Genomic DNA, 72,089 nt, shown 5'->3' with positions numbered 1-72,089 from the left:
AAAACGTATGCCAGTGTGGGAGGAAAATGGTCAACTTGCGGGCCCAATAAGGATTAAGTGCGGAGTTACGCATGGGTTGTGTTCTTGCCCCTACCCTGTTTTTCTTCTTTATGAATGAGGCCGTGGACTGTTTGAACAAGGATGGGTGCTATTCACCAAATCTAAGTGGTCAGAGGGTGCACACTTTAATTTTTTGGGACTACACCTTGCTCCTTTTGAAATCCCCCAAGGGGTTACAACAGTTGCCAATTATTTCAATACTTTTTCTGCTGAGCCGGGGCCAGAGCTGAATAGCTCGAAGACAGAATTTACGATATTCAGCTCTGCGAAGTTAAAAAATCATATGAATAATATGTATGTGGGCAAGAATTCAAACAACCAGGTGTCAAATTTTTATGATCTGGGAGTAGGATTAACGCCAAATTTAAATTGGGCTCTGCAACTCAAAAAAACATAATTATTACTAACGCATTACACAGGAAGTATAACAAAGATTCATAGAAGGACTATGTCCAAGAGGGTCGCACGACCATGATATATATAATGTAAAGGCCTTCAGGCAACTCTGTATGGTTTGGAAATATGGGTGTGTGTGTGAACACCAAAATTCTGTTGGTGGAAAATATGTTTTTAAGATCTCTATTGGGACTCTCAGCAAGTAAATTAGTGACTCCAGTGTGATTGGACCTGCCAATAAGGGCAATAACACACAGAATCTAGTGTAGACTCTTGATCTACTGGTATTGATTGTGGATCTTGACAGCCCCATAATCATATTCAATGGGCGTAAGAGATCTTATGCCTTCTGCATATGCTCACAAACTCCCATGGCTGAACTCTGTTAAATCACTACTGTGGCTACTGGGGCTGGAGAAATTTTGGTTATCCCCAGAAGAAATGAGTTCAGTATCTAGAGAAGGTTTAAAAGCATTAAATTTGGGATGTTGTGCTGGTCAAACTGTTATTAAATGCAAAAGAACATTGACCAAAGAGAATAAAGATTTTAAACCATGCCCACAGTATTAGCTTACAATAGATTGAATTATGCCCCCTCTTGCAAGTAAATTGTATATACAATTCAGATACAAATCCCTTCTTACAAAAAGGTTTTGCAGCAAATTGACAGAAGCTGCACCTGGGGGTGATCATTGCTTTACCTGCATAGGGGTGCCAGAATCACTATCTCATATCCTATATTTATGGTTCGGCCTATGGCTACCAAAGAGCAACGTGGATAGTTCCCTTCTATAGGAAATTGGGTACCAGAAAGCATATGGAGGCTTTTAGAATCCTCAGTACAGATACCAGTAATTTGGTGATATATCCTATTGCAAAATTCCAGTTGCCAGCTTGGTTTTGCCATAGTCAATGCACATAAGCTAGTGAGTAGTTGTCGGAGCCTTTTTATGTCATGAAGGTGGTCCGCCCACTGCTATCTTGTACCTGACATGAGCTAGAATGAAGTGATATCTTCGATGTGTGTACTCTCTTTTAATTTCGCATCTTTGCTCATTGTCTGGCATATGTTGAAACAATTATGAATATTGTTATTTGAGATGCCAGTTTGGCTATATGCTTTATGCAGCTTCTTGCACTTTATTGCCAATTTGCAGCATATAAGCTCTTGAGCTATTTTTTAGAACCCATGTGCTATTTCATTAGAAAATATTCTAAGTAAGCCTACTGTTGGTGCTGTTTAAATTGTGTTTAATTAAGAGATCAGACAATAACTTGCTATCTAATTTTGGAGGTGGTATACTCTTATCTTGCATTTCTCCTTATGCCACGAAGATAAGTGACCTTTGAATCACTTGCACTTTTTTTGCGGGTGTGTACATCTTTGGACTTTAACCAAAACAATTAACTGGCTCATGCATCAAGCATAATTGCACTAGCAAAAGTTGTGAAAATGCAAAATAGGCCGTTAGCGACTGCAACACAAAACTTTCCAATGCATCAACCGAAATACTGAAAAAACAATAGAATCTCAAAAAAAGCTCTCGCAAATTTAGCGAGTAGCAAAATAGTGAAACCATAATAGTGAAACATACAATTGCTACCGCAAATAACAATGAGCAAATAAAGATTCTCAAAGCAATGCATCAAAAATTGCAATTAGCGAATTCAATGAAAATCGCTATTTTGCACAAGCAGAATAAGGGGAATCAAACAGGTGCAACCAATTAGAAGCCCTTTAAAAATGCCACAGCAGACCCTGTAAGCCTTTCACAATGGCAGCCATCTACGTGCTGGCAAGGAGGATGAGGATCAATGCAGCAGCCCAGCGCCGGAGGAGGATACAGGAGAGGGTATTCCGAGTGCGCATAACATTGCTGGGCCAAAATGAAGACGAAATATATGATAAGTACCGGTTGAACCGTACAATGATAATGCACCTCATTCCAGATTTGGAACCCCTACTGCAGCACCAGAGCCGTAGGACCAATGCCATCCCTGCACACGTACAGGTCCTATGCAGCCTGCACCTACTAGCGTCAGGCAGTTTCCACGGTGTAGTAGCCGTAGCCGGAGGTGTATCCCAAAGTGCACTCTCACGCTTCTTCCAATGATTCCTTGACGCCATGTTGACAATGATACACACCCACATCACCTTCCCCACAACCCCACAGGAGTTGAACCAGACAAAACTGGAGTTCTACCAGGTGACACATTTTCCACATGTCATCGGATGCATTGACTGCACGCATGTCCCCAAATGTCCACCAGCAGCCAACGAGCACATTTCCCGGAAAAGGAAGTTGTACCACTCATCAATGTGCAGGTCGTGTGCAATGCAAAGCACATAATAACGGACATCGTGTCACAATTTCCAGGGAGCACACATGACTCGTATATATTCAGCCACAGTGGCATCCACAGGCGTCTGCCCAGGGGTGAATTTGGCAAAGGACACCTATTTGGTACATACATATATCTAGTTGCTACATAATGAAACAAAATGTAATAGCATGACTGTGGCTAACCCTAAGCTTTCCACCCTGTAGGTGACCGCCATATGCCCTGCGCAAATATATCCTGACACCACACCTCAACCCAGCCACACCACAGGAACAGAGGTACAATACGGCACACATAAGCACACGGAATGTGGTAGAACGGACATTTGGCATACTCAAAAGTTGTTTTTGCATCCTTCATGAAACTGGTGGTGCATTGCAATATAACCCCAATACCTGCTGCAGGATTGTGGCTGTATGTGCCATGCTGCACAACATTGCCACAAGAAGGGGCATTCCCATTGAGATGGACAACACTGACTCGGATGGTGACGAGCAACCACCCGCAAAACACTGACAGGAGCATGTGGCAAACACTGCAGAGGGTCAGAGGAGACGTGCACACATTACACAACATTATTTTTTAGGTAGGTAAGAATGAGCCATGACAAACAAATGTTGTACATAAATATTTATTAACATGAGCACATGTCAAACTTGAGATGTGCGTTTAGAAAATATTGGAAGGTGATTGCATTGGTCTATAAAGTCAAAATAAAAGTGTACTCAGCACTGGAGGGCAATCACCAAGTAGAAATTGCCCATGGTTACCCCACCATGCCCAAAAAGGAGGTCATGCCTGGCTAGTGCCTCTTGCCATGATCCTGTGGATGTTGAGCTGCGCGAACTGCGCCTCCTGTAAGTGGTCACTGGCAGTGATAGAGGCCTCCTCACTCCCCTTACAGGTTGATGGCATCACAGTCCCAGACTGGATGTGTTCCACAGCAGTGGTGACTTATCCTAAGGACCTGACAACATCCCCACAGAAATGGTCTAGGTCAATCTGCATTGACACGGAGCGCCGTGCCAATAGCGCGGTGGTATTACAGAGCTTTTTGATGGCCCTGGTATTCACTGACATGCGAATCAGGCTCTGGTGATGCCTTCTCCGCTTCATGTGTTGTCCTGCAAGCACTGTACAGGTGAGCTCCTGTATGCTCAGGTTTGTCTGGCGATTCCCCTCAGCAACCACTGATGTTATGTTATGTTTTTGGCCAGCTTTGTGATCTGCATATTGATTGTACCCAAGTGTCTCCCCTGCAGGCGCTGCACACGTAGCATCTGAGACTCCACGCCCCCATATACATTTGTGACCTGCTCATCATGTGCCGCAATACAGGCCCTGAACCTGCGCCGTCGTCCTGTTTGGAGCTGTGCCTGTGTTGGAGTTGCTGAAGGGACACATGGCTGGCTGGAGGATGTAGTGGGTGCTGGAGTCTGATCGGATTCCATTTCTACCAGTGGGGGTACATGTGCCCTGCGTTTCTGAGATGACAAGCTGGTCACTATCCTCAGAGTCTGCCTCCGCAGCATCTGTGATGTGAAACAGTGCAGTGTTAGTCTTGTCTTGTACTAATTCTGTTTATCATTTGGCAAACTGATTTCAAAATAAATCACTGACTTAAACACACTGGCTGGCATGCAGTATTGGTATGTTTAATTAACCATGTTAGCTTTTGAATGACCACTTGTCTGACATGACTACAACTCCCATGTGTATGAGGTGAAATGTGGCATAGGGTTTTACCGGTACACTATGATGTGCCTGGGGGATTGTGCAAGGTTATACAGTATGCAGAGGATTAGCGCTTGCATGCATCTTACCCTGTGATGGTCCTGCTGCGCTGGATGTGTCCAATTGTGTCACTCCGACGACTGCCTCAGGCTCGATTGTCCCCTCAACAAGGTCCTCCAGGGCTGTGTTTTCGGGTGCATTTGATGGACCCCCTCCTGTGCCAGCTGCTTCCTTCACCCTTTCTGCTATGCGCTCCTTTACACATTTCCTCAGGTCATACCACCTTTTCTTTAATTCCTCAATGCTGGGGTGAGTGACTCCTACAGTATTCACTTTTTCCTTTATGTGCAGCCATATTTTGCGCTTCACAGCCTCTGGCACCTCCAGGGACAATTTCCCAAAAGGTTTGTCGTGACTACTGCTGACACCTTCAATCAGGTGGTCAAGTTCCCTCTCAGAGAACTTCAGCTTCTTCTTCCTTAGTGTGGCACTCTTCCCTGCATAGTTTTTGTTCATCCTGGGTCTGGGAACAGTAGCTGCATACAGAGTGTGTGGTTTCTCAGCTCAGCTTCAGGTCTCTGCCTCCTCCTCTGAGCTCCATAGGGCACTGAATGAAGCATGGCCTGGATGACTTTCTGGTTGTAATGTCATCAGCCTGCTTCCAGTGCAACCCATTTTTTGCGATTTCGGTATTAGTGATTTCGCTAATTCGGAAATCGCTTTTATTGTTATTTTTGTAAGCGAGTACCAATTGTGTACTCGGTCCCGATTTAGCGATTTATTGCGAATCGCCAATTTTGAGCAAATCTCATGATGCATTCCGGGTAGTGGTTTTTTATGCGCAATTCCTTATTTATCGCAAATAAGGAGTCACTTTTTCTAGTTTTGATGCATGTGCACCTAAATCATTTTTGTGAAAGTTTGTTGGGTACATTTAAGTGTTAATTTGCACCAAACAAGTTGAATTGTTGTAAAACTGATGTATGTGCTTTTAGGTTGTTAAAGATATCATTTATTTATAAGTGCTATAATATTGGAGTTCTAATATATTTTTTTAATTGATGTGATGTTAACAGGTGTTCAAGTTCCCTCTCAGAGAACTTCAGCTTCTTCTTCCTAGGCGTGGCACTCTTCCCTGCATCGTTTTTGTTCATCCTGGGTCTGGGAACAGTAGCTGCATACAGAGTGTGTGGTTTCTCAGCTCAGCTTCAGGTCTCTGCCTCCTCCTCTGAGCTCCATAGGGCACTGAATGAAGCATGGCCTGGATGACTTTCTGGTTGTAATGCCATCAGCCTGCTTCCAGTGCAACCCATTTTTTGCGATTTCGGTATTAGTGATTTCGCTAATTCGGAAATCGCTTTTATTGTTATTTTTGTAAGCGAGTACCAATTGTGTACTCGGTCCCGATTTAGCGATTTATTGCGAATCGCCAATTTTGAGCAAATCTCATGATGCATTCCGGGGAGTGGTTTTTTATGCGCAATTCCTTATTTATCGCAAATAAGGAGTCACTTTTTCTAGTTTTGATGCATGTGCACCTAAATCATTTTTGTGAAAGTTTGTTGGGTACATTTAAGTGTTAATTTGCACCAAACAAGTTGAATTGTTGTAAAACTGATGTATGTGCTTTTAGGTTGTTAAAGATATCATTTATTTATAAGTGCTATAATATTGGAGTTCTAATATATTTTTTTAATTGATGTGATGTTAACAGGTGTTCAAGTTCCCTCTCAGAGAACTTCAGCTTCTTCTTCCTAGGCGTGGCACTCTTCCCTGCATCGTTTTTGTTCATCCTGGGTCTGGGAACAGTAGCTGCATACAGAGTGTGTGGTTTCTCAGCTCAGCTTCAGGTCTCTGCCTCCTCCTCTGAGCTCCATAGGGCACTGAATGAAGCATGGCCTGGATGACTTTCTGGTTGTAATGCCATCAGCCTGCTTCCAGTGCAACCCATTTTTTGCGATTTCGGTATTAGTGATTTCGCTAATTCGGAAATCGCTTTTATTGTTATTTTTGTAAGCGAGTACCAATTGTGTACTCGGTCCCGATTTAGCGATTTATTGCGAATCGCCAATTTTGAGCAAATCTCATGATGCATTCCGGGTAGTGGTTTTTTATGCGCAATTCCTTATTTATCGCAAATAAGGAGTCACTTTTTCTAGTTTTGATGCATGTGCACCTAAATCATTTTTGTGAAAGTTTGTTGGGTACATTTAAGTGTTAATTTGCACCAAACAAGTTGAATTGTTGTAAAACTGATGTATGTGCTTTTAGGTTGTTAAAGATATCATTTATTTATAAGTGCTATAATATTGGAGTTCTAATATATTTTTTTAATTGATGTGATGTTAACAGGTGTTCAAGTTCCCTCTCAGAGAACTTCAGCTTCTTCTTCCTAGGCGTGGCACTCTTCCCTGCATCGTTTTTGTTCATCCTGGGTCTGGGAACAGTAGCTGCATACAGAGTGTGTGGTTTCTCAGCTCAGCTTCAGGTCTCTGCCTCCTCCTCTGAGCTCCATAGGGCACTGAATGAAGCATGGCCTGGATGACTTTCTGGTTGTAATGCCATCAGCCTGCTTCCAGTGCAACCCGTTTTTTGCGATTTCGGTATTAGTGATTTCGCTAATTCGGAAATCGCTTTTATTGTTATTTTTGTAAGCGAGTACCAATTGTGTACTCGGTCCCGATTTAGCGATTTATTGCGAATCGCCAATTCTTAGCAAATTTCATGATGCATTCCGTGTAGCGATTTTTTATTCGCAATTCCTTATTTATCGCAAATAAGGAGTCACTTTTTCTAGTTTTGATGCATGTGCACCTAAATCATTTTTTTGAAAGTTTGTTGGGTACATTTAAGTGTTAATTTGCACCAAACAAGTTGAATTGTTGTAAAACTGATGTATGTGCTTTTAGGTTGTTAAAGATATGATTTATTTATAAGTGCTATAATATTGGAGTTCTAATATATTTTTTTAATTGATGTGATAGAGTATCTTCCTGTATAGGACATACAAAATAAATTCATTTTCACCTTTTGGACCATGGCCTCTGGAGTAGGCCATGATTGGCTTTGAACCTGGTGACCACAGCTCTAAACATCAGCTTCACACTCTTCATCCATCTAGTATATCATAAGTACTATCAGAAATCTCAGGTCCTGTGTCAAAACTAGGAAACAAACACAGGTGGACATAACAATGGTCCATTTTTTAAGCCGCTTTAGCCTCACAACATTGAACTTGAACATATCCTATATATAGAAGTCCGCGCCCCCCTTTAACATTCGAATCTTGTCAAAGGGCCCATGAAATTTTTAATTTTGTGGCTGAGGAAAAGACGTGGCACAAACGATTTGCTATTGACTATTGTAACTATGAATTTTATACTTAATGTGGGAGGCCATGAGGTCAATCACGTTAAATCAGACTTAGATAATCCATTCAGAAAACCACGGCTAATAGTAGGATAATTCATTCCTAAGCCTGCCAGTTGCTTAACACTCTTTGACTTCTCATTGGCCCATGAATATGTTTCCTCCTTTGCGCTATGTTGCACTTTTTCCAGTTTGGTGGCCTACCTGCTGTTTTTAGATCAGACCTTTACTTTTATTAACTGTATTTATTGATAGTATGCCACCTTGTGTTTGTACTTAGGTGAAGGACACCCTTTTCTAGACGAGAACTTTTATTCAATAATTTTACTGTCTTCCTTTTTATTGCAAATTATGGGAGCAGTCCAGTGAAAAATGTTTGAATAATGTTTTAAGCTTTGTCTTTTTTTTATGGATTGTAATGATTTCATTAATCAAACAATAAAGTACTATTACCTCTGGAGTAGCCCCAAAGCAGAGAAAACAACCAGAGTTACGAGAGGACCTGTACCATGACGGTGGCCTCCTTACTGAATCAAGGGAATTAGAAGAATCCTCCAAGCTTAAAAGAATTGCCAATATGGATTCATTTTGACAGGAAATACAGTATAGAGAACACAGAGAATAGATCAAATAAGTCCTCAACTTTGAATATTACATACAAGGAAGAAGTCTGGTAGAAAAACTCCCACATATCTCAGAATATTTATGACAGACCCTTTGGAGCCGCAGCAATCAGGATGGACCTCAAAAATATAATGACAGTCTGAATCAGCTCGATACAGATCTAGACGTCTATCTTAGAACGTACCCTGGGAATGAGGAGGAATTGGCAATATAAATATCTTCGGATACCTTAATACAGTATTCACAGGTAAAAGAAAAATCCTGAAGAAGGCATTTGCCGAAACGCATTGGTGGTATTCTGCAAATCACTACCAGTGTTTTTTTTGTCTTTTTTGTCTATTATGTTCACCATATGTTATAATTTACTGTATAAAATGAGATAAAATGTGAGAAATCTGATATACAATCCAAATCGTGATACTTAAATTAAGATTGTGGTTGTACCTGTTGGATTAATATATGTAACAATCTGGAGTTCTACATGTGTACAATATAAAAGTGAATGTATATATAGCTTATATTGTTTGATATCTTAAAAAAAACAAGGAGCAATAAAACTAAAAAATATTTTTTTACATTGCTTGATACAGCGTTTATTAATCTAGAGTTAGCACACAGATTGTTTGTAAACTCAGCACTGAGCCTGGTGCTATTGTCTTTTTCTAAAAAAGTAGACCCAAAGCAAACCAAGGAGCAACTACACAGGATCACCTTGACCACATTATACGATGGTTTTCCTCTGGGTTGCTTTAATATTTCTTTTGTATACTGCTGTGATGAGTTTATGTTTTGACCTGTACATTTATGATACTGGAGAGCAAAATAAAGTTATTGTGATGATGATTAAAATGAATTTAATAAAATTATCATTACTTACATTTTTTGTTTCAAAATTAGGTATTCAAATTATCTAATATTTAAATAATATGTTTGTACTATTTTTATATATTTTCTTTAACATTACACTATATTTATTTATATTTTAGCTGTTTTAAATGACTTAATTACATTTAACATAATTTTCTATTGGGTTTTATATTATTCTCTTCCTCCATTATTTTCTATGGGAGTTGTGCAGTTCCAGTGGTTGGCGATGTATAGTGCTGGACTTTGGTAGCAGTTACTTACACACCGAAATTTGGCCCCACCCTTTTTTCAGGGGGGGCATGTATTTAGATTATTTTTTTAACTTTTCACTTGCATTTTGTGAATAGCCTAATAGTAAACTAAATTACTCAAAAGTTTAAGTTATCTGTGTGCATCAGTCCCACATTGCTTGAGCGTTATTGATAGATCTGATCTGGCTATGCTAGATGCATACTGGACTCTTCTCAGATTAACTTTCATTTTTAAACAGTACACATATATTTATGTATACAATGGTTAACTTTTCACTTAATTTTATTTTCATCATTTGAAAGGATTTCATATTGTGTTTTAGCAGCAAACTGGGTGTATACAATGGAGCAATACTAGTTGTTTTTCTCAGTCTTCTTGCTTTGAATAATTTTGATATTGTGTTTACGTTTCACTGGAGACTGTAGGGCATCCTGCAATACATCATTTTAATGGGCCATTAGGAAAGAACTACAAAACAAGATTGGAATTTAAAAGCATTGTGCCAATACTGCTAACTAAAATGCACTCTGGCTTCTAAAGCTAATTCAAGGCTTCAGTTATTTCTGTGATGACAGGATTTCTTGTAGGAGTGCCTCTAACAAAAAAGATGCTACTTTAACAATTCAGTATGGTGTTCCAGAAGGATCAGCTTTGGGTCCACTTCTCAGAAAGTAGTTGGCCTAAGGGCTAGGGCGGTCGACCTCGAATGTGGGGAGCCGGGTTCGAGTCTCTGCAATGACGCTGAACATCCTATGATTCTGGGCAAATCACCTAATCTCCCTGTGCCTAACAAAAATGAATGTGTCCTCATGTATCGCAACTGGTGCTATGTAAAGCGCTCCGATACCAGATACTGTGTCAAGTTCGCTACATAAAACTCCGTAAAAAAAAAAATATATATATATATTTTCTCTTTATACTACCCCTCTATTTACTGATATGTCTGCTGCTAGCCTTGCTTGTAATTTATACGCTGATGACTCAAATCTTTTTCACCTTCTTTGTATAATTCTCTTCAACAATGTATTCCACCATGCCTGTTGATAATTGGGGTATGGATAGCTACCCACTTTCTGAAACTCAGCACCAGTAAAACTAATATTTTCTTCTTTCCTGCTCTTTCTTTCTGCCAATCTCCCCACTTCTGAATGCCAAAGATCACATCTGTTGTCACATCGTGTTGTTTCCACCACACTTATAAAAAGGAAGAATGAAACAGAAGGATGTGGACTATGGGACTCTGTCTGGAATAGATCAAGATCTTTCAGTGTTCTCCCAGGAACAAACTGCACCCTCAGCCTGGCCTGCATTTACGCCTCTTTTGCCATCTGGTGCCAGCCTTACCAACGGGGCCTACTGCTACACTCCCTGTTCAACTTTCTCCTCCTCCTACTCTGAATTTATGTTTATGTTTGGCGGTTTTATAAAGCGCATAGCTGCTCAAGGGCTTCCCAGTGCTGGCAGAGAGAGAAACTAGCAATGGTACACATTGGGTAATCATCATGGGAACGACCATGCCTTGAGTTTTCTCCTGAATCTGGGGTTCTTCTTCCAGCAATCTCAGTTACCTTGTCATAGAATTCCACAACTTTGGGCCAAGAATGAGAAAGATCGACCTTCCCATCTTGATCTCTTGATCCTCAGTGTCTTTATGAGGCGGTCTTGGGATGACCTGAGGTACAAATGGTGAAATTAATTCTCTGAGTACGGCTGAAACCTGCCATTCATTGGTTTGTGTGTCAGGCAGAGGGATTTAAATTGAATCTTGGCTGGAATGGACAGCCAGTAAAGCTGATTCAGGGAGGTCTTTACTGATTCCTGTCTTGGAATTTTTAAAAGAAGCTTGTCCGCCACATTCTGCACCACCTGCAGTCTGGTAATGACATATTTTTGTGAACCCAGATATAGGGAGTTGTCACAGTCAAGACATGAACCACAAGGGCCTGGATCACCATTCTTTGTGTCTGTTCTGGGATAAGTCCTATGATCTTAGAGATTATTTGGAGTATACAAAAGCAGGTTGCTGCTAGTTTTTTTAGCTTGGATTTCCATCAAAACTGTGTTATCTAGCCACATGCTTAGATTCTTTATTGAGTGTTTCGGGACGGGAGGTATTCCCCCGTCCTCTGGCCAGATAATCATAGTCCTGGGCCAGTGATTATTTCCCAGGATAATCAGATCAGTTTTGTCACCATTTAATGTTAAGCCATTGACCATCCAATTAGCCCCTTTTCCAAACACAGTACCAATTGGAGGTGATTTGAGTTTGACCCCTCTGCCACCGATACAACCAGCAGTGTGTCAACTGCTTAGGACACAATCGACAGCCCAAACTCATGAATGATTTTTGACAATGGGTGCATACATACGTTAAACAATATGGTGCTGAGAGATGAGCCCTGTGGGACTCCGCATAAGACTGGCATTGTATTGGAAAGATAGGTGGATTCCATGATCTGAAATGTTCTATCACTGGATGCCAACTTCCCTCAACCTATGTGCCAGGGTAGAGTGGTCCACTGTGTCAAAAGCCACATTTAAATTTAGAAGCACGATTGCGGTTGAGCCCCCTTGATCCAGTATCCCTTTGAGCTCCTCAGTGACCACCAGAGGAGCTGATTCTGTACTGTGTTGTGGTCAGAGACCCATCTGAGTCTTATGCAGATAGTAACTCTCTTCCAGAAACTGTGAAAGGGTATGATTACCATGTTTCTCCAGTAATTCTTCCAGGACAGCAGGTAGCAGGAAGATAGGGCGAAAGTTGCCTAATATTGCTGGATCTAGATGGGGCTTCTTCAGCAAGGGCCTCACAATTGATGCTTCTACTTTTTTGGGTCTCTACCGGTTTCGAGGGATAGCGTGAGGACATCTAGAGCACCAACCTTCCCTGACTCTGTGGTATAGAGGTGCTTTCTATGGTTGGGCAAATTCTAAAATGCCCTCCCAGAACAGCAGCAGCAGATGAAGGACACTTTTGCCTGTGAATTCCACGAGCATTTATGTGTGGCCCTCCAACATCCATCTGATTATGCCTCAATAACTGCATTTAATGTGGTCATGAGGCCGTTAGCTGGCTTTTAGTTAGTGATTTGAAGTGTAAGGTGAAGGTACTCCATGAGAAGTGAACTGAACAACATAAGAATCTACATAACCTCCTTGATCTCAGGCATTAAATCATGTTGGACCGTATTCAGGAAGATGCACAGTAGACACAGGCAACTGTGGGGGTTGAGGCATTTTGTCACTGCTGTTCCAGTTGCAAAAATAACAGTTCATGGACAGAATGCAGAACAATGTCATACAGTCACCACAGTACAGAAATCTGGGCCTAAGTCCATTGTTTTTCTGCTCACAATGCCATTCCAGTTTGAACCTAGCCATATGCAATTCAGTCTTGACCCTGTGCCCCATGGGAACAGTCCAGCCCGAACTGCCAAGGTAATGCTGAGGAACCAATACCACCCCTCAGAAGTGTACTAAGATTAATGTCCAACCCAGTGCTTCTCTTTGCTATGTAATACTATGTAGATTTATACAGCATGTAGCAGCCCGAAGGCAACTGTGACCTCTACATTGCTCCCTGCTACTCTTAGTACATCCTTTCTGACTGACACCTGGCCTCAGAGGAGGCAAACCCTTTGCCCTCTTTGAGGTCAGGGGTCGCAAAGGAAGTGCCAGGAGAAGCAGAGAGCAAGCTAGAGTTCACAGCTGAGACCCCTGACTACTCCCAAATGACATCATTTGTTGATTCCCCTTTGTGCCACATAGAGTGCCTTAAATGTGATCCTCCCTTCCACTGGCAGCCAGTTCAGGGAGGCCAGGGCATCTTTTACAGAGACTTTTGTTTAGGACTTTTGAAAATTATCCTGCAGCTGCATTCTGGACCACCTGGAGTCTGATGATAATATATTTAGGTGTGCCCAGAAACAAAGAGTTCCCCTACTCCAGACGGAAAAGAATCAACACTTTGACCTCTGAGCTGGATTGTAGGGGTAGCAGATCCCGGACTTTCTGTGCAATTCTGATCAAGCATAAATAGGTGGCTGTACGTTTTTTTTACCTGAGCCTCCATATATAGCGAACTATCTAGCCACCTGCCTAGACTCTTTATGGGAGACACAGAGGTGGGTGGGCTACCCAGGCTCTTATACCATCTTATACCTCTTTGTGGCATCGGTTTATTTCCTAACAGCATCAACTCTGTTTTGAATGAATGAAGCAGCACTTATTAAGTACGTAGTTACCGGGAGGCATCCCAGTGCTGAGGCGGATGGCTGAGGCACAAGAGAACACTTAGAGGAAGAGCCACGTTTTTAACTGTTTATGGAAGGCCAGATGGTTAGGTTCCTTTTGTAAGTACAGAGGGAGGGGGTTCTATAATCTGGCAGCATTATAAGAAAAAAGCCGGCCACTACATCTGGCCTTTCTGATCCTGGGGACAACTACCAGGTGTAGCTCATCTGAGCACAACTGCCTGTTTACCCAATAGGGCTGAACCATAGAGTGTTTAATTGGTGTACCATTCCCTCCAAGCGTCTTGTGAGTAATTCACAGAGCCTTGACGTTGATTCTTTCCTGAACAGGGAGCCAGTGAAGGGACTTCAGGGCGGACCTTGTAGAATGCTGATTCGGAATCCCCATGAGCATCCTTGCTGCACAGTTCTGCACTATCTGAAGTTTTGCGAGTGACGACCTCGGCGCACCTAGATATAAGGCATCGCCGTAATTTAGCCGTGATAACATAAGTGCCTGGATCGACAGCTTTTTGGCCTGAAAGGGAAGAAGGAGGAGCACTTTGCGAAGAATCCAGAGGATGCCATAACAGCAGGCTGCAACCTTCCTGGCATGGACCTTAAAGCTGAGGTCCTGATCCAGACAAAGGCCCAAACTCGTTATCTCGGATATGACTGATTCATCCACTTTGCGACTTCCTCAAAGCAGGGAGGTAGGCCAGTAGAAGCCTGGTCAGAGTGATTCAATGCTATGACCAGTTGGGTGTCATCAGTGTATGGCACTATGTGAACCCCAAAAGGAAGCACAATATCCACCAGGGGAGCCATATAAACATTAAAAAGAGTGGGGCTCAGAGTCGATCCCTGGGGGATTCCACAATGTAGGGGCAAGGATTTTGAGATGACCTCACCCTCAAACACCTGGAAGGATCTTTCTTTCAGGAAGAATTGCAGCCATGTTAAGACTGTTCCGGTCACCCCCAAACCTCAGTGAATCGGACCCAGGCCCACGACTCCTTCGGGCAATCACACACTTTATAAATTTCTAATCTAATCTAATCTAAATCGGTGGACCAGAATTTGGTGGTTGACCGTGTCGAAGGCTGTGCTGAGGTCTAAAAGAATCACAGTGCCAGGGCCCAGGAAGGATGAACCTCGTTTTCTACTTCCTTTCGATTGTGAGTTATATTCCCTTTCTACCCTACTCTCGGTCAGACCCCTCCTGTTACCATGCCATAACTCTAGATCTGTTGATAATGCCTCCTGTGGTTGTAATATACCTATTCGTACACGAAAGTCCAGGAAATATCGGACTAGAGCGTCAGCAGTTAGGGTGCCAGACAGTTTGATAATGGAGGCTGGATTTCTTATTAATGCCAGGTCACTGATTAAGAATAACATAGCCCTAAATGATTTCGTATCACAGAGGAGTCCCCCCTGGGTCTTCATCAAGGAGACCTGGGGATCGGAGTCCGCTGGCCCTGATCTGGTCGATGCTGTCCCCGAGGGCTATGCCTTGGTTAGAATGGACCGAGTTGGGCGCAGAGGGGGAGGGCTGGGAATTCTGTGTAGAGATGGTTTGCCATGTCGCATTGACCCCCTCTCTTCACCTTCGGACAAACTTGAGGCACTCTACTTTTCCATACAGTTCAGCCCTACTGCTTCCTTCTCGGGCATTCTTTGCTATAGGCCCCCTGGTCCCAGGGCCTCCTTTCCCCAGGATTTACTTGAAATTTTAGAGCCTTTTATTAACATGCCCAATTTAACCCTTCTTGGTGATTTTAACTTTCATTTGGAAGCGACAGAGGATAGAGATACGATGGCGCTGGTTGATGGTCTGACTGCCTGTGGATTTAGCCAACTGGTTGTCAGCCCTACACACCTAGCCGGACATACGCTTGATGGCATCTTCTCTAACGATCCCAGATTAGTGACCTCTATCCTGGTCAGATCACCGGGCAGTCCCTTTCCACCTAAACATCATCACCTCGCCTGCCCCTAACCTAACCAAGCTAGTAGAAATACATGGGAAAATAGAAGAAATTATAGAGCGGTCTGTAACAGCTCTCTAGCTCCATATATAGCGGAGGCCAATCTCTCCCTACCGTCAGAGCCCAATGCCGCTGCATGCTGTTTGTCTAAAGCCCTTGGTAATGCTATAGACACTCTTGCACCGCCTAAAAACATTATTCTGCCAGGAAAAGTCCCTCTTCACTGTGGTACTCTGACCGTTTGAGACTTCTACGACAAAAGTGTAGACAAACAGAAAGATCCTGGATGGCCAATCCAGATACCTCTAGAAAAATCTGTCATAAACAGGCAATAAAGGAATATAAAAAGGCGATAGCAGAGGAAAAGATGGGCTATTTTAGCACTATCTCCGCCTCGCTTAAATCATCTACAGAGCTTTTTAAAATCATTAATACTCTATCAACTCCCAAAACGGCTAACTCTGTTGTCGAGACTCAAGAGCTTTGTGACAACATTGCGAGCTTCTTTCTCATTAAAATTGCTGATATACACAGATCCCTTGAATCCCTAAATCTGGAGCTGGATACCACTCAGGCATCTCCTCCTCAATCTTCAGTCTCTGTCCCTTAGGTTGAGGTTTTCGAACCTGGCTCCCGCCCTTGCTTAGCAAGCTTCCCTCGGCTGTCACGAGAAGAGATACTACTAGATGACGCTACTAAGTCCTGTTCGCCCCTTGACCCTTGCCCGCTAAAAACGCTCAAGGCATGCAGAGAGGTGGTTCTCCCCCCTCTACTGGAGGTCATGAATAAAGCCATCACAGAAGGAATCTTTCCAGAATCCTGGAAAACAGCAGTGGTGAAACCCCTTCTAAAAAAGGCTTCTCTGAATCCGGAAGTCTTAAAAAATTTCTGACCCATTTCTCTGCTCCCAGTCCCTGCTAAAATTCTTGAGGCCCACTTAAATCGCCACTTAGCCACGCATTTGGAGAGTGCAAATCTGTTGGACTGCTCCCAACATGGGTTTCGTGCTGCCCACAGCACCGAGTCTGCCCTCACTGTCGTGATCAATAATATCAGATCAGAGGTAGACAGAGGACAGACCACGCTGCTGGTGCTGCTGGACTTAACAGCAGCTTTTGACACCCTGTCCCCTTCAATTCTGGTTGACCGGCTAAGGGGGATAGCTGTAGAGGGCAGTGCCTTGAATTTGCTTTCCTCCTTTTTACATCAGAGACGGCAGAGAGAAAAACTGGGCACATTTCTGTCATCTTCCCAGGTGGTGCAATGTGGGGTCCCGCAAGGCTCTGCGTTGAGCCCTCTTTTGTTCAACATTTACGTGACCCCACTTGCCGAAATTGTACGATCCTTTGGGTAGCAGGTTCTGTCGTATACCGACGACACCCAGATTATCGTCTCTACCACCGGGTCAATAAAAGATTCCGCCCTTAAATTTAGATCCTGCTTGGAGGCAGTTGCGCAATGGATGATTCGCCACTATCTGAAGTTGAATGGAGAAAAGACAGAAGTCTTGGTCTTTGGAGGGGGTCACGATATCTGGTCTGGGGAATGGTGGCCTGCTTCCTTAGGGGACTGTCCCCAGCCGACCCTCTTGGCCAGGAATCTGGGAGTACTTATAGACCTTGACCTCTCTTTCGACCCCCAAGTTAACAAAACAGTGTCCACATGCGGCGCCATCATTCGGACGCTAAAAAAGATTGCCCCTTATCTATCACCTGATGCCCGTAGACAATCAATGGTTGCCCTGGTCGGTTCCAGACTTGATTATTGTAATGCATTATACGCAGGCATAAACAAGAAATCCCTTCAGCGTCTTCAGGTGGTCCAGAACGCCGCAGCCAGTATGGTCTTAAACCTACCTAGGCGTTCATCGGCAACAAAGGCCAGGAAAGATCTACACTGGCTGCCGATTCAGGCCAGGATCTCTTTTAAGCTCCTGTGTCTGGCTCACAGGGCAGTTTATGGTTCAGGCTCGGAAGGGATCAGGTCCCTAATTAGCCTTTACACCCCTAACAGAACTCTCCGCTCAGCCTCCAGGAATCTGCTCACTGTCCCTAGATTCAGGAGGACGAAATGGGGAGGAAGAGCCTTCTGCACCTTGGCACCTAAGTTATGGAACTTGCTTTCCCCGGAACTTTCCAGCCAACCATCTTTGGCTATCTTCCGTAAACTTCTGAAGACCTGGCTCTTCTCCCAGGCTTACTAAATTTTGTGGTATCAGCCGTTCTGTTACTATATGTTTTTTATGTTGCATGCGCCTTGATGCCCTCGTCGTTAAGTTTGCGCAATACAAGACATCCTTCATTCATTCATTCATTCATTCACAGCTGAAGAGCCTCCTGCATCAATAATCTTTCTGGATCCTTCAACAACCGCTAACAGAACAGTTTCAGTGCCCTGGCGCAGTCGAAAGCCAGTTTGAGAGGAATGGAGAAGGTTATGGGATTTCAGGAACGTGGAGAGTGTGAGGTTGACATGTTTCTCCGCTATTTTGCTGATCCCTGGGAGGAGCGAAATGGGACGATAGTTGCCCAGGGAATCCGGGTCTGTTAGGTTTATTCAAGAGAGATTTCACCATTGCTCTTTTCTACAGGTGAGGAACAAAACCCATAGAGAGCGAGACATTGATCAGATCCACGATGTTTGGGGCAACTGAATCGGCTGCCTGCTTCAGAATATTGGTTGGAGCTGGGTCGTTTGGCGACCCACTCTTAACGAGTACCAAAATGGCCTGGAATGATTCCTGTTTCAACGGGAGAAAGGCCTCTAAGGAGTATACCCTGTAAAGCGGGCCAGTGTTCTTAGGGTGGAGATTGATGTGGCTGTCAACCGAGGGGAAAGATGAATACATACTTTGAATTTTATTAAAAAAATCATCTGCAAGTTCATTGCAGCGATGGCCTGATACATCAGGTTCGTCTGGTGCTAGGGGGGCTTTAAGTAATTTTTTCGCGATGCGAAAGGTTTCCTGTGGGGAATTGGCGGCCAGGGAAATCCTCTCCTCGTAGTAAGAGGCCTGGGCCATTTGAATTTCTGCCTTATATGCTCTAATGGCCTCCCTGTAATCCAATGTATTGCTGAGGGAAAAATCTTTTCTCCAGACTCTTTTGATTTTTTTACACATCTGTTATAGTTTCAGAAGCTTGGGGGAATACCAAGCCGTCTTATTAGACCCTCCTTTCATCTGGATAAGTTTCTTCGGAAGGACCTGGTCAAGTGTTCCTTCGATCCAGTTGTTGAATCTTTCTTTAGCAAGAACTGGTTTGGTGTTAGACCTTTCCAATTCCAGGACCCACTTATCTAAGGGGAGTTTAGGCCAGGGATGGGACAAAGCTTGTGTTGGCCTATTTGGAGGGGAAACACTTGTAGGGGTCCAGGAAAGAGGTATCAAAGACGATGTGACCAGGGTAAAGGAATGGGTTATTTTCCAATTATTTTCCATAAGTTAGGGAATACGGGGTCAGGGAGGTGTCCTTTGGCATGGGTCGCACACGGGACCTTCTGTGTAAGCTGATAGGCTGCAAGATCATGAGACATTTCAGTTGCGGCCAAAGATGCAGGATTGTAAAAATGCAGGTTAAAATCCCCCAAGAGAGTAAAATTAGCAGCCGTATATGCAAAGTTTGCGGCTGTCTCCAATAGGGATTTACAAAATTGGCCAATAGGCCCGGGCGGGCAATAAATAAGGATACCTGAAAGGGAGAGCGTGGGAGTGTATCCTATTGAAAAGTAAAAATTCCCAGAGTCAGCCAGCGGGTTGCTGAGCATGCGGCACCTGAGGTGTTTTTTATAGATAATGGTGATACCGCAACCTTTGCCTGTCGGTCTATCCAACATCTGGTTTAAATAGCCAGGAGGGAGGGATTGGATGGACAATATCAGACTCTGAGCCTGAGTTGAGCCAAGTTTCAATGAGAACCAAAACTTCTGGACATGTGTCCTTTAGAAGAATGAAGATCTCCACTGCATGCTTAGGCAGCAATCTGCAGTTTAGCAGAAACATTTTGTATAGTTTCCAGGAAGGCAGGAGGGTAGGAGGGGATGGCAAGAGCATAAATGAACTGTGTGATCTGCCGGGGACAGGGGTACTGAGAGAGATAGAATGAGCACAGTCTGGCCTACTCGGACGGGCGGTAGGCGGGCTTGCCTTTGGCATGCCAGCGGCGCCCGCTGCACACGTCCGCTGCATGTTGCGTCATCTGGCGCTTAGGTAGCCCAGAACAGAGCAGGGGTCCAGCCACTAGAGCGCTGACCCAAAATGGCTGCTTGAAAAAGTGCGAGTGTAGTAGCCAATTTAAAAAGTAACAACTTTCCCCATTGGGCTTTAACACAGCTCACCCAACATCAACAATTTCAAACAATGAGGTACTTAAAAGCCTTCTAGAATCTAAAAACGATGACTTGGCGCCTAGCAAATACTCAAGACACCTTCAGTTACCGCTGTGCAGTCGCGTAATCTGGTGCTTATGTAGCCCAGAAAAGAGCACGGGTCCAGCCACTAGAGCACTGACCCAAAATCGCTGCTCGACAAAGTGCGAGCGCAGTAGGCAAGTTAAAAAAAAGAACTTTAACACAGTTCACCCAACATCAACTCTGTTTAGCTTGAGGGAGCAGTTTGCCAGCCAGCTTACCACTTTTATCAAGCACTGGGTTAGTTATTGCTGCGAACCTGCTCCTGGAAGCATGGTGAACACCAATTGGGTGTCATCCGCATAGGAAATAATCAGCACTCCAAATTCCCTCACTATGCGGCAGATTACGATGGCGGAAGAACCGCCACCGCCAGCCATGCAGTGGCGGTCCTTATGCCATCAGAGCGCGATCCCCACCAAATTTGGATGGCGGGGGGAATCCGATAGCGACTGTCGCAAAGACCCTCTGCCACGGAACCCCCACAGACAATTGATCCGATTGCCGGGCAGACGGTCCTCATTAGGTAAAATTGTGGCAGTGCTTACCAGGCACCGCCTGCCAAATTACAATGTGGGCTTCAGCCAGCCTTTCCGTGGCTGGTAAAACACCATTGAAAGGCTGGTGGACATTGGTTTTGGGGGCCCATTGTGGGCCCCCCTTGTGTTGGGGGGAAGAGTGGGTGCACTGGGGAGGTACCCATGGTACCCCTACATTTTACTGCATCAAGTGGCAGGCAATGTGTGGTGCCTGCCACGTAGTGTAGTGAAATGCACAACATGCACTTTTAACATTGCAGCGGGTGCGGCTGTCTGCAGCACCCACCACAGTGCTAAAATGCAAGCTGCGACCGCCAAAAGACACACAATTGATGGAATCATCCTAATTTTGTGTGCAGAACCGCCGCATGTTTCGCAGACGATCCTGGTCACCACCACAATGGAGGACGGACTCCAGTCTGTCCCCCATCGTAATCTGCCCCTATGTCTGCTAGAGGACGCAGATACATTTTACAAAGTGTGGGGCCAAATGCTGAGCCCAGCTTAACTCCATAGTTTAGAGAGAGGACATCAGAATATTAGGGTGGATGCCAAATTTAGAAGGTTCTTTCTGTCAGAAATGAAGATAGCCAATTCAGGGCACCATCTTTTATTCCAACTTCACTCATCCTGAGCATCTGATTTTCCTGATCCACAGTGTCAAATGCTGTGCTCAGGTCGAGGAGAATGATAGCAGCAGCTATTTCTAGAAAAGACAAGTACTTTATTATGCAGAAAACATAGAATTCTACTACACATTCAAAAATGCATGATTACCCAATTCACAGATCCGAGTCTTTGTGATTTAGGTGCCTCTGTCAACTAATCGAATTACATTTCCACCTGTCTCTTCTTTAGTCCCCCTCTCTTTTGGGTCCCCCTTCCATCAGGTTCAGAGTTCAAGTTAAGGTCTATAGGCGCAGCTCATGCTCCCTCCCCCATTTGCTCTGAGCACTCAGTCTTTCAGGCCTAGTCCCACTCAGTCTCTCACAGGGTAGTTTGGAGCAGGACTATGCTGCTTTTGGCCCTCCCACAGCAGCAAGATCTAACCTGTAGCAGGAAGGTTCTTGGTAGCGCACAGTAGTCTTCCAGTGAGCTGTGCAGCAGCCAGCTGTGCAACTTGTAGCTCAGAGTGTCACAGCAGGAGTGGAGTCTTCCTTTGGTGGCCTAGTGTCTGACTGTAGACTGGAGTTCACACCTGTGCTGTGGTGGTATCTTGACTCAAAGCACATCTCACTCCAACACTCCTGTGAGTACTTACAGCTTCTTCTTGAGTGAGCCAGCCACAGTACGTATACATAATATCGAGTTAAAAATATTGTTGTCATAATATCGTGTTTTTAATGTCGAAATTCAAAAATATCATGGTATGTAATATCGATGTCAAGACTATAGATTTTGAATGTTGTGTAAAATATCGATAGAGAAAATATTGATGTTGAAAATATTGTTAAAAAATATAGTTTTTTTACATGTAATGTGATTTAATTTTTCTTTTTTTATAATATATGTTTTTAAATATAGTATATTTTTGTAATACATTTGATATGTTTCATTGAAAAATTATTTTAGGATTGGCATGTTGGGTTTATAGGGGATAAGGGTGGGGAGTGTTTTATAAAAAAAAATTATTTCTTTGAAATGTTAAGTTACAATAAAGGATTTTTTTTCGAAAATTAGTAAAATAAAAATGTTAAATCAATAAATATGTTTTAGTATTGGGATGTTGGGTGTGTAGGGGATAAGGGTGGGGAGTGTTTTAAAATATTTGGGGACACACCAGTTGGTGTAACCAGGCACTTTATACATGCATTTATTATTACTTTATAATTATTATTATTTAAACAAACATTTAAATGTATACATTATTTACAGAAAATGAAAATAATTTTTTTAAAGAATAGTTTGATGTTGCATTTATAGGGAATAAGGGTGAGGATTTATATGAAAATGTAATACATCTTTTAAAAAACGTAAAAAATTAGAAATAAAAAATAGCTTTTACATGTATTTATATGGGATAGGAGTTGTGATTTTTTTTTGTATTTCATTAAAAATAATTAGGGAGAGGTGTGTTGTGTTTATATGGGATAAGTGTGGTGTTTTTGTAGGAAATGTGCAATAATATGTTGAAATATAAAAAAGTTTATAAAAAGAAAAATATTTAAGGTGGTGGAATGTTTGTGTTTATAATTAGTGTTAGGAAAAAAATTATATAAAAATCGGTGGAGTGTTAGTTATTTCTATTAAACTATTTTGTAAGTAAAAATTACCTTTTAAGAAAAATATAAAATAAATCTAATTTATAATGATTTTTTATAGATTCGAATAAATCTTTTCTTGATTTGCTTTTCAATGTGGGAATAGAATAATGTTTATGTGTATGCATTTTTAATGTGTTAATGTAGTATGTAGTGGGAATAGTACATCATATGTGTTATTGTCGAGCACCTTCCATGTTGTTTGTAGAGGGAATACAAAATGATATATGTTTAGTAACCAGCACCTTCCCTGTTTTAATGTAGCTTGGATTTGGGAATGATATATTTTATATGTTTATTGTCCAGCAACGCCCCTGAGTTAATATATTTTGAAGTGGCAATAGTAAATCATAAATGTTTACTTTCCAGCACCTTCCCTGATTTAATGTAGTTTGGAGAAGGTCTAGTCAATTATATGTGTTTCGTGTACCGAACTTTCCCTCAGTTAATGTAGTTTTGAGTGGGAATAGTAAATCATATGTGTTTACTGCCCACCACCTTCCCTTAGTTATAGTAATTTGGAGCGGGCATAGTATATTTTATTTGTTTATTGTCCAGCACCTTCCCGGAGTTAATATAGTTTGGAGTGGGAATAGTAAATTATAAATGGTTTTTTTCCAGCACCTTTCCTGATTTAATGTAGTTTGGAGAAGGAATAGTTAATTATATATGTTTAGTGTCCAGAACTTTTATTCAGTTAATGAAGTTTGGAGTGGGAATATTAAATTATATATGTTTTATTGTCCACCGCCTTCCCTGAGTTATTGTAGTTTGGAGTGGGAATAGTATATTTTATATGTTTATTATCCAGCACCTTCCCTGAGTTAATATAGGGGCTCATTACAATGGTGTAATGATCACCACCGCCGAGCCGGCAGTGGCAATCATTACGCCATTGTAACGTGAAATACCCCCGCCATATTACGATTCCGGTGGGTATCGCGGCGGATGCAAAGTCCATCCGCAACTTTTCCGCCGGTCGGCAATTGTTAGGATTGCTGCCCGGGTGGAGCTGGGGCAGTAATATGGTGGAGGTGCCTAGCAGGCACCGCCAGCCATACTATGATGTGGCTTGTGGACAGGCCTGTCGGGGATTGGCTCTTGGGGCCCGTTGCGGGCACCCAGGGATGTGGGGGAGTGGGGAGGTCCACTTGGGGGGTACCCATGGTAATCCCCTGCAGTTCCCTGCACCAACTGGCAGGCACCAAGTGGTGCCTGCCAGGGGGTGCACGGAAATGCTGTGCATACACTTTTACCATTGTGGATGGTGCTGCAACCAGCAGCACCGTCCGCAATGGTAAAAGGACAGGATGCGCCCACCCCGTTTTCATGGCGGGAGGACTGATGTCCGCCGCCATCATAATGAGCCCCATAGTTTGGAGCAGGAATTGTAAATTATCTGTGTTTACTTTTCATCACCTTCCTTGATTTAATGTATGTTGATTTAGTGTCTCGGATTTTCCCTCAGTTAATGTAGTTTGGAGTGGAAATATTAAATTACATATGTTTACTGTCCACCACTTTCCCTTAGTTATAGTAGTTTGTAGTGGGACTAGTATATTGTATATGTTTATTTTCCAGCAGCTTCCCTGAGTTAATATAGGGGCACATTACGATCGTGGACGGACTTGCGTCTGTCCGCGAGCCCTGAGTAGGAAGGAACGTCCGCATGTGCTGCGGCATTCCCCCCTGTGCTATTAGGATGTGACCGCCACCCTGGCGATCACATACTCTATTTTTAACATTGCGGCGGGTGCGGCTTCAAGCTGCACCCGCCACAATGTTAAAAACGCATGCATTTCATTTACATGCACAAAGCGGCAGGCACCGCGGGGTGCCGGCCGCTTTCTGCATGTAAATGCAGGGGGGTACCATAGGTACCCCCCATGTGCACCCCCAACCCCCCCTTCACCCAGGGGGCCCACAACGGGCCCCCGAAGTGAAAGTCCATATGCTTTTCCACGGCGGAAAAGCCGCCGTGGAAAAGCATCTCTTTTACACCATCCTAATATGGCTGGCGGTGTCTGATAGACACCGCCAGCCATGTTACAGCTTTTCCGCCGCGGTCGGTAGGCAACCGCGGCGGAAAAGCTGCGTACAGAATGCCAGACCCACATGCCATCATAATGTGGCGGTGGGTCTTTCAAGGCTCCGCAGCGGTTTTCCCGCATTGTCCGGGCCGGCGGTGGCTTCCGCCAGCCTGGAGGATACGGGAAAACCGCGATCATAATCGGCCCCATAGTTTGGAGTTGGAATACAATTTTGTATATGTTAAGTGACCAGCGCCTTTCCTGAGTTAATGTAGTTTGTAGTGAGAACAGTAAAATATATATCCTTATTTAGGCACAATTATTATGAAAACAATGAATGTTTAAGTTGTAATAGTACATAATATATGTTTATAAAAATATTAATATATAACAGGTAATTAATGTAAGATAATTATTTTATTGCAAATATAATATAGGAAAAATAACATAGAAATTAAATAAATAACAAGATTTATAATTTATTTCTTTTTATCAAATGATTAAAGCAAAGAAATGTAGTGCATATTATTTTATTTGCAATCTTTCATATGAATTTTTATAAATCAAAATAATTATACAGTTTTTTATTTTTTGATACATAACATATTTGGTAAATATTTGAACATAAATAATAAAAATATTAAGCATAATAAGTATGAAACAATTTTATGTTTTATATAATGCAGAAGTTAGTAAAATGTGCATTCTTTTCAAACAGAAGATGAAATTATCCACTGTTTTGTATACATTTATTTAAATATATTTATTTTGAAACATTTATACAATGTATTTTATATTGTACGTGTATTAGATGATTATATACAGTTTAAATTACTCTTAATATATTTTGTAATTTTTTTGTTGTATTCTCTTTTTTATTTATTCATAATGCTGAAACTAAATAATATATTTTGCATAATATTATTTAAAGTGTATGAAAAAATAATTTCAGGTAGAGATATAATTTTGTAGAACTTTTGTAATGTATAATAAAAAAATTATCTGTGTTGTAATATAGCCTTATAGCCCGCCGTAGAGGGCTATGCCGGCTATTAAAGGCCCTCTCCAGCATTAAAGGCCCCGAGCCGAAGGCGAGGGCCTTTAACAAGGGAGAGGGACTTTAATAGCGGTATAGCCCATCTACGAAGGGCTATAAGGCTATTAGAACATTCTGTCACTAGAGGACAGAATGTTCTAACAAAAAAAACAAAGCCTTTTGGGAGCGTGAGGGGATTGGAATCCCCTCAGGTTCCCAGAAGCCTTTGTTCACAGCCAAAGCTGTGAACAAAGAAACATTGGAATGTTGGAGCTCCAGGCTTATACCAGCCATTATAAGCCCAGAGCACTCCATTGTTTTCAGTGGAGCTCCCAACATTCCAATGTTCTAATATTTATTATGATACATTGTACAATTTTTAACAAAATACAAAAACATTTTTTAAATTAATAACATTAATACGTTTTTTTGAAACTTTTGTGTTTAACATTTGAAATTTACATTGACTTTCATGTGGAAAAGTATTTTTTTCTTCAAATAGACAGCCATTTTTTTAACTAAGTTCTTTTTTCTAGGCTATAGGTGGTGTTTTTTTGTCGTTTCTGAAGGGAGAAGCTTGCGGTTGGAAGTTGCATTGCAACGGTTAAGGTAAGTTTATTTTAATTACTTTTAAACTTAATTCAGGAGTAGGGGAGCGTAGTTAGGTAGTCTATAGTGTATATGCGGTTTGTATTTGGTGTTTGTTGTGAGGTTTCGTTTATAGTTTAGCATATGTGAAATGCTGTTAATGAGTTGTAAGTTTAGTGTTATGGTTTGCTATATATGTCTGATTCTATTTCTAGTACTGTGTTAAGGAATTGTAATTATGTTTATGTTTTAAAAGAAATAATATTACTGTATGTGTGTGCTTGAGGGATTGTGGGATTTTTCACACTGGAGATGAAAGAAGGATGTTGTTTCTTTTTTTTTTTAAAGGAAATGTGTATTAGTTTCAAGTAAAACAATAATTATTATACATTACCTTTATTTTTTGGTTTTTATGAAGCGTTACTTTTTTGAAATTTATTTTTCGGGTTTTTTATGGTTCTACACTACGGATATTTTGTGGGCGGAGTTTGGTTTATACTGTTGTGTTTTTCCATTTTGTTTTGGAATTTTTTACTAAGTATTGGAATATCGAAAACTTTAGATTTTGTACTTGCTGTCTGGATAATATTCTCCAGCTACAAAAATCTAAGTTATTTTAAAATATTTACAGTGGGAGAGAAATTTTATTTAGATAATTCTTATTGATATTTTTAAAGATATAAAAAATACCTATAATGTCAAATATTTTGATAAAACGGATAACCTTATTTGAGGGAGGATCTCCCTGATTGAAGCGGAAGCGGAAGCTGTGAGAGCGAGCCGGAGCTAGAGGCAAGGCAAATCTAGCGAGGCGGGTGAGCTGGAGAAAGTGAGAGAGCACGGCAGCACGGGTGCCTAATTTCAATCGTTTCCGTCTCTTGTGTCTATCTGTCCCGCGGCCTCCCCCCCAACTGCCGCAGCTGGAACGGATGGGAAGGAAAGGGTCCCTGGCGGGTTCCCAGTGGCAAGCTCGGCCGCCTTTTAGGTGGTGGCCGCAGTGAGTGCGAGCCCTTGGCAGAAGCATAGAGGCGGCCTGATTAGATCAGGTACAGCCTGCAATTCCGCTTCGAGTGCCCCGCTTGCCTCATCTTCTCATTCACGCATTTGCTCCTTATTGTTTACCGACTGGAGAAGCAGAGTTGGTCCTGCCATTGTGTCACCATCGAAAAAACATTGGAGTACCGAAATCACCATCATTACATCACTTCCATGTCTGCCAGTGCTACCTGAAGCAGCGGGAACAGAGTTATAGAATACTCTAAAGCAGGGGATTGCAATGGTCACAGTAGCACAGGTTTACTGTAATGCAATCATTTGATGTTTACTGATTTAATATAAGAAATATTCATCATATAAACATGCATAAGCCCAGGAGGTTTTGAGAAGAAACACTCCAAAACAGCACTATTACAGGCAGTCTCAGGGGCAGGAGAAGGAGCAGGCGTGGGACCAAGCAATGGACCTGGCTCTTCAGCTCACGCAGAAATCACTAAATTCTGATGTTCAAAAGATTTGACTTGACTAGTCTACTGGCTGAGGCGCTAAGGTTCTTGACGACACCGAGAGCACGTTGAGAGAGAAAGCGGGGCGTAAGCTGAGCAGGAGCTGGAGCAGGAGCTCTGTGCTGTTCCCGCTGTTCTGTAACGGTGGAATAGGGAAACGTGAAAGAAGGAAAGCAAAAACCAAACTGCCAACAGTAAGATTCGCCAGCCAGACTCCAGGCAGTTCCCGGAGGCAGTAAGCCACCAACCGCGAGAGCGAGTTTAGTGCTGTTAGATGGCAACAGCAAGAGAGCGTGCCTGGAGCAACACGGAGGCGGCCTGGGTAGTTGTGGGTGCAACCTTTCTAGGCCCCACTCACCGATAAAGAGTTCCACGGGGAGCCGGAGGAGTCTGAGGAGACCCACAGATCGCGACCTCCACGACTAACACCTCCTATTGCCTTATACAGTAAGATTCTTCAGCAGACCAGTAGATTGCACGGCAGAACAGTATGAGGTCTAGAAAAAAAAGACAGTCTATTACAAGCGTTAAAAATAATAGGAAAAGGAAAAATAAAATCCTGGACGAATCCATGGACACAATGGACACAATGGCTGTCAACGCCTATAGGGACCAAGCCATATTGGTAGAAATAGATAGAGTAACACCGTCACCAGCAAAATGAGCAAAGCTAACAAAAACCTGCTACCAACCTAAAATATACTCAAAATTGTCATTTGTGAAGGATGCACAGGCTGTGCTAAATGCCAGTAACAGCAAGCAAAAGGGACTACCTTCTCCCCTACATCCAGAAATGATACCTCCAACAGGAACAGGTGTATTACTCGAATCAACACTGGAAAGCAGCAGGGAACACAACTTGGAACAAAAAAAACCAAAAATTGAAAGAAGCAATGAAGAGAGACCAGACCAAGATCAGGGGCAAATGGTGCAACTAGGGGACTGCACCAGCAATGATATCGAAACAGGGAATAGGGAAGCTAGATAACCCTCAGGGAATTGCCCAGCAGATGAAGATCATAAGGAGACTCTAGGAATACCTTTGGAGCCAAATATTACAATTTGGAACTGCTAGCGTGCAATGAATGATCTGGCAGTCATACCATCGAAATTACCCCTGGAAATAAAAGTCAATCCGCTCATTCCAAATAAGCATTTAGCAAGTACCTCCGATACCATTATTGCAGAGAAATCAACAACAAAAACCGGGGAAACCCTGGAATCGCCATTAAGCTCTGATGTGTCTACTTTAGTTCACAATAGCTCTAGTAAGAAATTACAGCACAGTTGGGACCAGGCACTGCCATCAAATAACATTGAGTCTGGGACACAGTTCCAATTGGTGGACATCTAGATTCTGCGTATTATGCATTAGGCAGCAGTATAGAAGGGAAAAATAACAATAGGGGGGAGAGAGAGAAAAGTGGATCCAGTCTCCCTAGGCGTCATGAATAAACAAAATAGAATCCACAAGGTGGTTTGCAGTGGTCCCTAAAAGGATGGGGAGCACACCGTGTTTTTTAAATGCCCCTCACACACCAACAGGCCCCTTGGTGTCATGCTTCATCATTGGGGCCTTCGCAACCCTCTACGGGAGCATGCCGCATCCCGTAGAGGGTTGCGAAGGCCCCAATGATGAAGCATGACACCAAGGGGCCTGTTGGTGTGTGAGGGGCATTTAAAAAACACGGTGTGCTCCCCATCCTTTTAGGGACCACTGCAAACCACCTTGTGGATTCTATTTTGTTTATTCAGCAGTATAGAAGGGACAGGCGCTAAACAAGCAGAGAACACCAACTACGCAGCCAGTAAAACATCTTTCTTACAACAGAAGAGTGGGAAAAGTTGGTCACCACATATTCCTCAGAAGATAAAGGCAATACAACACACCAAGATATGATAGGGGAGGTGACAAAAGTAACAGGGGAAGCACCACCTGAAGGGAAAAAATATGGACATCCCTCGTAAACACTAAGCAACTCTCAACCAAGGCCATGGAATACCATTCGGATAAGATGGATATCCAACTTTCACTCCTGAACTGCTTAGCCATGCATGTCTCAAGTATTGACAACAAGCTGTTGCAACTGAATTCTTTCAAGAGAGTACAAGCGGACACCATAATAAGCCCCCCGAGCTGTACCTGTTACTCAATCATTGACAAACTTGCTACACTGCCAGCATTGATGGGAGATCTCCTAGTGGACTTAAAAAGTACCAAAAACACCATAATCAAAAGACCAACATATGATCAAAAAGAGCAGATCAAGCCGTATAAGAATGAAAGCACTCTGAATGAATCTCCCTTGAAGGATGGAAAAGGACTGCGGCAAGAAGAAGGTGTCGCCTCTGGGGCAGACCAACAAGAGGAGGTGGAGAAAGAAGGCAATTCTGGGGCAGAACATCAAGAGGAGGCTGGGGAATGAGGCAACTCCAAGGGGAGACCATATGCGGATTCTGACCCCATAGGGTTCCAAGACGATTTACAACAACAAGCAGCAGAACAGCATCCGGGCAGCCTCCACAAGCAGACCAGCCAACCAGAAGAAGGAGATATAGCGATCAATAAATGACAACCGTTAAAACAATACCGGAAACAGAGGAGAAAAGGGAGAAACAAAAACTCTTCCATAATGTCTTTCCTTCGAGCAGCACCTAAACCAATAACAGGTGATCAAACAGGCCAGAGAGCAAGTGATGATCTATCAATGTCACAGGTTAAGCAGATTACCATTAGCGCACTTTGTCCTAGGGGATCAGAACAAGTAGGAAATACAAAACAGAGTCCATGGGGATCAGAACAAGTAGTAAAGACAAAACAGAGTAAATCTAGGACCTCATAGACCATTAAACCAATAGAACAGGCGGAAAATAAAGTGGAAATAGCAAGTGCAACAGGAGCTGAAATTCGGTTAGTCGAAGTGACATAAGGAGGTAGTTACTGCGTCCACAAAGCCAATGAAAGAGGAAATATTAACCAAAGTGGGACCCGAACCACCTCCACCTCTAAATGTGTGGCAGAAGGAAATAGAGCCAAGTATAGAACCGCAGCCACCTCCACATTGATGGAGGAATGAAATAGAACCAAGTTTAGAAACACCCCAAAACAGTTTTCGACGGGCGGATTTCAATACAATCCTGTTTATTCCAGAATATAAATCGGAAGAGCGGGGTGACATCCTAAACAGAGGAAATATTCTTCAATTACTAACCCCTATCAGCAACCTGGCTGGGACAGGACCACATGATCTGGAATCTGTTGGATTCGAAAATCTTAAACACCTGTTGGAGCAAGAGGTAACTAAAACAACTTGGGCCACACAGGAAATAGTGGAGAAAATCCTCAAGGAGGAACAACAATTTGAAGCCTGGGGATACCGTCTAAAGCTCTATCATAAAGTTGGTTACCCAGAGCCACTGCTTGGACATCAACAGAGCACAATGACAACAGGCCCAGAAATATAAGGACTATTGGTCCAATCAAATCTGTGCTCAAAGGGTCCCATAGTACCTCAGCAAAAAGCAGAGAGACCAATATCCCGAGCCTACGAGACAGAGGCGACAAGGATACAACAAAAGACTGGACCTGGAAAGCAAAAACCATAATTACCATATCCGAGACCCCATGACAGACCATGGAACACCTAAAAAAAAAATCACAGATAAAAATCTGTTCTTGGAAAATAAATGAGCTGGTATCTAAAATCATGAATAAAGATCTATTGATGTACTTTCAACAATTTGACCTAATTTTACTTCGAGAAACTTGGTTGGAAGAACCAGTCCACTTACAAGGCTGTAAAGCATATCATCAACTGGCAAGCAGACGTTCTAAATGTGTCCATTTAAAAGGAGGTCTAACGACATATGCCTCGATATAAACCATAAATACAGTCAAGGAATTGACAAGTTATAATACACCAACTAATGGTATAAAAATATTACAGATGAACACACCAGGCCCCAAAAATTAACAACAGTTAATACTTGCAAATATTTATTTACACCCACACGAAAAAAATTACGGCGCAGAACTTCTGGTGGCCAAGTTGACGAGGCTTATCACGGAAGAGGCAACCCCGAACTACATTGTCTCAGGAGATTTCAATATGGTCCGTTCAGGCCGTGTAGATAAGGACCACCCGGTAGAAGACCAGCTGGCTGCATGGGGGACTCCGACCCCAGGACGACTGCAGGTGGGGCAAACAAACTAGGGTATCCAAAGACCTGTTAAAGGACCTAGAAGGTTTGTACCTGGTAGCATTAAATGGTCATATTGGGGGCAATCGGCCGCAAGCAGCAGTTTTTCATAATGCTTCGGCAAACACTGCAATAGACTATACATTCTAATCATTACCACTTTTCAAATTGAATAAAGATTTCAGAATTGTAATGTCAGATCCAGCATCCATCTACCACTAGAACTTACACTTGCTGTACATGGAACGGCACTTACACACCCAAATAGGGACCCAAGTACAATGATAATATCGAATTATCAGAGAATGAAATGCAAAACGATCGACCGGGAAAAGCTTTTGGTTGCGGCAAAAATTTGGTGGGAAGGAAATAAGCTACTGAACGAAAATATATTGAATGACTGGGACAATTTTACTAAAAGTCTTGGCTCAGTTAAAATGAAAACAACAAGAACATGTGTGGAGCCAATGGTCCAACAGGAAACGTTCATTAGCCAGCAAAATATTTATCTTTCTACAATTCAAACCACCAAATGAAGGCAAATAAAGATCAACATAACCAGAGTATCTCGAAGTCTCAGCCAAACGGGTCCTAGTGACAACATACTTACATAATTAAGGAGGCTAAAGTCCAGTAAGAAAAAGCAAATCTGGCAAACAAAACAGAACAATGCCGACAAGTTATGTGCTAAACTATATGATGCCAAAACTAATAGCGCCAAGTTTTGGCATGCAGTGAATGCCATAGAGAACCCGAGGGCTGCTGGAATCAGTTCCCATGTGACTGAAGGGCAAAGTATCTATGGCACTACTTCAATAACGAAGTAGATGAAAGCAATCAAGATCCCGTAGTGTGTTGAAGCGACCAGCAGACCCCAACAATGCAAGCTTTGGAGACTCAATACGCCTTCACAATTGCAAAAGGCAAAAGAGAGGGTGCGCCTGGTGCCAACGGCATCCCTCCAATCTTATATAAGCAGGACTCGAACTACTGGGCCAAAGCATTATTGCCCTTCTTCAACCACATCATGGTAGTCAAAAGAATTCCAGATTCATCGAAGGGATCAATTATTTTGCCGATCCATAAGAAAGGCGGCAAGGACAAAGCGAAGAACTATAGGTTCATTGCATTAATCTATATTGATGCCAAATATTACGCAGGCCTCCTATTAGAAGAACCTATGAAGTGGGCAAAAGAAAAAGCCTTCAACCCCATCAACCAAACTGGATTTAAAAAATGTATGGGGACAACAAATATTCTTGCTTTTTTGCTCCTAATAGATGCTACTAAAAACATCAGTAAACCTTTATTTGTCTGCTGTATTGATTATACAGCTACCTTCAACAGCATTGACAGGGAGAAACTTTGGGCAAAACTGTCTGACTGGGAATTAGCCCCAAAACTCTGGAATCAATTAATTTTACTCCATTCAAAAACATGGGTCCAAATAAAGCTGGGAGTAGGCGATTGCCTTTCGAGGAGAATACCGACCACTAAGGGGCTGAAACAGGGTTGTGTCTTGGCCCCAACCCTGTTTAATCTCTTTATGTCGGACCTTACACCAGAGCTTGACAAATGTAACCATCTTGCCCCGAATTTAGGGGGTCTTACTCTCTCGAACTTACTGCTTGCCGATGATTTAATACTAATCAGTCGAACTCCAATCGGCTTGCAACATCTCATAAGTACCACAAGTAATTTCTCAGATAAGAACGAGATTTGTATACATTTAGAAAAATCTAAAGTGATGGTACTAAATCAGAGGAGTACCAAAAATCAACATTGATGGTTGCTGGGGGGCCTTCGGCTAGAAACCGTTGGAGAATTGAGAGTACCTTGGATAAAGTGGTGTCCAAGGCCATGAGAATAATCTTTAACATTCCACAGTATACCTCGCTGGCACAAATAAGGCTAGAGTTTGGCCTCCAAAAGCAGCAAATAGCACGTAAAGGTGCCTACATTAAATGCTGGCACAAAATAAAGGCGGCTGAGTCTGGAACACTGAATTGATATTTATGGAAGGACCTGAAACATAAAAAAAATAGCCAAGCCATGGCTTACCTCCAATCAGCATTGAGTTTGAGTTTAAAATTATTTGTAAGAGCGCGCGTATACCAGCGGTTTCTTGGCGCTACAACTAACGAACTACCGGGGGAAGAAGGAGGGAGGGGGCCGTGAGGGATTATTCAAAGGACTTCTTGAATAGGTGGGCCTTGAGTTGTTTCCGGAATTGAGAGTACAAAGTGAGAGATCGAATTTCCAGAGGGAGAGAATTCCACAATGACGGGGCCAGAGTGGCAAATTTAGAGCCTCCCCACTTCTTTCTTCGGAAACGTGGAATCGTAAGAAGGGCCTGGGAGGACGAACGGAGCTCTCTACACGGAACATAATGGGTAATCTCAGAAGAGATAAAAGCTGGGGCTGAGCCTAGACGAGCAAGGAAGGCAATGGAAGCGATCTTAAATTGGACCCGGGCTCGTACAGGCAGCCAGTGTAGAGATTTCAGGAGGGGGGTGGAGTGGTGAAATTTCGGGAGATTAAAGACCAGGCGGGCCGCCTGGTTCTGTATGAGTTGGAGACGCCGTAAACTATATGCAGGAATACCCGCATATAGGGCGTTACCATAGTCCAGGCGGGACACCACCATGGCCAGGATGATGAGTTTGAGGGCAGAAAAGGAAAAAAAACGGGACACCCTGCGAATAGTACGCAGTGCAAGAAAAGAAGCAGAAACCACAGAGCTAACCTGGGAGTGAAGGGACAGTTGGGAATTAATTTTTATGCCAAGGGTTTTAACTGAAGCAGCAGGAGTGGGAGAGGGGCCAAGAGAAGGGGGCCAAAACAAAGGAGTCCAGGGGCTGGATGAACCACCTGTCAACACCAACTCGGTCTTATCAGGGTTGAGTTTAAGGTGGTTGTGGCTCATCCAGTCCCGGATATGGAGCATGATAGATTGAAAGTTAAGAGCAGAGGAGGGAGAAGAAGACAGGTATTAAATATTAAATATTCTGTGGCTACAGGACCCCTGGGAAACCATTGGGTCCCATAATAGTTTCAAGGGACTAGTAAACATATTTGTAAATATATTATCCCTCAAAGAAGATAAGGCTGCACTAAGTGGGCAGGCCCACAGATGGCCTGTTATTCAGACCTATTCAAGGAGTCTGCCACAGGCATATCTGGGAACAGGCTTTATGAGAGCAGCGAAAGAAAGCTTCCTCTGTTTGAGACTGGGAATCTTACCGGCAATGCAGCACCTTCCACCATGGAAATGAAGTGAAATAACAACACAGTGCAGACTATGTGGCGCAGCCAAAGAGGATGTTTTACATCTACTGTGTATCTGTAAGGGTTTAGACAAAGAAACGAAGATTATTATTAAAACCGCGCCTGAAGGAAAGACAGATTCAAATATGGAGACAAGCAGTAAAAGTTTGTTTTGAAGGTGGGGATATTCAACTACCCTGCAGCCTAGTCCGATTTATGAGTGCATCAAAAACAAAGCTAAATCCAGCAGTAAACGGACAAAGTGGCTATAAGTCTGTGACTACTACCAATTTTATAACTAGCCACATAACCTTTTAGCTGGTAAAAGCCTAATTGACCACGAAATCTTTGGTTGAAAGTTTCTGTCCCGAACAGAGAAAATTGTTCAACTATTACTATATATTTGGGGTACATTAACAAGGTTTAAAACTACTGCGTAATTGAGCTTATCAATATTTTTTTTATGAACCTGGGGACAGAAATTGTGGCTTAAGTTATTAGGGTATTTTAGATCTATTAACATGATTTTATGAAAAAGTGGATCTCTCATTTAGTGCGTTCGTAATTTTTTAATGGCTCTAAGCAACTGGAAACAAATCAGTGTGGTCATTGTCGAGGTTGGTAGTCGAAACCTGCAAAGGGGTGGCAAGTAATCTGCATGCACAAAGAAAATAATGTTACTGTTTACTGCACACTTGCACTTTAAACTCGGTCCAGGTCTCAATGAACCGCAAAGTTGACTTGCAAAACCATCTGTGAGGTCAATCAGACTTCAATGTATGATTACGAATGTACTTATAAAATGTTGAGGACGTCGTGGTGAAGCTGTGAAAAGAAGCGTATAAAAAAGTCCACAGTTTGGCTTGTAACTACAGACTTTTTATATACAGGCGAATATTAATTATATGAATGTGACAATGTTTTATATATTGTATCGTTTTTTTAAGACATTTAAAGCAAATGTCAAAAATACTGACTTTGCTGCTTTCTATTTTATTAACTTCTTTGATGATGTGGTGTATAGAGCTAGTGTATCCATAAAGTGATAATACAGCAGCCTCAAAGTGTCGCTTAATGATGGTTTCAAATTCCTACAAAAATGATGAAAAAAGCTAAAGAACAAGGTTAGTGATGTAGAGTAATCACTCTCATATCGCCAGCAAGATCTTACACTTAGCAGGACACTGCGCAGTTGCAAATGAATGTAGTGGGTGTAAAAAATGAAGATCACATATAGTTGTCCTCTTTCTGTATTGGGCAGGGGTGAGGGTGTGGCAACCTTTGAAGCAGGCCAATTGAATATTAGTGGTGTAGAACAGTGGTTCCCAAACTTTTGACTCCTGAGGACCCCCATTGAGTCAGCACTGGAAGCCGGGGACCCCCAAGCAATTTGTATGAATTAAATGACAAATTATTAAAACAGTAATTCGAAAACAATGAACACAAGTGTACACACAAAACAAATACTCAAATTACTAAGGATGTTAGTATTTCGTATTAAAAGAATTTGCAAAAAACAGGAAGGTTAGTGCTGCATTTCCGTGAATAACTTTTAAATGGTTGGTTTTATTTTGCAGTACAAGGCTCCTGCCAGGGCCACACTGGAAACCCAAAGCAGCCCTGGTAAATGTTTTCAGACAAGTCCCCATACAGTGCATACCAATTGCAGTTAGTGAGCCTGAGCACTACATAGGAGGCTTTGGGAGGGGCTCCCCCCCCCCAAGAAAATTTAGGAAGCAATGGTGCATTCTACAACAAATGTATCATTATATATTGAATTTTATCAGCTTTTAAAGAAAAGTAAATGATGACCATACTATGCACCAGGATACGACAATGTTTGTTGGGGTTCTTCAATGATTCCCTTATTATCACCCTCCAACAGTGCCTCTCATCTCTTCATAGCGCCTCTGTCACATGTATTTCATTTGTTTTATATAATCTCTCATACCATTGTAGGATGTCAGAGCACTTTACATCACTCACACATAGGGGCAGATTGACAAGCCCCTTGCGCCACGGGTGCGTCACAAAATGTGACGCACCAGTGGCGCATTTTAGTGCCCCATATTTCCAAGGCAGGAAAAGCCACCCTGTGTGACTTTTCCTGGTCTTGTAAATATGGCCCATGTGCACACAGCACTTTGCGTGAAAGGGGCGTTCCATGGGTGTTTCTGTGGATGTTCCCAAGCAACACCCATGAAACGAGACACATTTCCAGATTTACTAGAAATCGCAAATCTGGAAATGTATCTGAATGCTATGCCTTTACAGGGGAGGCGTAGGGAGGCACAACAAGGAGACATGTATTCATTTCACCTTGTTTTTTTCCTCTTTCTATGCATGTTGTATTCTGCAGCACGCATAGAAAGAGGAAATCACCTCTGGTGATTGTTTATGTACGCTAAGGTGTCCCTTCCTGCACATAAACAATCAATAAAACAATGACGTTTTGCATGTTCTATGTTGCTAATGCAGCACACTTAGAAGTTGAAAATGCCATTTCTGATTGTTTATGTGCAGGAAGGAAGCCCTTCCTGCATATAAACAATCTCCCCATGACGCAGGCATCCTTGCATCATGGTGCAAGGGTGCCTGTGCAGGGGCATGGCAGCAGTTTTTGCGCCAGCGCAGGGGTAATCACAGAGATGCTACATATTGTTGTAAATATGTCGCATCCCTGTGTTTTGAAAGTGACTCAGTGTGGCGCAGCCAAATGGCTTGCGGCACACACTGAATCACTTTCCTTGTAAATCTGCCCCATTTAGACAATGATTCATACGTGGAAATCAGTATATAGAAAATGTTACATAAGGCAAATGCGACTACAAGGTGTAGGATTAACATGTTATTCATACTGGTAGGCATTTTTAAAGAGTGCTTGGTCTGGAGAAGCACAAACCCAGGATTCAGAACATAACACATTGGTTAGCATTGACTTTAACAATACAAAATGTATTTCCACCCAAATATACCTTTTTTTAGCAGCATCAGGATGATGAAAGACTTGGAAAAACATATGTTTCTGACTTGTACCATGCGGTTTGCAAGCAGATCTTTGATGACAGTTTAAAGGTCACTGTGCTAGATTAGGATTGTCACTTATGAACTGCACAGCAACAAAATAATCTTTGTGACAATCGCAGCAACCCACTAACCTATGCATATAAAACACTTTTTTAAATGCATTTACACGTTCTTTGCAGTAGGAATATTAACCCTCTGTGCTACATTAGATAAGTCAAAGTTGCCACTGGGCAAAACTCTCATCTGTCTCCAGCAGGTACATTAATCACTGACGTTATCTTGACACTTTTATTGTTGCTTGAAAACTGCTAATTCTTCAAGGAACTTTATTGTGATTTTAAAATTGCTGCTTGAGGACCCCCTGGGAATGTGTCACAGACCCCTGGGGTTCTGCGGACCACACTTTGGGAAACACTGGTGTAGGACATTAAATTAATCCCAGTTTACGAGGTATTTAGGAATAGCTATGTCTGGATCAACTTTCCCTGGATATTTAACAGGCATGCATTAACTTTATGAAAGTCCCAACATCCATGGTGAATCTGCCAGTGAATGTGAGTGTTTTACCACCCATATGGAAATCTTCATCAAATTGAGGATGAGGGGTCACTGAATAAAGTAATCATTAATGAAAATAACATGTGACAAGGCTGAACCGTCCAATATAATCTATATTTTAGCTACCGAAGAGAAGAATATAAGTTCATAATGGGCACGGTCAAACAGGAATGATGAGAACCAAGGCACTTCAGTGCTCAGTGTCACTGCCACCCACTTCAAGCAATTAAGCAGAACTGTGTGACTGATGGTGTCTAAACACGGAAAGAGCTAAATGTGATCAGAAAGCTTTACTTTTACTTGTCCCATGTATGGACAATAGTTTATTTCCCCTTGTCCAGGGCAGAAGCCAATTCAACGTGAAATTAAGGTTTCTAGGAGACCTGATAAGGGTTAGCAAGGCTTGACATGATCACTGGATAAGCACTAAATTTCTTCAGGAGATAGGTTGATGATTCTATTCTTGGGCTTCCAAAGGACTTCTGTATTTTAAGGTATTTAAAGTAAACATGGCAAGTGCCCAGAACTGCAAGATTGACTCATTGATCCATCACCTCCTGGTCCTTTCCTCAGTCACATGATCAAGGCTTCAATCGTTATCTTCAAGTAAAAAGCCAATCTAAATTATTCTCTCTGTCCCTCGCACCTGCCCTGACTAACACCTTGTGGAGCAATTCTGCCAATTAGAAAGAACTAGTAATAGGCCATTTAATACATTTTATTCTCTTTACTTTCATCCATTTCTCTATCATCCTCCATAATGGAAAACAAATTTAATATGAAAAATGGGAATGAGTATCTATTACCAAGTCCACAAATGGCAAAAAACATGCACTTTTGACCAAAGCTCCGTATCAGATCCATGCCTTTAATCCTTATGTGTGCATAATAACTTGCCAAATCCTCATACTTTCAATCAGCTCAGCCCTAAAAACAAAATAAACATTTTACAGAACTCTTCAACTTTCTCATTCCAGGCAAATACATATTACACAATCCCTCTACACCATCACAAACCTTTCTACCGTTAACTCCAAGGATATCCAAATGGCCTGGGCATCCACTTTTCCCTCACACATCCTTCTCCTTTACTCATCCTTCCTACAACCCCCACTACACATTCTCTACACCTTCCTTCACCCTCAACACCGGACTCACTTTTATTCTACACTTTATCAGCCACTCAAGTAACTCCTCTGATTTCTTTGCCTAACAAATCACTATAATGTACCCACCTCCCCAACCACAAGTTCTTGACAATTCTGCAAATTTACTATTCTACATATTTCTACTCTCCTTCATTTGTGTTACTGATGGTTAAGCAGCTGCAATCACCCTCTCACCCAAAAATTCCATCCAAGTACCTCACCATAATGTGGGCCAACTGTTAACTTTATTTCTGGTTTCTGTTTCCATTTCCTGGTGGTAACCCTTTCCCTCAGTAGCTAACTTGGAATTCTCCAGGATACAAGGCATCTGCAAATTTCTATTGCATATACCTGAGCAGTGCTGACTTCTCAATATATATTATACTTCTGTTGCTGAATCTAGTTGACTATTTCTGCTGCCTCTTGTACACTATCGTAGAACTTCATTCAGTTTCTTGCATGCAGCATTTCTCTGTGATTAACATTACCTACTGGTTGCACATACACCTGATTGATGTCAATACTCCACCTAGGGTGCTCAGGTCTTGAGATGAGATGTTTGAAGTGATTTCTTCTGTGATTACCCTGCTGCTATCTGGAAAACCTCTTGCTTTACACACTAAGGGCCAGATTCTGATCTCCCTTGTAAAGCCCTCCGTACGACTAGGATCCGTAGGGACTTACGAGTGAATCATGCACCTGGAGCGAGCGAGTACGATGCAATCACATGCTTACGGACTCGGTTTGCTCAGACTCCCTTTGAACTCTATGGGTGCCTTTATACTGGATGCGTACACAGGCTCCGATAGCAAAAAAGGGGTGGGTGGGGAAAATGGTACACCTAGTGCCACCACACTGTGAATGCATGGGAAGGGGGACCCATGGGGAACCCCCACTGGTCTGAATCGGAGAGCTCTAGGTGATGGGGGGCCTGGTATGGGCCCCAAAAGAATGATTCTGGCAGCTTTTTCAATCCAGACATACCGAATCGTGATGGCTGTCTTAATCGTGCATCGTACTTGCTCACTCGGAAACATACTCCATAGAACTGTACGAAGTGTCTGAGTACGAGTCGTATGGAAGGGTTTGGTTTGGGAGATGATTCGCTCTACACGTAGGCGATCTTCACATCCTAATTGGTCGTTCAGACCAGTGTACAATTAGGTCGGATCCATAAAAGCCAAATCTGATTCGTAGGCCTTCAAGCAAGATCTGAATCGACCCCTAAATCTCTACAGCGCCACATAAAACTAAACACAGAAGTCCAACCTCTTCAAACAAATTTGCCCTATTACCAAATCCTACACTTCCAACATCTGAACTACCAAGCTGAACACAACCTTGTATAATTGTACTATAAATGTTCTTCCTCAAACCACATGATCATCCACAACCTTCCCTACACCTGGCCTCTCTCCCTCCCAACATCTTGCTTTCTAGCCAGTGGTGCCCACACAAGGAATTCACTCTTGCTGATTTTGGGTGTAACCCATCACATGGTTAGGATGAAAGTGATTGTATCATTGTGGAGCTGTGCCTGCAACTATTGCACCATCCTCCTTCCACCTTGCTTTATCTCAGCCTGTGTCATTGATCCAAGAGCAACAAAGGTGCAGTTGATGTCCACCAGATGTATGCACTCCTCTGGACACCAGGATCATTTGTATTTGGCCCGCTGCTGCTGTATTCTGCACTAATCCAGACTGGACAATTTCCTTGACAGCTACATAGCAAACACTCACATCAAAAGAAGATGCTGGGCCTTATCCAGTTGATAAAACCATTTTGTCTCAGTAGAAAACACCGCAATGGAGCGCACACCGCTAGGGACATGTATCGGGTCTAGAGATTCATCAGTCCAACAAGTACCGACTTGCACCCACCTGTGTGATCCACTATTGAACTACAAGTACCAGAGTCCCGAGGGGCGATCCAGAGGAGGGGCTAGCGGTGTGCGCTCCATTGCGGTGGTTTCTACTAATTGGCTCCCTTGAGCTTTGAGCCGACGGGCTCCTGGATGCTGCCCTGCGTGCCGGTTCAGGCATCGAGGCCATTGACGGTTGTTTGGCGGCCTTCTCCTCCACCCCTAACCATTTCTCTACTGATGAGGGAAGTTATCCCGAAACCCGAGTCATGTCTCGGGCGATACCCAAAAACCCGGGACATGTATCGGGTCTAGAGATTCATCAGTCCTACAAGTACCGACTTGCACCCACCTGGGTGATCCACTATTGAACTACAAGTACCAGAGTCCCGAGGGGCGATCCGGAGGAGGGGCTAGCGGTGTGCGCTCAATTGCGGTGGTTTCTACTAATTGGCTCCCTTGAGCTTTGAGCCGACGGGCTCCTGGATGCTGCCCTGCGTGCCGGTTCAGGCATCGAGGCCATTGACGGTTGTTTGGCGGCCTTCTCCTCCACCCCTAACCATTTCTCTACTGATGAGGGAAGTTATCCCAAAACCCGAGCCATGTCTCGGGCGATACCCAAAAACCCGGGACATGTATCGGGTCTAGAGATTCATCAGTCCAACAAGTACCGACTTGCACCCACCTGGGTGATCCACTATTGAACTACAAGTACCAGAGTCCCGAGGGGCGATCCGGAGGAGGGGCTAGCGGTGTGCGCTCCATTGCGGTGGTTTCTACTAATTGGCTCCCTTGAGCTTTGAGCCGACGGGCTCCTGGATGCTGCCCTGCGTGCCGGTTCAGGCATCGAGGCCATTGACGGTTGTTTGGCGGCCTTCTCCTCCACCCCTAACCATTTCTCTACTGATGAGGGAAGTTATCCCGAAACCCGAGCCATGTCTCGGGCGATACCCAAAAACCCGGGACATGTATCGGGTCTAGAGATTCATCAGTCCAACAAGTACCGACTTGCACCCACCTGGGTGATCCACTATTGAACTACAAGTACCAGAGTCCCGAGGGGCGATCCGGAGGAGGGGCTAGCGGTGTGCGCTCCATTGCGGTGGTTTCTACATTTTGTCTCAGTAATTTGGCACCCAGAATTGGCAAAACAATGGGTATCATATTTTCAAAATTCCCAGTTTGGTGCCTGAGAAATTTGGAATTATTGCTGAAGTCAGTATGACAGGAACCAAATCCTATTGCAATTCCACATTTTTACCTTGTTTCCCATCTAGAGGTTTCAGCAGTTTTTTCAGTAAAGAACCCACCTGCAGTCCCGATTTGGCTGGCAATTTTATTTACTGGTCTAATCGGGATTACTTCTCCCCATTTGAATCAGGGCCACAGTCTGAATGTTCAACAGCTGGATCTTAAAGGACTTCAACTCCTTTCCAAAGCACAAACTACAAACAAACTGTTCTGGCTACCAAGGTTCAACAAGCATTGGCAATGTCAAACTGTCAGGCCTTGGCATACTGGTGCAAAGATTATCCAGCTAATAGGTCTGTTAAAGGGTTTGTAGCAATTAAAATATGGAATAATTCCTAGAAATATGTTTACCTACTCTGTTTTCAGTGTCTAAGTTATGATGTTCGAGAAATGTTTTCGATTGAATCCATTTCTTATATAATAGTAACACTGGATCACACTAAAATCGGATGGTTAAAGCAACCTTTTCAATACTTAGTCATAAATTGCCTGGTATAATTGGTGGTGTATCATTAAAGGTTAAGGTATTGTTAGAAAACTTTATACCCTTTAGACGAATCATTGATAATTTTTTATTGTATATCTTTTATATATTCTTCCATATTTCCCAGTAGGTTTTAAATTGTTTTAATTTATTTTGACCTATACTGAATGTAGATGAATAATATTCTTGTTCTCACTTAAGAATGTATTCATAGTATGATTTCTTTCACAAGAATTAAAGGATGGTGTTTTTCAGGTGTGTTTTTCAAAAATGAAATTGTGATATAATTCTAAATGCGGTGTTGCTTTTCTTATAGAACAGTGTTATCATTCTGAAATACCCAAACAAAACTAACCTGCTTTCAGTTTATGCTAATTTTGGTACAACATCCCAGTATTAGTTGATACGCATTTAATCATATTAAACTTTTTGAGAATGAACAGTATGCAAATCCTAGAGCCTTGTGAACATACTGTGCAAAGGTATTTTTGCTTTTTTTTTTCGGAGTTTTATATAGCGCGAACTAGAACCCAACCGAATCAGTTATCAGAGCGCTTTACATAGCACCAGTTACGTTACATGAGGACACACTTTTCATTTTTTTTTAGGCACGGGGAGATTAAGTGATTTGCCCAGAATCACAGGGGGTTTTTGGCGTCATTACTGAGACTCGAACCGAGATCCCCAGGTCCGAGGTTGAGCGCCTTAGCCGTTAGGCCAACCCCTCTCCCCTGCTTGATAACATTTTTAGTGACATAAGTTCACAATTCTAAACTACAAAGGCCAAGCCAGAGGTGTGAAACAGTTCTTGGAAATACATAATGATGGATAAGAGACAAGATCATACATGATATAGGTGCCATCATGACATAACTGGGACCAAGGGCCAGATGTACAACCCTATTTTTGCATGCGCAAACCAGTTTGCGACCTGTTGGCGCATGCAAAATACAAATGGGCCATATACTAACCTTATTTAGCGAGTCACAATTTTTTGTGACTCGCTAAATAGGATTAGTGACTAACTATTAGGAAGGGGTGTTCGAAGGGTATCCCTTCCTAATAGTGAGTCAGAGCCCTATGTAAGACTGTTTTGCGACCGCAACTGCAGAAGGGGGGTAAAGCACTTGCAAACTGGAAGCGGTCTCCAGGAGACCTGCAACTGCAGAAGGGGGGTAAAGCACTCGCAAACGGGAAGCGGTCCCCAGGAGACCCCTACCCCTTTGTGACTGCAGGGAGAAATATTTTTTAGGGGCAGGCAGTGGTCCCAGGGACCACTACCTGTCCTTAAAAAAAGAAACAAATAGGTTTAATTTTTCTTTTTTTAAATGCATCCCATTTTCCTTTAGGGAAAATGGAATGTATTTTTTTTTTAAAATACGGCTTTATTTAAAAGCAGTACCAGACATGGAGGTCTGCTGAGCCCAGCAGGCCACCATTCCTGGGACAGCCAGTCATTCCTAATGGGGTCGCAAGTTGCGTGTGCCTCATTAATATGCATGAGGCATGCAATTTGGGACCCCATTAGGAATCGCTAACAGTATCTCAGACACTATTGTATACTGTGATTTGCAACTCGCAAATTGTGACTCACAATGTGTCGCAATTTGCGAGTCGCAAATCACAATGGTCGTACATCGGACCCCAAATATTTTCTGTTAATGTTGCATACATGTATGAGCTTATGCTAATGTTAAAGTAAAGTTTGAGAGCCTTGAAGCAGGTGAAATCTAAAAACTTGGAAACTGTTTTGTGATCAAAGGTCAGTTCTGTTTACACATATTCAATACAACTGTAGCATATGTCATTTCAGCAAAATCCAGGGCAGGTGAAGCAGAAGGTGCCAACATCAGTGGGGAAGTGTAGTCAACAAGGGAACCCGTTTAGGTAGCTGCGGACCTCGGGTAATTAGTAATTTTATCAAGAACAAAGGTCCTGAGCTTATCAGATAAATCCATAAATGGCGAACATAGACTTAAATAAGAACTATGGCTCCCTTTTCCAATGTCCAGCCGGACAGGGAATTATTTATTCAAAAGTAAACAAAAATTCAAGAATGCGTGAAACACGACAAGGATCAAGAAACTGGGCACAAGCCTGTACCAAGTGGGAGAGAGGGGACAATACGAGGAAAATAAAGAAGGGTTTAACAGGCAAAAGAAATGGAGCAAAAGGCGGCTTACAATACAATGCAATCTTGTGTAAGCGCAAACCAACAGTCACTGCAATGAATATATACAATTGAAGTATGCAGTACTGTTAAAAAAGTCGACGTGACGTTTCGATCCCTAGCTCCAATTATTAACTGGGATCATCTTCAGGACTAGTTATTGTGCTGTTGCCTGAGTTGTTAAAAGCCTGTAGGAATAAACAGGAGGAGGAAGGAGGAACAATTTAGTGTTAAACTTTTTTGTATTCACATTTGACAGTTCAGCATGTCATCCATTTTGCGTTTTTTCGTGAAAATCAGTGACATAGTGCTCACGTGCAGTCTAGGTCAGTGGGGACTGACCAAACCTAGGGGAGGGATGTGATCGGACCGTGTACGGGTAGGTAGGCTGGCTGGGTGGTGTGAGTAGACCTGTGTCGCGTGTGGCCACAGTACATGGCTCACAAGGTGATGACAGCGAGTGCTTAACGTGGTGATGCTCGAGCTGTGCAGATCAAGTGTGCAGATCAAGTGGGGCAGTAACGGTGTTGTCCAGAGTGGACCAACGTGAGGATGGGAGGGTGAGTCCGAGTATCCGGGTGCCGAGTGGCGACTGAGTTTTTGGGTTGCCCGTTAAGAGGACAGAGGTATCGAGTAGTGTTGACAGAAGGCTGTGTGGGTTCAATCAATAAAGTCGTGGAAGTTTTGTGGAGGGCGGTGCCGATGTGACCGGGGTGCAGTGAACTTTAATACTAACCAGATCAAAATATGGTCGATGGTTTAGGACGTCTGGAAATGGGGCCTCCGAGGTGATACACGTCACCTGTAATTACAGAGAGCCTGGTTAGGTAACATGTTGGGGTGAGAGGGTCGCTTGGGACCAGTATGCAAGCGAAAAGTTACCTTGATGAGAGAACGCGGAGCCGAGAGAGGCTTCTAGGAGAGATCACAGGTCGGCGTTCTTGGTTCAGGTATTGACAGCCTGTTGGATCAAGAGAGGCCGTGAGGGGTTAGGTATTGAGTTGCCAAGAATATAGGCGGCATACAGGAAGGAAGGTTACCTGCGCCGGTTGGGGTGGGGGCCAGCTGTTGGTATGAGCCTGCAGTGAAATTAGGGGAGCAGCGGCTGCAGCGGTGCACAGTCCGTTTCAACTGATCCTGCGGAAATTGAGAAGAAAATTCCAGGAATCAGTTGGATGTCAGCCAGTGGCTGGGCTCTGAAGGGAACGTGGGGCAGAGCAGTCTTACCTTGATGGGATCGCGGTGTGCCTATCTCCGTCCACGGTGCAAAATGGCTGCCGACTGGGAGGCTCGGGCGTCAATAGGCATATGCCAGCGTTCGCGGTAAGGGTAATGGAAACTGCCAAAGGACTGTTATCGGCAGGGCGCAGAAATTATAGGTGCCATCTTCGAAGGGTGAAATTCGGAGGGTGACGGCGGCGCCCGCAGTGAGGGGGTGATCTAAGTGAAACGTCAGTGCGATTTAAGTGCCTAAGAAATCAGACAACCTATATTGTTAAACACTATGTAGCAGAGAGGTGATAAACAAGAGTTTGAAAGTGGCGAGCAGTTTCATAGATTTAACATTACGAAATGGTCTGGTTGGGGCCACCATGGGTATAGTATACAGTAAACAGAGGCTGGGCCTTAAAGCAGAGCAGTCCAGTCTTCTGATCTATTCAGTCCGTACTGTATGGAATTGAACTGGATGATGGACTTAAGCTCTTCTTTGTTCAACAATAGTCCCATATTACCACCTCTTGGTGGAAGTTTCAGTACTTTGAGAACTGTCCACTTTAGATCATCCTCAGTGTGATTGGCAGCAGCGAAATGGTCAACCAACGGGGCATTAAGGGTGCGACTCTTGTGTTGTCCAATCCTAGTGCGAATCTTTTGTGTTGTTTGCCCTATGTACACTTTCAGGCAAGGGCACTGGATCAAGTATATTACATTTTGTGTATTACAATTGGAGAAAGCATGACTGTGGACAGTAATGTTATTAAAAGTAAAGCTTTTACCTTCAATTGTGCAATTACAGTTATTGCAACCACAGCATTTCGAATGACCAACAATGGGGGAAAGACCCCATACAACATCAAGAGTAGACGCAGTGGGTGCGCTAGGTAGGGCTGCTCTTACGAGGTGGTCTTTGAGGTTCTTGCTTTTTTTGAAAGCGAAGAGAGGTTTGTCAATGTCAAGGGTGCCTGAGTTGATTATAGGCCATTGTTTGAGTATAGTTTTCCTCAATTTGTGTGAAATGGGTGAGAATGTGGTGACACATGCAATGCGTTTCGAGTCCTTTTTTGGTTTAGGGGTTAGTAGGACTTCCCTCGGGCAGTACCATGCTCGCTTAGAGGCGTCACCCTCCGAATTTCACCCTTCCAAGATGGCACCTATAATTTCTGTGCCCTGCCGATAACAGTCCTTCGGCAGTTTCCATTACCCTTACGGTGAACGCTGGCATAAGCCTATTGACGGCCGAGCCTCCCAGTCGGCAGCCATTGTGCACCGTGGACGGAGATAGGCACACCTCGATCCCATCGAGGTAAGACTGCTCTGCCCCACGTTCCCTTCAGAGCCCAGCCACTGGCTGACATCCAACTGATTCCTGGAATTTTCTTCTCAATTTCCGCAGGATCAGTTGAAACGGACTGCGCACCGCTGCAGCCGCTGCTCCGATAATTTCACTGCAGGCTCATACCGACAGCTGGCCCCCACCCCAACCGGCGCAGGTAACCTTCCTCCCTGTATGCTGCCTACATTTTTGGCAACTCAATACCTAACCCCTCACGGCCTCTCTTGATCCAACAGGCTGTCAATACCTGAACCAAGAACGCCGACCTGTGATCTCTCCTAGAAGCCTCTCTCGGCTCCGCGTTCTCTCATCAAGGTAACTTTTTGCTTGCATACTGGTCCCAAGCGACCCTCTCACCCCAACATGTTACCTAACCAGGCTCTCTGTAATTACAGGTGATGTGTGTCACCTCGGAGGCCCCATTTCCAGACGTCCTAAACCATCGACCATATTTCGATCTGGTTAGTATTAAAGTTCACTGCACCCCGGTCACATCGGCACCACCCTCCACAAAACTTCCACGACTTTATTGATTGAACCCACACAGCCTTCTGTCAACACTACTCGATACCTCTGTCCTCTTAACGGGCAACCCAAAAACTCAGTCGCCACTCGGCACCCGGATACTCGGACTCACCCTCCCATCCTCACGTTGGTCCACTCTGGACAACACCGCTACTACCCCACTTGATCTGCACACTTGATCTGCACAGCTCGAGCCTCACCACGTTAAGCACTCGCTGTCATCACCTTGTGAGCCATGTACTGTGGCCACACGCGACACAGGTCTATTCACACCACCCAGCCAGCCTACCTACCCGTACACGGTCCGATCACATCCCTCCCCTAGGTTCGGTCAGTCCCCACTGACCTAGACTGCACGTGAGCACTATGTCACTGATTTTCACACAAAAAACGCAAAATGGATGACATGCTGAGCTGTCAAATGTGAATACAAAAAAGTTTAACACTAAATTGTTCCTCCTTCCTCCTCCTGATTATTCCCACAGGCTTTTTACAACTCAGGCTACAGCACAATAACTAGTCCTGAAGATGATCCCAGTTAATAATTGGAGCTAGGGATCAAAACGTCACGTCGACTGTTTTAACAGTACTGCATACTTCAATTGTATATATTCATTGCAGTGACTGTTGGTTTGCGCTTACACAAGATTGCATTGTATTGTAAGAGCCCTTTGCTCCATTTCTTTTGCCTGTTAAACCCTTCTTTAGTTTCCTTGTATTGTCCCCTCTCTCCCACTTGGTACAGGCTTGTGCCCAGTTTCTTGATCCTTGTCGTGTTTCACGCATTCTTGAATTTTTGTTTACTTTTGAATAAATAATTCCCTGTCCGGCTGGACATTGGAAAAAGGAGCCATAGTTCTTATTTAAGTCTATGTTCGCCATTTATGGATTTATCTGATAAGCTCAGGACCTTTGTTCTTGATAAAATTACTAATTACCCGAGGTCCGCAGCTACCTAGACGGGTTCCCTTGTTGACTACACTACTACATAGCACAATAGCAGGATTGCAAGGGTTTCTATTCCCTTTTGCCCCCCCTTATAGGGGGCGGGCCAACCCTAGCACTAAACTCCTCCCTCCCCTTATCTTTTACTCCCTTGCCTTATTTCTCTGCACACAGCATGTCAAACCACGCACCTTTGTACACAGACGACTACATTAAACACCTTTGTTCTCACCCTTCTCTACTGTCTGACACCGCAGAAACACCCAATCCTGAGAATACTTCTATTCCTGACCAACTAGAAAAGTTGAAGAAAAAGCAAGTCCGTCTAGAGCTTATGATTTTGATGCTGACAGATTATTTAAAAGCAGACGTCATTCCTTTAGGCCTTCAGGTCCGGAACATCCCAGGGATCTTTACTGATAATCCCAAATATATTCAGAACTTTAGCTACATAGGGACCACCTGTTCTCGCCATTGGCTAGTCCTGGGTATAGACATTGCCACAGAAACTTTGAAAACCCTTGAAGTAGAAATCTCTGATATTCTAAAACAGATACAAGATTCTAACCCTTCAACTGATTCCAAAAAACTGCTAGAACAGATTGACAAAACGGTGGCTGATTTTCACAGGATAGAACAAAACAAAAAATCAAACAAAATTAAGAAAGATTTAAATCTTACAAGTTAGAGACCACATACCCTTATTTGCATAAAGATGTTTATACAAATAGATCTTACCCATAAAACCAGAACAGCCGCCCTTGGGGCCGCTATAACTAACGCCAAAATCTGGTAGGATTCTCAGATACCTCTGCTGAATCATCAGACAGTTCAGATCCAGGTGAGGGTAGCAGCGCTGCCCGAAGAGGCGGAGCACATCAGAATACTTTTTTAGCCAGGGGAGCTCAGGATCCACCACAGCGAGGCAGAGTAAAAAAGACCCAAAGATGGTACAACCCACCAGGAGAGCGGAGGACCCGCAACAATTACTACCAATGGTAATGACGGACTCGCACTCCCTACAAAATAGTAACATCATCCCTATTTTTAATCTGTCAACCCATTCACTGGCAGAAAACGAGCTATCCTTACTAAGCAAAGGCTTATCCTTTGCCCCGACAGTTCCACCAAATTTTATGGAACTACAGACAGAGCTCATGAGATTCTTTAGGCGCATACGCCTTCAGGCCTTCTTTCAGTTGCATCCCACGCCAGAACACAATGCCAATACCCCTTTCCGCCCCCCCTCCACCTTCCTGCCATCAGCTGGGATGATCCCGCACAGAAATTTTGACGTTTGAAAAAGTAATCTTGAAAGAACTTTCCTGCCTTCAGAATGAGAAAAAATGTATCCCCTACAACATTTCTTTAAAAGAAAAACAGGCAATTGATCAACTGAAAACTAATGACACTTTGATAATCAAAAGTGCCGATAAGGGTGGTGGCATTGTGCTCCAAGAAAAGACAGCATACACCACAGAGATTTAGCGTCAACTTAACAACAAAGAGCATTATAAGAGGCTAGCTCACAACCCAACAAAAGAGATACAGGGACTAATCCACAAGATCACAAGTGAGGGATTAGGGGCTGGTTTCCTTTCAAAAAGGAATTCAATTTTCTTAATGTAAAGACTCCAAGAATCCCTGTTATATACACACTTCCCAAAGTGCATAAAAATGCTACGAACCCACCAGGTAGGCCGATAGTATCGGCATGTGGGTCAATTCTAGAACCACTCGGCTCATATGTCGATTTCTTCATCAAAGACTTCGTTCCGAAAACCCAGTGCTATGTCAGAGATTCAATGAATATGATCAATATGATTGAATATCACCCTTTCAAGCCAGCCTCGGAGACTCTATGCACCATGGACGTGGAGTCTCTTTACACAAACATACCCCAGACTTCAGCATTACTCACCATTCAAAGGATTCTTGATACACGGCCCCGTCCTCACCCAGTTCCCACTACATTCATTCTGCAACTTTTGGAACTATGTTTGACGAGGAATTTTTTCATGTTCAATAATGACTTCTTTGAACAAATTAAGGGTACATCCATGGGGGCTATTTTTGCCCCCAATCTGGCGGTGCTTTTTATGGACCAATTGGAGACTAATGTAATCCTTACACCTACTAACCCATTCTTCACAAGCATTGGTTTTTGGCGCAGGTATATCGACGACATTTTCATTATTTGGAAACAGGATGTCGATTGCCTGCGCCAATTCCTTCATTGGATGAATAACAATTGCTCAGGGTTGTCATTCACAATCACTACCGATAATGACTCAGTGGCATTCCTGGATTTGACGATTTTCCACCATGAAGGCCACCTCCTTATAAGACTTTACCGTAAACCAACAGAGAGGAATACTCTTCTGGCCTACAGCAGCAACCATCCCAGGGCCTTAAGGGACTCCTTACCTTATTCTCAATTCCTGAGAATAAGACGCAATTGTTCATGCAAAAACGACTACTTCCAGGAAGCGTCAGTTCTTGCATCAAAACTCAAAGTACGTGGGTACCCCAGAAAAATCGTCAAAAACGCCTCTAAGCGAGCATGGTACTGCCCGAGGGAAGTCCTACTAACCCCTAAACCAAAAAAGGACTCGAAACGCATTGCATGTGTCACCACATTCTCACCCATTTCACACAAATTGTGGAAAACTATACTCAAACAATGGCCTATAATCAACTCAGGCACCCTTGACATTGACAAACCTCTCTTCGCTTTCAAAAAAAGCAAGAACCTCAAAGACCACCTCGTAAGAGCAGCCCTACCTAGCGCACCCACTGCGTCTACTCTTGATGTTGTATGGGGTCTGTCCCCCATTGTTGGTCATTCGAAATGTTGTGGTTGCAACAACTGTAATTGCACAATTGAAGGTAAAAGATTTACTTTTAATAACATTACTGTCCACAGTCATGCTTTCTCCAATTGTAATACACAAAATGTAATATATTTGATCCAGTGCCCTTGCCTGAAAGTGTACATAGGGCAAACAACACAAAAGATTCGCACTAGGATTGGACAACACAAGAGTCGCATCCGCTGTGGTACCCTTAATGCCCCGTTAGTTGACCATTTTGCTGCTGCCAAACACACTGAGGATGATCTAAAGTGGACAGTTCTCAAAGTACTGAAACTTCCACCAAGAGGTGGTAATATGGGACTATTGTTGAACAAAGAAGAGTTCAAGTCCATCATCCAGTTCAATTCCATACAGGACTGACTGAACAGATCAGAAGACTGGACTGCTCTACTTTAAGGCCCAGCCTCTGTTTACTGTATACTGTACCCATGGTGGCCCCAACCAGACCATTTTGTAATGTTAAATCTATGAAACTGCTCGCTACTTTCAAACTCTTGTTTATCACCTCTCTGCTACATAGTGTTTAACAATATAGGTTGTCGGATTTATTAGGCACTTAAATCGCACTGACGTTTCACTTAGATCACCCCCTCACTGCGGGCGCCGCCGTCACCCTCCGAATTTCACCCTTCCAAGATGGCGCCTATAATTTTTGCGCCCTGCCGATAACAGTCCTTCGGCAGTTTCCATTACCCTTACGGCGAACGCTTGCATATGCCTATTGACGGCCGAGCCTCCCAGTCGGCAGCCATTGTGCACCGTGGACGGAGATAGGCACACCGCGATCCCATCGAGGTAAGACTGCTCTGCCCCACGTTCCCTTCAGAGCCCAGCCACTGGCTGACATCCAACTGATTCCTGGAATTTTCTTCTCAATTTCCGCAGGATCAGTTGAAACGGACTGCGCACCGCTGCAGCCGCTGCTCCCCTAATTTCACTGCAGGCTCATACCGACAGCTGGCCCCCACCCCAACCGGCGCAGGTAACCTTCCTCCCTGTATGCCGCCTACATTCTTGGCAACTCAATACCTAACCCCTCACGGCCTCTCTTGATCCAACAGGCTGTCAATACCTGAACCAAGAACGCCGACCTGTGATCTCTCCTAGAAGCCTCTCTCGGCTCCGCGTTCTCTCATCAAGGTAACTTTCCGCTTGCATACTGGTCCCAAGCGACCCTCTCACCCCAACATGTTACCTAACCAGGCTCTCTGTAATTACAGGTGACGTGTATCACCTCGGAGGCCCCACTTCCAGACGTCCTAAACCATCGACCATATTTTGATCTGGTTAGTATTAAAGTTCACTGCACCCCGGTCACATCGGCACCGCCCTCCACAAAACTTCCACGACTTTATTGATTGAACCCACACAGCCTTCTGTCAACACTACTCGATACCTCTGTCCTTTTAACGGGCAACCCAAAAACTCAGTCGCCACTCGGCACCCGGATACTCGGACTCACCCTCCCATCCTAACGTTGGTCCACTCTGGACAACACCGTTACTGCCCCACTTGATCTGCACACTTGATCTGCACAGCTTGAGCCTCACCACGTTAAGCACTCGCTGTCATCACCTTGTGAGCCATGCACTGTGGCCACACGCGACACAGGTCTACTCACACCACCCAGCCAGCCTACCTACCCGTACACGGTCCGATCACATCCCTCCCCTACGTTCGGTCAGTCCACACTGACCTAGACTGCACATGAGCACTAGGTCACTGATTTTCATGAAAAAACGCAAAATGGATGACACGCTGAACTGTCAAATGTGAATACAAAAAAGTTTAACACTAAATTGTTCCTCCTTCCTCCTCCTGTTTATTCCCACAGGCTTTTAACAACTCAGGCAACAGCACAAAAACTAGTCCTGAAGATGATCCCAGTTAATAATTGGAGCTAGGGATCGAAACGTCACGTTGACTGTTTTAACAGTACTGCATACTTCAATTGTATATATTCATTGCAGTGACTGTTGGTTTGCGCTTACGCAAGATTGCATTGTATTGTAAGCCGCCTTTTGCTCCATTTCTTTTGCCTGTTAAACCCTTCTTTATTTTACTTGTATTGTCTCCTCTCTCCCACTTGGTACAGGCTTGTGCCCAGTTTCTTGATCCTTGTCGTGTTTCACGCATTCTTAAATTTTTGTTTACTTTTGAATAAATAATTCCCTGCCCGGCTGGACATTGGAAAAAGGAGCCATAGTTCTTATTTAAGTCAATGTTCGCCATTTATGGATTTATCTGATAAGCTCAGGACCTTTGTTCTTGATAAAAAAAAATTAAAAAAAACATCAGTGGGGAAGCAGCTGGCCACAGTGGTTCCGGTTCCTACACCGAGGGACCAAGTAGCCCAGAGGCTAAGGGGAGTATACCAAGGCCATCAGCGACTCTACATCTTCTTCAGAGGTCTCCTCCAGCAGGTACTTTTTAATGGTGGTGGACCCTACTGCATATGTTACACCTGCATCTTTGTCTGTCACCCAGAGTACCATCTATACCCTCCTTCTTGCTCCCCCTCAAGTAACAGAAGTATATGTCAATTGTCAGAAATTACACATGAATTCTGTACTGAAGCACCTTATCAGTGTATCACATACTATATAGATACCTAGGCTGTGGAAGACAGTCAGAAACAAAGATTTGGGAGGATGGGCAAATGACGTCTACAAGTAAATGCATAGCCATTGAAACATTTCTAGTACACTCCATTTCACAGCAAAAACATTTTCACGTTTCACTCCTAAATACTATAGTATTTATCAATCAAAGACTTATAAAGCACGACTACTCACCTGTGAGGGTCTCAAAGGGCAGGGGGCAAGGCCTGGGTCTGCTGTTCAGTCAAAGAGCCAGGCTTTGAGGTCCTTCCTGAATTGAGGCAGCAATGGGGATTGTCTGAGGTGCAGAGGCAGGGAGTTCCAGGTATAAGCAGTGAGGTTGGAGAAGGATTTTCCTTCAGCCATTGTCTTGCGGATCCGTGGGACATAGTCCAGGGCCAGTTGTGCGTAGCGGAGATGTCTGGTGAAGTTGTAGAAGGAAGGGCGATGGTTGAGGTATACAGGTCCAGTATTGTGAGGGCTTTGTAGGCATGCATGAGAAGTTTGAAGGTGATTCTCTTGTTGACAAATATGCAGTTAAGGTCTCTCACGTGGCCGGTGAAGTGGTTGCGGCATGGGATGTTCAGGATGAGTCTGGCGAAGGCGTTCTGAATGGTCTGCAATTTCTTTTGGAGTTTCTGGGTAGTGCTGACATAGAGTGCTTCGCAGTAGTCGAGTATGCTACTGATGAGCACATGGGTGACAGTTTACCTGGACTGGTGGGGATCCACTTGAAGATCTTCCGAAGGAGAAGGAGCATGTTCAAACTGCAGATGTAAGGTCGTTGATTTGGCAGTTTATTGAGAGCGAGGAGTCCAAGAGTATGCTGAGGTTTCATGCATGGTCTGTGAGTATGGGCGGATTTAGAGTGTTGCGGGACACAAGAGTCATCCCAGGCAGAGGGGGAGGAGCCCAGGTTGAGTACTTTGATCTTGTTTGAGTTAAGCATGATGCAGCTGTCCTTCATCCTGGTGGTGACTGCCTCCATCCTGTCATGGAAGTTGTTTTGGTGGATGTGGGTACATCTGTGAGGGAGAGAATCAGTTAGGTGTTGTTGGCATAGGAGAAAATGATGAGTCTGTGGCTTCTGATGATGGCTGCAAGCTGGGCCATGTAAATGTTGAAGAGGGTGGGGCTCAGGGAGGATCCCAGAGGCACTCTGCAGCTGGTCTTTGAGGGTTATGATTTGAACTGTGGAAGTCTGACTCTCTGTGCTTAGCTGGTGAGGAAGGAGAAGATCCATTCAAGAGCTTTGTCGTAGATGCTGGCATCATGGATTCTTGTGCAGAGGTTGTGGTGGGAGATGGTGTTGAAGGCAGCCGAGAGGTTCAGGAGGATGAGGGATGTAGGTTCACCTCAGTCATGGAGGGTGCAGATATCACCTGTATAAGAGAAGAGTGCAGTCACAGTGCTGTGGTTGCTTCTGACGCCTGATTGGGAGAGGTCCAGGATGTTGTGCATTTCTGCAAACTCAAAGAGTTGAGCATTGATGGCTTTCTCGATGACTTTAGCTGGAAAGGGGCACAAAGAGATGAGTCTGTAGTTCTTGAGGTCCGTCAGTTTGGCAGAAGGGTTGTTGAGCAGGGGCTTGATCTTTGTGTGCTTCCAGTATTCTGGGAAAGATGCAGACTCGATTGAGCAGTTAATGGTGCAGCAGAGTTCGGGAGTGATGAAGGTGCCGGCTCTGTTGAAGGTGTGGTGACAGCAGGGTTCTGAGGGGGCTCTGGAGTGGATGCTCTTCATGATCTTGATGGTGTCATCAGAGGTAAAGGTAATGCAGTTGGTCATGGTCTGTTGGGGCTGAATTACATTTAGAATGGTGGTTGTGGTTGGGTTGGGTATGTCTTGGCTTACAAAGCTATCATAGATCTCCTTGATCTTGTGGTAGAAGAAGGTGGCGATGTTGTCTCAGAGGTCTTGGGACGAAGCGATGTCTGCTTTCTTTGCGCTGGGTTCGGCACATTCTTTGAGTATGGCAAAGAGTTCTTTGCTGTTGTGTGCATTGGTGTTGATGCGTTCCTCAATGGCTGCCTTCTTTGTTGTTCTGGTGAGGCGGTGGTGTGTGTTGATGGTAGATTTGAAGGCTGCATGGTCTGCCATGATTTTGCTGTTCCTCTGTCTTTTCTCGAGCTGTCTGCAGGTGTGCAGGGACTCTTGTAGCACAGATGGCTTCTTTGAGGGCTGTTTGCCTTTGGGTTTATTGAAGAGGGCCAGTGTGTTGGCGCAGTTAGAGATCTAGCCTTGGAGGTTGCTTGCAGCATCCATAGATGTGGTGGGGTCTTGCTGATGGAGGCAGGGAACTGGTCTTCAGTGACCTTGTTCCAACTTCTGCGAGGGTCGTGGTAGGCATGGTGGCATACGGTGGGTTTGGTGGAGGAGAAGTGGAGGCAGTGTTGGTTGGTCCAGTGTGACTTGGAGGTGTGGATGGTGGAGATGCTGCAGAGAAGATGGAGTCGAGCGTATGCCCTGCTGAGTGGGTTGGGGTTGTGACCAGTTGTTTGAGTCTAATGTTGGCGAGGTTCTCCAATAAGGATGAGGTGTTGTGGTCTTCGAGGTTGCCCAGGTGGAAATTGAGGTCACCGAGGAGGATGTAGTCCGGTGAGGCAGGAGCGTTGTGAACGATGAAGTAGCCTATGGCATCGCTGAAGGGGGTGCGGGGTCTGTGAGGTTCCATAGACTAGGGTGCCAGGGAGGGTGGCCTCCAGTTTTGTCTGGATCAGGATGTGGAGGTGCTCCTTGTCAGGCTAGTGGTCGTCAGAGCTGGTTGTGAGTTGGAGGGTGTCTTTGTGTAAGATGGTGACGCCTTGTTCTGGTCAGTTGATGCAGTCCTTGTGGATGATTTTGTATCCTTTGGGTATGAAGGTTGTGATGTCCAGGGCTGAGCTTGAGTTCAACCAGGTTTCTATGAGGAAGGTAACGTCAGGGAAGGTGGAGTCAAACAGGTCCTAGATCTCCACTGGGTGTTTTTTGAGGGAGCGTGTGTTGAGTAGACTACAAGTCAAGTCAAGTCAAGCAAGCTTTATTTGACGATTGTCATAAAAGCATATTCCACATATAAAAAGTACATGCATAAAATGAATAAAACTAAGTTAAAATTCCGGTTCTTAAAATTCATTAAATACATAAAATACAATCAATTCATTACCAATACAGGTATGGACGATACTATTACACAATGGTTTAGCAAAGATGCTTGGCCTACATAATTCTGATTATTCTTTCAGTAATTGGCCTCTAATTGAACCATGCCCAGCCTAAAATTTCGCCACCGCTATATACACGGTCATGTTTGGGCAGGTACGAATAATCCTAATTGCAACTAGTCCACTACTAGTGCCCAGTAGCCTACACATCGGGCGTAGCCACTTCCGGCGAGGCGCCGCGTACACTGGGCACTCAAACAGGAGGTGGCCAATAGTTTCAGGAATATCCAGACAAGCTGGATAGGCAACCTTACCCCCGCTAGTCCACCTATTAGAAAACGCAATTACTGGTAAGCTTCCTACTCTTAATTGGAAGTAGAGCTTACGGTCAAGGGGCTTCGTGATGGTATCCCAAAATTCCTCAAGTTTAGGCTGCTCTTTAATTTCCAAGAACAAACCAGTGAGAGAGCTGGAAGGAATGCTACTAAAGGCTTTTACGGCCACACGGTGGGAACCTAGCATTTGATGGGTCTTCCCACAGTTCTCCTAGGCCTAAATCAAGAAGAACACTCCGAATATGTCCTAGCCACCTGATTTTCCGGGAACCATCACTTTTAATAACATCCATCAACCCCCTGGTGTATGTGTCCAGTTCAGGCGTAGTCCAAATCCGCCTCCAATATAAAATTGGGCGCAAGGAGACTACATCTGAGGTGATTGGGTCTGATTTTTGAGAGTCATGCGGTTGGTAGGTCTGGTGTGCAGAGGCCCGCAAAGGTGCAGTTGCAGGTGCAGCAGGTGAACGGGCCTTGGGTGTTCTTTGGTGATGCGAGGTGGCAGGCGGAGTGGCACTCAGAGTTGAGGACATGGAGGGTGTTGCCGGGGTTCTGTAGACAAAGGTGCCATGGAGGGTGGCGGTCAGCTTGGTCTAGATCAGGAAGTGGAGGGGCTCCTTGTCAGGTGAGTGGTCATCAGAGCTGGTTGTGAGTTGGAGGTTGTCTTTTTGTAAGATGGCGATGCCTGGTCCTGGCCAGTTGATGCAGACCTTGGGGATGATTTTGTATCCGTTGGGTATGGCAGTTGTGAAATCCAGGGCTGAGCTTGAGTTCATACAGGTTTCTGTGAAGAAGGTAACATCGGGGAAGGTGGAGCCGAGTAGGTCTCAGATCTCCACAGTTTTTTTTTTGAGGGAGCGTGTGTTGAGTAGACTACATCTGAGGTGGTTGGGTGTAATTTTTGAGGGTCATGCGGTGGGTAGGTCTGGTGTGCAGATGCCCGCTAAGGTGCAGTTGCAGATGAGGCAGTGGTGTGGCAGGTGAAGGGCCTTGGGTGTTCTTTGGTGAAACGAGTTGGCAGGCGGAGTGGCACTCGGTGTTGAGGACATGAAGGGTGTTGGTGTTGTAGAGGTGGATGGCCCAAGGACCAGGGTCTGTGGTGCTGGGGGCAGTCCAGGTGTGAGCAGGTACAGACAGTCTTGCCTCTAGTGCGCCTTCAGCACACCAGCGGCGCAGCTTCACAGCAGCTGTTATTAAGTAGCATGGGGGCTAGACAGCTGGGTGGCAGAAAATGCGGGAAGTGGTGCAGGAGTGGGGCAGGCCCTCACGGGACAAGCAGCAGCAGGGACATGGCAAGGAAAAGGCGCAAAAGTGAAAAAGTGGAAAAGTGCAGAAAGTGACAGAAAAGCAACACGCATTTGCAATGCAATCGGTCTCACCTTTGGGACCTTTTATGTATTTAGCTATGCAGCACCTTAGCCTAGGGGCTGAAACATCTACTGGTCTTTACCATGGAGGCAATATAAGCACCAAATTGCGTAACACACAAGGTATGGGAACACATGGAGAGAAATATTGTCTTTCAGCGTGAAATGGTATAGTCCAAAGCTCGGTTTTTAATATAAAAGCAGGGCCTATGGTGGTCATATCACGGAAAATACACGATTTGAAAAATATATTATTGTCTATGGGTGCTCATGGAAGATAATTTCTATGGACTGGAATCTAGAGAATGCTAAAGTGATTCTGGTATTTTACTGACATCTGCCGGTTGTTTCCTATCAAGAAAGATAAATAGAGGCAGTTGCCAGAAAATTTTTTAAAAAAAGTCCCTCAGCAGAAAGCAATTCTTGTATTTTACTGACCTCTCCAGGTCGTTTTCTATCAAGACAGTTACATTGAGGTAGTTGAACAGAAAAAAAGTCCCTAAGCGGAAGCAGACAAGTCCTAGGGCTGATCTCCAGAGCATACAAAGTACATACACATATAAGTATATACTAAAGTATATAGGACTCGAATGCTTGACCTAAAAAGTGCAGAAAGTGACAGAAAAGATGAAAAGATGAAAAAAGGGAAAAAGAGATCAGAGGAGAAAAGGCAGAAAGCAGAGTGACAGAGGGCAGAGCAGCAGCAGAGCAGAGATTCTCCTCACTGGACCACCAGGGATGAGGTGTAGGCAGGTGCCTGTGGGCGGAAGAGGGCCTCAAGCTGGGGATCTGGAAGGGCCAGGGGGCAACAGCTATCAGGAGGAGCTGTGGGGTGAGGGAAGCTACCTACTGCAAGGTCAGTAATGTTGCTCCTTCACCATGCAGCGGCTGCCTTGAAGTAGAGTGAAAGGCAGGGCCTGACAGATTGGAGGCAGGAAAAGCCTGAAGTGGTGCTGTAGTGGGGCGGACCGCAGGAGACAAGCAGCGGCTGGGACACAGTGAGGAGGTGGAAAAGTGCCAAAAGTGACACAAAAGCAGAAAAGTGCAGAAAGTGAAAGAAAGTGACAAAAAAGCAGAAAAGGTGAAAGGAGGAATAAAGAGATCAGATGAGAAAAGGCAGAAAGCAGATAGACAGAGGGCAGAGCAGTAGCAAAGCAGAGATGCTCCCTACTGGACCACGAGGGACATGGTACAGGTTGGTGCCTGCAGGTAGAGGAGGGCCTTAAACTCAGGACCTGGAAGGGTCAGGGGGCAACAGCTGCCAGGTGGGGATGTGTGGTGAGGGTAGCTACCTTTTGACAAGGTCAGTATGGTCACTTGAAGTTTGTTTTGTCTTTGTGAATTCGTTTCACTAAATATGCTGCCTTTCACTGTACTGTACTGTACTGCAGAACTTTTAAGTGCATTACAGTAGTTTTTATGTGATACATACTTTAAACACTCACACCGTGATGCATTACAACAATTTCCAAATGAGTCATGAGTTTGCCCTGATTTTGAATTTGCCTGATGGCATACTCCTACATATATGTGAAAGAACTTCCATCTTGCAAAACCCCTTTAAGTTTGCAATTTAGTTCCATCATTGCTTCATCATCTCTACATGACAAAGGACATTGAGACATGCTTTAAGATATGTATTACTCTGTTACCAATAATGTGTACACATTCCTGCCTGTGTTTCCACCTAATTGTATGCCTATCACAATTATTTTTCAAAAACGGACTAGCTTGCACCCACGTTCATGAAGAAGTGAGACATCGTGCTATTCTGTCACTTTTAAAATGTATGAAACAGTATTTCGGACGCAAAACACTATTTGGATATTTTTTAAATCCTAAATGTAGCCATGAATACTGATGTCACTAGTCATTCTGGATCACAGGCTCACTCATGTTTGTCTAGAATCCCAACTTACCAATGTGACGTTTAGCGCATCCACTGTATCATAACTGCCTAGTATAATATGTTAAATGCAATAGGTATACTATTACATCTTCACCAACGGTGAAGGAGCATCACAATAAACACTATTGGTCTGTTTGGTACAAATGTCCTCATGACATAAAACAGCATTATGTAAATGTGGAGTTTAGGCAGTCATGTGTCTGCTCAGAACAGTCAATTGGTTGTGAACAGGTATCTGGTGAGATACTTTCCAACAAATCAAAGTCAAAGTACATCATCATACACTTGGTGCAAAATGTAGACCTTCAAGAACTCTTCTGGTGCCTTGGACATGGCTCACCCTTAATGTTGATGGGTAAATTCCACATGAAGACCCCCCGGGTCTGCACCTTCCTGGCAATAGCCTTCCGTATATCCCACTTCTGAAGGGTGTTGACCAGTTTGGATACAAGACATGATAGGAAACAAATGGTTTTGTGACTTTTTGTTTCGCTGTATTAATGTTACACAATTTTGCTTCATCGTTCACTAGCATAACTCAAAACAGCATACAACATGGGTATTGTCAGATGTTGGCCAAAACCAATATCCTAACACACACTTTTGTAGTGACCTTTTGCCTACCCTCAACCCATGTTATGGTCTACACTCACCAGTCCCGGCTTGTGAGATCATCTAGCCCAAGGGGCAGGTACATAATCTGATATGTGACCTACTTCTGATCAGTACAAAAGACTGTGAACTACTGAAGGCTAAACATAATGACACAGTGAATACTAGCCACTGGGAGTAAGGGCCCTGCTGTTTGATAATGACACATTTTGAAATGGGAGTGCAATGAAATGAAATGTTAGCTCAAGTACTTAGCTAACTCGCCCTTTCAACTGTCATCCATTTAAAAGCATTCAGGGGCATATTTTTAAGCACACCTCAAAATTTGAACTGGCAAGGATATATGTGTATGACAGATGAAGCAAACAAAAGGAAATGATGGACAGAGTGCTGAAACCTTTCAAACACTCACCCCCAGTCACATATCTAGGTTGAATCCATCATTGTTCTTTAGCTCACTTCACCACCCCAGTTCAGGCTCAGCCATATACAAATTATTCTTGACTCTGTTCCTCTTGGGAACAGTCCAGCCGGAACTACCAAGCCAGGTCTTCCCTCACCTGGAAACAAGCACCCTGGGACCAGTTTTGGGGTAATACGCCTCATCAGCCATGCTCGTTTGAATCCAGTGGCAAAGTAAGCAAGGGACCCATGTTTGGCCATAACTGGGGGTGAATGTTTGACAATGTTGAGAGTTTTGTCCATCATTAGTTTGTGTTGCATTTTTATCCTAAGTGGGAAGAGCATCCCAGACATGGGTCCCTTGCTTGCTATGCTACCAGTTTCATGGTAGCCAGATTATGAAGGTGATAGTTTGAAACGTGTCCTAGGATGCTTGTTTTCCAGTCCAGGGAGGACCTGGCCTGGCAGTTGTAGCTGAACTGTTCCTACCATCATTGTCCTCTGTAAAGAACAAGATATATATGACAGCTCACATCAGTAACCACACTTTACTCAGGGAACTCAAAGGGACATTGTAGCCTCTGTTGATAAAAAAAAAACAGTTAGCCTGATTACCGTAAACATTTCAGACATATAGCTGTTCCTCTGCTGAGCCTTAGAGCTGGCCATACACAGAAAGGACCTCATGTGCCAGCAACTCCAGTTCCGCTGGCAAGAAGGCAGAGGTCCTGTCACCTGCTTGTTCCGGCATTATTGTTCCCAGAGGCAAAAGGCAGCTGCTAAAGTGGAGGAGGTCTTGATTGCAGCAATGTTAGGAGGCAAGTGAGCTTTTTTCCAATTGTCACGTAAATGTACATAACGTACTCAACCGTTAGCATAGATAGACACAGCCATTGGTTATTGTACATTACTTTCAACAACGTTAGCCTATGGCTGTGTCAATCATGGAGTTCAACACACACTAGGCCGTCGACAACCACGCACCCGTCTGATTCCAAGTGTCATACCTGCGAGGTCAGGCAGCCTCCTTTTCAGACGTTCAAAATAGCTTGTTTATAACTGTTAAGTGTGTCTCCACCACTCAGAATTGGGGCCAGTTTGTTCACATATATAAACTTTGATGGGCAGTCCTTCTTTGAAAAAAAATATGTAGTTCGTTAGTGTGCTGAAAACTGATATTAGCACAGTGGTGTTTACATCTCCTTTTATGGTATTGATTATTAAACACATTTTTAAAAACAAATGATGTGTTAATAATCCATTTAAAATGTATTACATGTCAAGTATTTTAGGCTCTAAATGCAATCTGTGAAGAATAAACAACAAAAAGTAAATGTTGGATTAAAATATGTAGTTAAACTATGTATATTTTGTAGAGTACCTGACTTAATTGGTAATTATAAAATAATTTGCTTTTAAAATTACAACAAAAGTAAAAATGTTTATACAGAGCAGATATATATATATATACGAATTCTGGGAGAGTGAGGAGATAATAGCCTCAGGTAAACCTTCCATTTCCAGACCTTGCCACCTTGAAAGAAAGGGATATAATCAAAAGTTCAGGTTGATTAGGCAAACTATACTGGATTTATGTCATCAGCTGAAGACTGATCTTCAGTCTCACAACAGAAATCTCTTACATCAATTTTCAAACTCATGGCAGTAATTCATTTTGTTGCCACAGGATCCTTCAAATACATGGTGGCAGTATCTGGTGGAATGTCACAACCAACTTTCAGTGGTGTGCTACAAGAAGTTCTATTTTCAATAATAAGACACATTATTTGCTTCATCCAGTTTCCATGGCAGCAGGATTTAGCCAATGTGAAGGAGGACTTTTATGGCTTGGGTCACCTTCCACATATAGTTGGAGCAATTGATGGCACATATATTGCCATTGTGCCACTACACGTCAGAGAGCAGGTCTACTGGAATTGAAAACACTTCCATTCAATCAACGTGCAAGTTGTCTACTTATGGGATTTGTGCATCACAATGGCCTGTGAGCGTTTCATCAGCTTTGCCCATGATTCCTTTATACTACAGAACAGTCCCATACCCCTGCAAATGTCTCAGCTTTGACCTGAGAGGGCCTGACTTGTTTGTCAGTACAGTATTTCCTTATATTGTTTGGGGTGTTTCTAGTAGCATAATCTGGAATTGTATTACATTATTTTCGCCCTTTTTTGGTCTTCCATCTACAAGCCTCAGCTTATCCCATCCGAACATGGTTGTTGGCACCACTGAGGAATCCAACAATGCATGTCAAGTCTGTTTCAATGAAGCCCATAGAAGAACACATCGGCAGGTAGAGCTGGCTTTTGGGCTCGTAAAGGCCAGATTTTGTTGTCTAGACAAAACTGGTGGAGCTCTCCTTTGCTCACCCGATAAGGTGTATCAAATCACTGTGGCCTTCTGCATGCTTCACAACATCACCCTGTGACAGAACGTCCCTTGCATCTCAGAGGATGGAGACCATGAAGAGCCACAGTATAAGGATCCTGATTCATCAAATGCAGATAGTGATGAAGAGGAAGGAGTTGACTTACATCAAGATGTCATTGGCAACTTCTTCTCATTAGTCTAAGAAAATCTTTACATGTTATCTCTTTCACCATTACACCCTCTATTGATGTCGTGATGAGACAAGTGTGTGTCCGTATTTTGTTGGGAAGGGCCAGTTCAGGGAAAATCAAGCCAAAGGTGTTTGTTGATAAAAGTTTGGGACACAATTACTACTGTGTTCGGTTGTTTATCTCTGATTGCTTTTTGAAACTGTGTGTTCCAAACATTGACTTGGTTATGTGACCATTATGTTCTGTGCGATTGGTATTTTATTTTTGTATCCGTTTTAGGTTCCTTCACCATTTCATCTTCATTTCGACATTTCAGACTTTCGACATTTGCAGGTTTATGGTGCTGTTTCTGAGTACAAAGGGAATCTGAGTTGATCTTGGAATAGACAGCCACAGACTGTTAGTGTACAAGTCTTGTACAAAGGCAACTTGCACTGTAATTAAATGGAAGATTTTAAGATTAGATTGGACTTGTTTGCTGTGATGTATTGGAACTTAAATGATATGCGTTTCATCATTTGCTCAAACCATGTGTGGTATTGTTGCCAAATCATGCTAATTTACCTTTACAGTGGAAAAATCCTCATTGTATGTAAAGTGTATGTAGGTGTTGATGTGTCACGTCATTGTGGGACATGCTTTTTGTGCCACACCACTGAAACTTGGTTGTGGCATTCCACCAGATACTGAAAAAGTGGTTTCAAATAATCCTGCATCTAAGACCTGTAGTGCTGCCATGGTTTTATCTCCTGGTGTTACTAACGAGGGATTCCTTATGTTAGCCAGAAGAACTGGCTCCAGCTGATGACATGTGTCAATTATAATTTGCCTATGCTATCTTAATGCTTTGCACATATCCCCTTCTTCTATGTTGGCAAGGTCTTGAACTGGAATTGTGCAAACTTGCACTGAGTATTAGTGTAATGTATGGATTTTTATATTAGTGCAAATGTTTACAGACAGAAATTGGTCAAAGGGAATAAACTTAGTAGTAGATGATTGAATGGCGTGACATTTATGGGAGTCATGCTTGGGAACATGAGATAAACATTACCTAATTGCAAATGATCTGTTTATACAATCTTTTGATTTTTTTCATTGTCAATATATGATGGCAGAAAACAAATGCATTGCTAGAGTTGAAATAAACAACACCAGTCTATACGTTTTTGGCTTGTGAGTTTATTGGACTAATTTTGATAAAAGTGAAGTGGGTGAACATAGCAAAATCAAACCAAAAAGTGAAGAAGTCAGTCAGGGTGATTGAAAACATAGTTAGGGATCCTTAAGTGTTTGAAATCCAAAGTCCAAAATAATACTGGCTTCAGAAAGGCAACTGTGTCCAGAAATAGTCCACAGAGTGAATGTTAGGCACACAATGGAGGAAATTAGTGTTGCTCTTATTGCTCGTCGTGTCAGAGGTCTTGCCATCCTCACCTCCTGGTAATATGCGTGGACATTCCCTCTTGCTGGAGTGTCCACACTTGCAGGGGCTCGGGGGCTGAAGTAAGTTCTTCCAGTGGCAGGGTCTCCCTTCCTGTGGCTATGGCAGATGTAGATGTTCCAGGTGTTGTAGGACAACAGAAAGGGGTGAAAGGTGCTGTGAAAGCCCTGCACATATGGGTGTACATATCCTTGAGTACCCCAGTCAGGGAGCTTATATTTGAGTTGTGGGTCTCCACCTGATGATTGATCTCCCTCTGCAATGATTTCATCTCCCGGAGCTTGGTGAGTACCTGGTACTGTGTCTTGGGACTGATAGTAGGCTCCTAAGTCTTGGTCAATGGTGGTCTGGGTGATGGTGATCCCAGTGGCCTCTCTATGCTAACCCGCAAACACCCTCTCATGGCCCCTAGCCCTACTACCTATTGTCCTTGGTCCAGTGTGCCACATCCAACTGCTTCCTGGGTGTGGTGTGGTCTCATCATCACCCAGGACTGGGGGGCACACGATCCATGCCACAGTGGTAGGAGAACAGGAAGTGGAGTCTTCGGTTTGCTCAGGTGTTACAGCTGGGGTGGGAGCAGTCAAGGCTGTAGTGCTCTGCCTGAAGTGGTGAATGGCTTTTGTCATTTAACAGCTTGGCATGGATAGCACTGTGCTATTCCTGTGTGTGGCATCTGTGTCATGTTATGTTTTGGATGCCAAGGTAACTTAGCAACATATCAGATCCCTGATGGTTCTGACCAGGAATGTTGGAAGTCAGTTGAACCTAGGCAGAGACCTGAGCTGGCTGTATATTGGATGGGTTCTTCTTCTTGATGAAATAAACCTAAGAAACAGTTCTTCATCATTCCTGCATCTGATGTATCTTTTATCCTGTATGAAGATCTTTCATTGGCATAGTCGGCGCACTGTTACTCTACCCGAGTGTCCTGGCGCTGTAGACCGCTGGGGAACCCGTCCTGGTTTTCCCTGTGAGATGGTCCCTTTCTGGGTATCTCCAGGGTGAAATCAGGCATCCCCAGCATCTGTGGGGGGCCGTTGTAGAGATGAGGCAAGCTTAATGCCCAGAGTTACCGAGTGTGTTCCCTGGTTAGAGTAGGCACTGAGGCGAGAATTATCGAGTCCGTTGACCCTGGTCCAAGACCCTGCCGCGTCGGGAATTGAACCCTGGTCCCGGGCCGTTCTCTGCTCACAGGTCTGCCGCCTCTAACCAGTGAGCCACACCTCTCTACCCTAAACATTTTTCCTTTTACTTTGACTGTGATTCTTGCAGTGGATTTGAAATTTCCTCGTATTTAAAGCGTTTCACCTGGTTTATCATCCTTGAACAATTACCAACTTAACTATAATTGTTCTTTTAGTTGTGAGATCCTCACAGGCTTCCTTTTGAACTGGGCTAACCTCTGTTGTCGAACTCTGGGTACTGTTGGGTGAAGTTGCTTATTTGTTTCTATGTAATCAGAAGCCCATACTCTAAATTACCCTGAAATTTGTTTTGAAGCGGAGCCTTATGTGTTTTTTCAATTGGCCTCTAAACACATCGAGGTTTTGGACTTGTTTGTTTTTGAAAGATTATACTTGGAGCAAGATTCATCACACGCGTCTCTTTCAAAAGATAACAACGTCACTCACAGTCATTTTTCTAGTGGAGTTCTCCGTTCTTTCTGTGGTGCCTCTTGGAGTTCTCTACCTTGCATTCTGCTGTTGCTTGTGAACCGCAACCTTTCGTCAATACGTCTTCACGTCTTCACGACGTCGACGTGGCAGCCATTTTGTTTCTCTAGTTGCTTAGTAACCAGTGATCTGCACAGGATTTCTTTGCTGTAGCGCTTCTTGGATGGCGCGTCTCTCTTCCAGTGACACGCACACTTGAGTATAGCACTTTTTTGACAGCGTGTCTCTTACAGTGACATGCACACTTGAGGCACAAGCATTTGAGAAGCTTCACGCACGGAGGTGACTGTGTCTATTTAACTTGGTTTTACCGCGTGTTTCTTTCAGTGACACGCACACTTGAAACTGAATATGACTTGCAAGTTTTTATTGTCTTTATTTTTATTTCTGATGTGTAGGTGGTTTGTTGACTTGATATTCACGATTCTACAATTCAGTTTCTGCATGTTTTTTCCAGTGATACGCACACTTGAAATTTAATTATTGCTGTTGGTTGTGACTTTCCTGCTACTTAATTTTTATGATCTAACAGCTGATCATTTTATATTTTAATGATATGTTTCCTCTATCGACACACTTGAAGCACAATTATTGTTTTCCTTTTGGAGGGTATTTTGTGCTGCTTATTTTGTAACGTCACCACTCTTACAATTTTCTTTTAGGTGTTCTGGAATCACATTGTTACCACTTTAAGTCATTTGATAACCTGTTTCTTGAATTCCAGCCATGCAGAACGTAACTGCACCACCGTTCTTCTTGATGTCTCCTGGTGAGCCACCCAGAAAATGGCAAAAGTGGAAAAAGGTTTTTAAACGTTAAGTGAAGGTGTGTGGCGTAAGCCTCAGTGCTGAGCGCAGAACATCTCTTCTCCTTCACTGTCTTGGATCTGAAGGACAAGATATTTTTGATCATTGACCTGAGCTCAGTGATGCTGATAGTTCAAGCTTGAATGAAAATGAAATCTGCATGTTAAAGTTCGATAGGCATTACTTACCCAAAGTAAGTACGATCCTAGAGAGGTACCAATTTGCAAAAAGGCTTCAGAATGATGATGAGTCAATTGAGTGCTATGTAACTCAACTTAGGAAACTAGCTTCTTCTTGCAAATTTGGGAATTCATTGGATGAGAGAATAAGGGACCAGTTTATGGTAGGCTGCAATATAGAGAAAGTTCGTGAAGAGCTCTGGTTGAGGGATGAGCCAGTTTTAGGTGAAGTGCTTCAGGTTGCTAAGAGAGTAGGACATTCCTTAAAATGTGTGGACACTTTAAAAAAAGATAAGGACGTTTTAGTTCATATTGTTAAGAAAGAAACTACTTTTGTATGCAAGTCTAATGACTCCGGTAAAGTAAAAAAACAAAATCACCGGTTCATGTAAAAAATGTTGAGACTGATGTCTTTGAAGAAGATTTTGTTTGTGGGCAGATAATTGTTCAGGTGGAGTCATCAGGCGAACGCAAAACGAGCCCTATTGATACGAATCTTGTAGATGGGGAGTCTACAAATGTTTTATTTGATTCTGGGTCAAAAATTACAATTATATCTAAAAGCTTCATTCAAGATAAACTCTCTCACAAAACTTCTCTTTACAAGCCAGACATACGTCCCTTGGCATAAGGTGGTGAGCCAATTCCCTTGTTTGGTTACTTCATAGGTCTTATCGAGTACAAAGGACCTTATGTGTCCGGTAAGGTTTATGTATCCAAAAAGGTGACAGCATAAACAGCTGGTTCCACCAGGGTGATTTGGGGGTCATGCTAGAAGCCAGTTCCTCTACTCCTATTATAGTCAAAGCTGAAGTTAAATCTGTGCAAGTGCATTCTGATGGAAAGATGGGGGTGCAAATTAAAAATAAATTTCCTAAGGTACTTAGAGATGAACTTGGGTGTCTTAAGGATTTTAAATTAGACATTCCCATACATCCTGATTCACAACCACACAGCTGCAAAGTCAGGAGCGTGGCCTTAGCTGTTAGGGACGAAATGGAAAAATAACCTATTAACCTCAGGTAAGGAGGAATAAAAGAAGAAGTTACTGGAACTGATTGGCTTTCTACGGTTGTAGCTGCCCGGAAGGCCAATGGCTCACTCAAATTATGTGTGGATTTGAGACAGCTTAATAAGCGTGTGATTAGTGACCGATATCCTCTCCCTAAGATTTCTGATCTTTTGTCGCTTTTGAGTGGAGCCAAAAATCTTTAGCACCATTGATTTGGCGTCTGCCTACCATCAGATCGAGTTGGCTGAAATATCTAGGGACTATACCTCTTTCATAACTCCGTTTGGGACATACAGATTTGTTTGCATGCCTTTTGGTTTGCGGTCTGCGGCGTCTGTCTTTCAGCGAGTGATTGAAAAAGTACTTAAGGGGTGTAAGGGTGTCTGCGTCTATAAGGACGATATTCTTGTGTTCGCCAAAGATCTAGTGGAGCATGAAGATCGTCTTAATGTTGTTTTGAGTAAACTTGAAGAAGCCAACCTCACTATAAAACTGGAGAAATGCCGATTTGGGGTTCCATTAATCAACTACTTGGGGCATACGATCTCAGGAGATGGGATTTCTTCTAAATCCAATCTAGTTGATACTATTGCCTATATGTCTCCTCCTACTTGTAGAGAGGAACTCATGAAGTTCTTTGGTATGACAGAGTACTATAATAAGTTCATTGAAGGTTTTGCTAAACATTGCACTAATTTGAGAGCACTTCTTATAAAGGGTCGTGAATTTAAGTGGAGTGAAGAATGTGAAAAGGAGTTTGTTTCTCTTAAACAAAAACTCGGCAATGCGCCTAAACTTAAAAGTTTTGACCCTTCTAAATTCTCGGTGATCACTACTGATGCCAGTATCAAAGGATTAGGGGCTGTTCTTCAGCAAGAAGGTGTTAATGGCATGGGGACTATATTGTTTGTTTCTCGAGGTTTGA

Source organism: Lissotriton helveticus, chromosome 5_1 (genome assembly GCF_964261635.1).
Source record: "Lissotriton helveticus chromosome 5_1, aLisHel1.1, whole genome shotgun sequence".
NCBI lineage: Eukaryota > Metazoa > Chordata > Amphibia > Caudata > Salamandridae > Lissotriton > Lissotriton helveticus.
Note: the sequence above shows the minus strand (reverse complement) of the source record.